Source organism: Oncorhynchus keta, chromosome 20, assembly GCF_023373465.1.
Source record: "Oncorhynchus keta strain PuntledgeMale-10-30-2019 chromosome 20, Oket_V2, whole genome shotgun sequence".
NCBI classification, from domain to species: Eukaryota; Metazoa; Chordata; class Actinopteri; order Salmoniformes; family Salmonidae; genus Oncorhynchus; species Oncorhynchus keta.
In genome coordinates this window covers 30,710,283-30,782,371 of record NC_068440.1, presented here as the reverse complement: position 1 = coordinate 30,782,371, position 72,089 = coordinate 30,710,283, and the positions used below count along the sequence as shown (strand labels likewise).

General features: G+C 41.0%; 1 protein-coding gene across 2 annotated transcripts; it reads left to right on the top strand.

The window, feature by feature from the left end:
• The first annotated feature begins 19,711 nt into the window (after nucleotides 1-19,711).
• LOC118378234 (syndetin-like) lies at nucleotides 19,712-43,977 on the top strand. Of its 2 annotated transcripts, XM_052472633.1 has the most exons (7): nucleotides 19,712-19,958; nucleotides 22,164-22,217; nucleotides 22,552-22,705; nucleotides 25,029-25,125; nucleotides 26,661-26,802; nucleotides 37,649-37,770; nucleotides 42,140-43,977. In XM_052472633.1, the coding sequence occupies exons 5-7, from the start codon at nucleotides 26,719-26,721 to the stop codon at nucleotides 42,252-42,254; spliced, it is 321 nt and encodes a 106-aa protein (XP_052328593.1). In that variant the 5' UTR covers nucleotides 19,712-19,958; nucleotides 22,164-22,217; nucleotides 22,552-22,705; nucleotides 25,029-25,125; nucleotides 26,661-26,718; the 3' UTR covers nucleotides 42,255-43,977. The 2 variants fall into 2 exon arrangements, with proteins under 2 accessions (XP_052328593.1, XP_035621092.1); XM_035765199.2 differs by lacking the exon at nucleotides 22,164-22,217.
• Nucleotides 43,978-72,089: the final 28,112 nt, after the last annotated feature.

Here is a 72,089-nt window from a genome sequence, read left to right as displayed (position 1 = left end):
AGCGACCTTTCAGGTAATGTCGGTATAGGACTTGTTTTATTGTGGATATAGATACGTGTTTCCTCCAGCATCTTCACAAGGCCCTTTGCTGTTGTTCTGGGATTGATTTGCACTTTTGCACAAAAGTATGTTCATCTCTAGGAGACAGAACGCATCTCCTTCCTGAGCGGTATGACGGCTGCGTGGTCCCATGGTGTTTATACTTGCATACTATTGTTTGTACAGATGAACGTGGTACCTTCAGGCGTTTGGAAATTGCTCCCAAGGATGAACCAGACTTGTGGAGGTCTTGGCTGATTCCTTTTGATTTTCCCATAATGTTAAACAAAGAGGCACTGAGTTTGAAGTTAGGCCTTGACATACATCCACAGGTACACCTCTAATTGACTCAAATTTAGTGTATGTAAACCTCTGACCCACTGGAATTGTGATACAGTGAATTCTAATTGAAATAATCTGTCTGTAAACAATTGTTGGGAAAATTACTTGTCATGCACAAAGTAGTTGTCCTAACCTGTACAAAGGGAATAATGGTATAAGGCATGTTTAATGACTAATGGTATAATAACTGGTCCTTCTGTAGCTCAGTTGGTAGAGCATGGCGCTTGTAACGCCAGGATTGTGGGTTCGATTCCTGGGACCACCCATACGTAGAATGTATGCACACATGACTGTAAGTCGCTTTGGATAAAAGCGTCTGCTAAATGGCATATATATTATATATTATATTAACTCTGAACGGTGTTTGATCCATTTAATATAGTAACTGTTGTAGAACTCTTCAATAGTTAAGATGGGGAAGTGACTATTCCAAGGTGGTCTCTGAACCCTCTTCTGACGGCGGTCTGCATCAATAACACTCCTCCTGCGAGGAGAGGCTATTGCTCGGCTATTGTTTTCAAGCGGATTGCTTTTGATGCCACTTTTTGTCTTTAGACGCCCTCTGTGAGTGCCTGCGTCAGAGTTGGGGCAGCGTATCACTGTGACAAATGAATAAAGGCAGCCCATAGTGTTGTTCTGGTTCCTCTCTCCATAATGATCTTGTTTTCACTCTGCATTATTTTTACCACGAGTGTCAGTGGACCCATCGCACAATGTTCTTTGATTTTCTAAATGGGCGTAGCAGCACTGAGGGAGGGATGAAGTACGTTGGGCACTAGTAGTGGAAATGTATACACAATACGTCTTTGAGAGGGAAAAAAACACATTTCCCTTTAATTTGGTGGGAATCTATAACCGTACTGTTTCAATGTATTTACTGTAGCGCTCCTGTTCTGTAAAGGTAATGTCCTGATTTTAAAGGGACAATCTGGGATTCTAAGTGGGCACCCCTCCACTTTTTTGGTAAACTTCTAAGGGATGGGACTGGAGAAATGTCCCCACAATTACATTAATCACAAACAATGGAGTTAAACAAGCTCTATTTTCTTTTAGTTCTGATGGGGTAAGAAAGTTAAACTAATCTCATAAGGCAATTTACATAGTGATGTACTCCAAAGGTCTGAAACCGGATGTACCCATCCCAGACTGCCCCTTTAATCCCTCAATTCCATTGAACTCTATGAAGTTGACAGAAGTTTAGAGGTAATGTGCATTAGTTCCAGCAAGGAAGCAATCCACATGAGCTGCACTTTTATGTTTCTTTAAGCATCTATTGATCTTGACTGATTTGTTCTTCAGAGGACGTGCTTTTAGATATTGAATTCTTCGTCTCGCTGTGAGTGCCTTGGTTTTTATCTATGGTTATAATATTCAGCCACGGGGCTCTTCAACTGATATTTCACTTTATTGACTCTTAATTATCCCCGTCTTTGATGCTCAGCTCAGTTTTGATGGAGGCTTCAGAATGAATGCAAAGCTTTCCCAACACATTGGCTCACCCGATATTCATTCAACACTCACTAAACTTCTATTCTCTGTCTTTTTTTCCCTTTCCGCTCAGATTTTCTTTCAGAGAATTCACCCCCGACTTTGTAAATATTTCAGATTTTTCTTTTTAATCACATAAACAACTTCTCAACCAAGGGTGATTTTGCCTGATTGCGCTGGCTTATTCAGGTTGAATGAACGCCTTCCGAGACAGCAGCAAATGGAATTTCAACACAGTGTTTTGTTAGCATGTGTGAGGATAAGCGGATTAGCAACTAGCATACAATGCCTTCAAAAATAATTATAAATATTTCCACCTTTTGTTGTGTTACAGCCTGAATTTAAAATGGATTAAATTGAGATTTTATGTCACTGGCTACACACAATACCCCATAACGTCAATGTGGAATGATGTTTTATTACATTTTTTACTAATGAATTAAAAATGAAAATCTGAAATGTCTTGAATCCGTAAGTATTCAACCCCTGTGTTATGGCAAGCCTAAATAAGTTCAATAGTAAACATGTGCTTAACAAGTCAATTAATAAGTTGCAAGGTCTCACTCTGTGTGCAATAATAGTGTTCAACATGATTTTTGAATGACTACCTCATCTCTGGACCCCACTAATACAGTACAATTATCTGTAAGGTCCCTCAGTCAAACATTTCAGGTAGATTCGACCACAAAGACCAGATAGGTTTTCCAATGTGTCTTAAAGAAGGGCACCTATTGGTATATGGGTAAATGAAAGCAGACGTTGAATATCCCTTTGAGCATTGTGAAGTTATTAATTGCACTCGGTCACCACAAAGATACAGGCATCCTTCCTAACTCAGTTGCCGAAGCAGAAGGAGACCGCTCAGGGATTTCACCATGAGGTCAATGGTGACTTTAAAACAGTTAGAGTTGAATGGCTGTGGCAGGAGAAAACTTAGGATAGATCAACAGCATTGTAGTTACTCCACAATACTCACCTAAATAACAGAGTGAAAAGAAGGAAGCCTTTACAGATTACAAATATTCCAAAACATGCATCCTGTTTGCAAAAAGGCACTAAAGTAAAACTGCAAAAAAATATGTAGCAAATAAATTAACTTTATGTCCTGAATACAAAACATTGTGTTTGGGGCAAATCCACCACAACACATCACCGAGTAGGAATATGGAGATTTTTAGGAAAGAAAGAAACATAATAGAGCTAAGCACAGCTAAAATCCTAGAGGAAAACCTGGTTCAGTCTGATTTCCAACAGACACTTGGGAGAAAAATTCACCTTCAGCATCACAATAACGTGAAGCACAAGGCCAAATATACACTGGAGTAGCTTACCAAGACAACATTGAATGTTCCTGAGTGACCTAGTTACAGATCCTATGGCAAGACATGGAAATGGCTGCAAGGATCACCAACCAACTTGAGAGAGCTCTTAGAGACTTACCCAAAAAGACACATAGCTGTAATCCCTGCCAGGATTGTCATGTATTGACTCAGGGGCGTGAATACTTCAATTAATTTGCTAACATTTATAAAAATGTGTGTTGACTTTGTCATTATGGGATATTGTGTGTAGATGGATTCATGCTGTAAGACAAAATGTGGAATAAGTCAAGGGGTGTGAATACTTTCTGACGCACTGTAAATGTCTAGCAGACATACCGCTTCTATAGAGTAGATATACCGCCTCTATAGAGTAGATATACCGCCTCTATAGAGTAGATATACCGCCTCTATAGAGTAGATATACCGCTTCTATAGAGTAGATATACCGCCTCTATAGAGTAGATATACCGCCTCTATAGAGTAGATATACCGCCTCTATAGAGTAGATATACCGCCTCTATAGAGTAGATATACCGCCTCTATAGAGTAGATATACCGCCTCTATAGAGTAGATATACCGCCTCTATAGATTAGATATACCGCCTCTATAGAGTAGATATACCGCCTCTATAGAGTAGATATACCGCCTCTATAGAGTAGATATACCGCCTCTATAGAGTAGATATACCGCCTCTATAGAGTAGATATACCGCCTCTATAGAGTAGATATACCGCCTCTATAGAGTAGATATACCGCCTCTATAGAGTAGATATACCACCATTATAGAGTAGATATCCCTGCCAGGACAGAGTAGATATACAGCCTCCAGAGAGTAGATATACCGCCTCCAGAGAGTAGATAATCAGCCACTATTGAGTAGATAAACAGCCTCCAGAGAGTAGATAAACAGCCTCCAGAGAGTAGATATACAGCCTCCAGAGAGTAGATATACAGCCTCCAGAGAGTAGATATACAGCCTCCAGAGAGTAGATATACAGCCTCCAGAGAGTAGATAAACAGCCTCCAGAGAGTAGATATACAGCCTCCAGAGAGTAGATATACAGCCTCCAGAGAGTAGATATACAGCCTCCAGAGTAGATATACAGCCTCCAGAGAGTAGATATACAGCCTCCAGAGAGTAGATATACAGCCTCCAGAGAGTAGATATACAGCCTCCAGAGAGTAGATATACAGCCTCCAGAGAGTAGATATACAGCCTCCAGAGAGTAGATATACAGCCTCCAGAGAGTAGATATACAGCCTCCAGAGAGTAGATATACAGCCTCCAGAGAGTAGATATACAGCCTCCAGAGAGTAGATATACAGCCTCCAGAGAGTAGATATACAGCCGCCAGAGAGTAGATATACAGCCTCCAGAGAGTAGATATACAGCCTCCAGAGAGTAGATATACAACCTCCAGAGAGTAGATATACAGCCTCCAGAGAGTAGATATACAGCCTCCAGAGAGTAGATAAACAGCCTCCAGAGAGTAGATATACAGCCTCCAGAGAGTAGATATACAGCCTCCAGAGAGTAGATATACAGCCTCCAGAGAGTAGATATACAGCCTCCAGAGAGTAGATATACAGCCTCCAGAGAGTAGATATACAGCCTCCAGAGAGTAGATATACAGCCTCCAGAGAGTAGATATACAGCCTCCAGAGAGTAGATATACAGCCTCCAGAGAGTAGATATACAGCCTCCAGAGAGTAGATATACAACCTCCAGAGAGTAGATATACAGCCTCCAGAGAGTAGATATACAGCCTCCAGAGAGTAGATAAACAGCCTCCAGAGAGTAGATATACAGCCTCCAGAGAGTAGATATACAGCCTCCAGAGAGTAGATATACAGCCTCCAGAGAGTAGATAAACAGCCTCCAGAGAGTAGATATACAGCCTCCAGAGAGTAGATATACCCGCTCATTCAGGCAAACAAGCCATTTTTGGACGTCTCTCAAACAGTAAAGTAATGGAAACTACGACTCTGTATAAGTATCTTCCCAAATATCAGAAGCCAGCTGTACAATGTCAATAAGTCAACTCAATGATTTCTCTCCTGATATAAACTCTTGTATATAGGAAAGTCTATTTTCCCCAGTTTTCTGGAAGGAGAAAGCATGATGCACTTTAATGGAATAAAACTATGTGGTAGATACTATAGAGTAGATATACCGCCTCTATAGAGTAGATATACCGCCTCTATAGAGTAGATATACCGCCTCTATAGAGTAGATATACCGCCTCTATAGAGTAGATATACCGCCTCTATAGAGTAGATATACCGCCTCTATAGAGTAGATATACCGCCTCTATAGAGTAGATATACCGCCTCTATAGAGTAGATATACCGCCTCTATAGAGTAGATATACCGCCTCTATAGAGTAGATATACCGCCTCTATAGAGTAGATATACCGCCTCTATAGAGTAGATATACCGCCTCTATAGAGTAGATATCCCTGCCAGGACAGAGTAGATATACAGCCTCCAGAGAGTAGATATACCGCCTCCAGAGAGTAGATAATCAGCCACTATTGAGTAGATAAACAGCCTCCAGAGAGTAGATAAACAGCCACTATTGAGTAGATAAATAGCCTGCATAGAGTAGATATACAGCCTCCAGAGAGTAGATATACAGCCTCCAGAGAGTAGATATACAGCCTCCAGAGAGTAGATATACAGCCTCCAGAGAGTAGATATACAGCCTCCAGAGAGTAGATATACAGCCTCCAGAGAGTAGATATACAGCCTCCAGAGAGTAGATATACAGCCTCCAGAGAGTAGATATACAGCCTCCAGAGAGTAGATATACAGCCTCCAGAGAGTAGATATACAACCTCCAGAGAGTAGATATACAGCCTCCAGAGAGTAGATATACAGCCTCCAGAGTAGATATACAGCCTCCAGAGAGTAGATATACAGCCTCCAGAGAGTAGATATACAGCCTCCAGAGAGTAGATAAACAGCCTCCAGAGAGTAGATATACAGCCTCCAGAGAGTAGATATACAGCCTCCAGAGAGTAGATATACCCCCTCATTCAGGCAAACAAGCCATTTTTGGACGTCTCTCAAACAGTAAAGTAATGGAAACTACGACTCTGTATAAGTATCTTCCCAAATATCAGAAGCCAGCTGTACAATGTCAATAAGTCAACTCAATGATTTCTCTCCTGATATAAACTCTTGTATATAGGAAAGTCTATTTTCCCCCAGTTTTCTGGAAGGAGAAAGCATGATGCACTTTAATGGAATAAAACTATGTGGTAGATACTATAGAGTAGATATACCGCCTCTATAGAGTAGATATACCGCCTCTATAGAGTAGATATACCGCCTCTATAGAGTAGATATACCGCCTCTATAGAGTAGATATACCGCCTCTATAGAGTAGATATACCGCCTCTATAGAGTAGATATACCGCCTCTATAGAGTAGATATACCGCCTCTATAGAGTAGATATACCGCCTCTATAGAGTAGATATACCGCCTCTATAGAGTAGATATACCGCCTCTATAGAGTAGATATACCGCCTCTATAGAGTAGATATCCCTGCCAGGACAGAGTAGATATACAGCCTCCAGAGAGTAGATATACCGCCTCCAGAGAGTAGATAATCAGCCACTATTGAGTAGATAAACAGCCTCCAGAGAGTAGATAAACAGCCACTATTGAGTAGATAAATAGCCTGCATAGAGTAGATATACAGCCTCCAGAGAGTAGATATACAGCCTCCAGAGAGTAGATATACAGCCTCCAGAGAGTAGATATACAGCCTCCAGAGAGTAGATATACAGCCTCCAGAGAGTAGATATACAGCCTCCAGAGAGTAGATATACAGCCTCCAGAGGGTAGATATACAGCCTCCAGAGAGTAGATATACAGCCTCCAGAGAGTAGATATACAACCTCCAGAGAGTAGATATACAGCCTCCAGAGAGTAGATAAACAGCCTCCAGAGAGTAGATATACAGCCTCCAGAGAGTAGATATACAGCCTCCAGAGAGTAGATATACCCCCTCATTCAGGCAAACAAGCCATTTTTGGACGTCTCTCAAACAGTAAAGTAATGGAAACTACGACTCTGTATAAGTATCTTCCCAAATATCAGAAGCCAGCTGTACAATGTCAATAAGTCAACTCAATGATTTCTCTCCTGATATAAACTCTTGTATATAGGAAAGTCTATTTTCCCCCAGTTTTCTGGAAGGAGAAAGCATGATGCACTTTAATGGAATAAAACTATGTGGAGAATGTCTCCCATGTCAGTGGATGAAAAGTTGCTCAGTAACAACAGTGTTAGGGCATGTGGGGAGTGACTAAATCTACTGCAGCAGTTCAATCTCTCAGTAAGACATTCCTGCATGCGCTTTGCAACGTGACCGGCCATTAGAATGTGCTTTGATCCTGTCTCATTCATTTTTCACCTCAAATCATTTTGATCTCTGAATAATTGATGGTGTGGCATTTCATTTGACGAATACAACATTTGTTGAATATTTAATATGACATTAATATTAAATGTCTCGCTGTCCTAGACAATGTCAAACACACTGATACTTCAACTGACAGTCAAATAAGGGGACATCTTGTGTCTAGAAGATATTAAACCTTATTAATAATAGACTAACCTGACAGTATTGTCAAGCAACAGTTGGTGGGAACTGTCTGAGGACAGACATTGTATTATTTCCTTGTGACACCTGTAGGTTTATTGAACATTTCACAGTATTTTTATTTTATTTTTATTTCTCCTTTTATTTAACCAGGTAGGCCAGTTGGGAACAAGTTCTCATTTACAACTGCGACCTGGCCAAGATAAAGCAACGCAGTGCGACAAAAACAACAACACAGAGTTACACATGGGATAAACAAACGCACAGTCAATAACACAATAACACAATAGGAAATCTGTATACAGTGTGTACAAATTAAGTAAGGAGGTCAGGCAATAAATAGGCCATAGTGGCGAAGTAATTACAATTTAGCAATTAACACTGGAGTGATAGATGTGCAGATGATGATGTGCAAGTAGAAATACTGGTGTGCAAAAGAGCAGGAAAAACAAAAAACAAATATGAGGATGAGATAGGTAGTCGGTTGGATGGGCTATTTACAGATGGGCTGTGTACAGCTGCTTACTCTGACAGCCGATGCTTGAAGTTAGTGAGGGAGATATAAGTCTCCAACTTCAGTGATTTTTGCAATTCGTTCCAGTCATTGGCAGCAGAGAACTGGAAGGAAAGGCGGCCAAAGGAGGTGTTGGCTTTAGGGATGACCAGTGAAATACACCTGCTGGAGCGTGTGCTACGGGTGGGTGTTGCTATGGTGACCAGTGAGCTGAGATAAGGCAAAGATTCATTTCATTTCATTTAAGTCATTTAGCAGACGCTCTTATCCAGGGCGACTTACAAATTGGTGCATTCACCTTATGACATCCAGTGGAACAGCCACTTTACAATAGTGCATCTAAATCTTTAGGGGGGGGGGGTGAGAAGGATTACTTATCCTATCCTAGGTATTCCTTAAAGAGGTGGGGTTTCAGGTGTCTCCGGAAGGTGGTGATTGACTCCGCTGTCCTGGCGTCGTGAGGGAGTTTGTTCCACCATTGGGGGGCCAGAGCAGCGAACAGTTTTGACTGGGCTGAGCGGGAACTGTACTTCCTCAGTGGTAGGGAGGCGAGCAGGCCAGAGGTGGATGAACGCAGTGCCCTTGTTTGGGTGTAGGGCCTGATCAGAGCCTGGAGGTACTGAGGTGCCGTTCCCCTCACAGCTCCGTAGGCAAGCACCATGGTCTTGTAGCGGATGCAAGCTTCAACTGGAAGCCAATGGAGAGAGCGGAGGAGCGGGGTGACGTGAGAGAACTTGGGAAGGTTGAACACCAGACGGGCTGCGGGTGGGTTTGTGGGTTTGGCGGCGAATATTTAGCGAGGACCAGCCAACGAGAGAATACAGGTCGCAATGGTGGGTAGTGTATGGGGCTTTGGTGACAAAACGGATGGCACTGTGATAGACCTCATCCAATTTACTGAGTAGAGTGATGGAGGCTATTTTGTAAATGAGATCGCCGAAGTCAAGGATCGGCAGGATAGTTAGTTTTACGAGGGTATGTTTAGCAGTATGTGGCCTCCGTCTCAGATTGGGCTGATCAGAACATTGGAAGGTGTTTGTTCTCTTCCACGGGACAGCACGATTCTGTGCCTCGGTTTCCCTGATGAAGCTCTGAATTCCAGAAACTGGAGTGATGTCTTGTGTCTACGGAGGAGCCAGGAACCTCTGATGATTAGAATGTGAATCATTACTGCTGCGGGTTTAGGAACGACACAAACCAGTGAGGAAGTTTAGAATCCTTCTTAAAAAAAATAAAGAATAAACCCTTTAATCCCATTACCATCTTTGGTAGATTTTTTGAAGAAAAAAAATGACAATTTCAGTCTGATTAGTATGTATCCAGCTCCGTGAATTCCTTCAATGCAAGCTGTTTTCTCAACAAGTATGGGCTTGATTGGATTTCATGTTTGCTGTTGTATTATCCATAGCCTCTACGCAAATGGTAAATATTCAGGATGCACCGGTAGGCAGTTACAGTTGAAGTCGGAAGTTTACATACACCTTGGCCAAATACATTTTTCACAATTTCTGATTTTTAATCCTGGTAAAAATTCCCTGTTTTAGGTCAGTTAGGATCACCACTTTATTTTAAGAATGTGAAATGTCAGAATAATAGTAGAGAATTATTTTTCATCACATTCCCAGTGGATTAGAAGTACTCAATTAGTATTTGGTAGAATTGGCTTTAAATTGATTAACTTAGGTCAAATGTTTTGGATAGCCTTCCACAAGCTTCCCACAATAAGTTGGGGGAATTTTGGCCCATTCCTCCTGACAGAGCTGGTGTAACGGAGTCAGTTTCAGTTCTGCCCACAAATGTTCTATAGGATTGAGGTAAGGGCTTTGTGATGGCCATTCCAATACCTTGACTTTTGTCACACCCTGGTCTTAGTATTTTGTGTTTATATATTTAGTTGGTCAGGCCAGGGTGTGACATGCGTTTATTTTGTTGTGTTTTCGTATTGGGGTTTTAGTAGGCATTGGGATTGCGGCTGAGTAGGGCTGTCTAGCATAGGCTATGGCTGCCTGAGGCGGTTCTCAATCAGAGTCAGGTGATTCTCGTTGTCTCTGATTGGGAACCATATTTAGGTAGCCTGGGTTTCACTGTGGGTATTGTGGGTGATTGTTCCTGTCTTTGTGTTTGCACCAGATAGGGCTGTTTCGGTTTTCGTTGTTTCGTTATTTTTGTAGTTTCTGTATGTATAGTTTTTCCTTCATTAAAATATCATGAATCATCATCACGCTGCATTTTGGTCCGATCCTTGTTCTACCTCTTCGTCAGAGGAGGAGATAGAAGAGAGCCGTTACAACTTTGTTGTTCTTAAGCCATTTTGCCACAACTTTGGAAGTATTCTTGGGGTCGTTGTCCATTTGGAAGACCCATTTGTGACCAAGCTTTAACTTCCTGACTGATATCTTGAGATGTTGCTTCAATATATCCACATAATTTTCCTACATCATGATGCCATCTATTTTGTGAAGTGCACCAGTCCCTCCTGCAGCAAAGCACCCCCACAACATGATGCTGCCACCCCCGTGCTTCACGGTTGGGATGGTGATCTTCGGCTTGCAAGCCTCCCCCTTTTTCCTCCAAACATAAAGATGGTCATTATGGCCAAACAGTTCTATTTTTGTTTCATCAGATGAGGACATTTCTCCAAAAAGTACGATCTTTGTCCCCATGTGCAGTTGCAAACCATAGTCTGGCTTTTTTATGGCGGTTTTGGAGCAGTGGCTTCTTCCTTGCTCTGTTACTGTGGATATAGATACTTTTGTACCTGTTTCCTCCAGCATCTTCACAAGGTCCTTTGCCGTTGTTCTGGGATTGATTTGCACGTTAATCTAAAAATACGTTCATCTCTAGGAGACTCCTTCCTGAGCTGTATGATGGCTGCGTGGTCCCATGGGTTTATACTTGCGTACTATTGTTTGTACAGATGAGCGTAGTTCCTTCCAGCATTTGGAAATTCCTCCCAATGATGAACCAGACTTGTGGAGGTCTACAAATGTTTTTCTGAGGTCTTGGCTGATATCTTTTGATTTTCCCATGATGTCAAGCAAAGAGGCACTGAGTTTGAAGGTAGGCCTTGAAATACATCCACAGGTACACCTCCAATTGACTCAAATGATGTCAATTAGCCTATCAGAAGCTTCTAAAGCCATTACATCATTTTCTGGAATTTTCCAAGCTGCTTAAAGGCACAATCAACTTAGTGTATGTAAACTTCTGACCCTCTGGAATTGTGATACAGTGAATTACAAGTGAAATAATCTGTCTGTAAACAATTGTTGGAAAAATGTACTTGTGTCATGTGTAACCGATGTGAAATGGCTAGCTAGTTAGCGGTGGTGCGCGCTAGTGGCATTTCAATCGGTGATGTCACTTGCTCTGAGACCTTGAAGTAGTGGTTCCCCTTGCTCTGCAAGGCTTTTGTGGAGCGAATGGGTAACAATGCTTCGAGGGTGACTGTTGATGTGGGCAGAGCGTCCCTGGTTCGCGCCCAGGTCGGGGCGAGGGGACGGACGTAAAGTCTATACTGTTACACATGCACAAAGTAGATGTCCTAACCGACTTGCCAAAAATATAGTTTGTTAACAAGACATTTGTGGAGTGGTTGAGAAACAAGTTTTAATGACTAAGTGTATGTAAACTTCCGACTTCAACTGTATGTTAATGCATTTTCATCTAATCAACAGCTCATGCATGTATTTTTGAGCATGTAATGGTAATATATTACTAATACATATTTAATAGCTTGACTGCAGCATGTGTTATACTGTAGCAAAGATTGTCATATGAAAGTGAAAAATAGTTAATCTCTCAGAAGATTAACATATTTATCTCAAGATTTTACAATACCAGGTAGTTTTTTAATTCATGGGCTACAGTGTGAATCCAAACGCTTCCCACTGTCAGGAAAAAAACATATTCTTTATCTTTCCCTTAGAAAACCGGACTTTGTTTTTAAGGTGTAACGATCTTCTTCATCTGAGGAACAGGAAAGATCAGACCAAAACACAGCGTGGTAAGTGTCCATGTTAATTTAATATCACTGAACACGAAATACAAAATAAAAAAGTGAAACAATGAAAATCAAAACAGTCCTGAAAGGTGACAGAACACAAAACAAGAAACAAATACCCATAAAACCCATGTGGGCAAGAGCTACCTATGTATGGTTCTCAATCAGAGACAACGATAGACAGCCATCCCTGATTGAGAACCATACCCGGCCAAAAACAAAGAAATACAAAATCATAGAAAAAATAACATACCCTGGCGTTGTGTCTTTGGCTATGCCGGATTAAGTGATATGACATGCTATTCTATAAAGTAATTTCTCCGTAATTAATATTACCTGATTGAACTAATCGTGTAAATGTAATTAACTAGAGAGTCTGGGCACGACAAAATAATATTTATAGAGCTGTTATCTTCCGAATAAACTCTTAAAGACCTAGCAATATTTTACATCAATAGCAGTCAATATTAATCATCATCTTAATCATCTTAATTCAGTCTCATCTGAAAGTTGTAAATTTTTGGTTATCTACACGAACCCTGGCTAACAAGTTGAATCAGCAATACAAAATTGGGTTTAATTATTGATTTACTAAATAACTAACTAATCACACAGAATTACACATACACATATTTCAATCATAACTTGATTACAAATTATGTCATAAAGAAAAACGTCCCTAGCGGGCAGAACAGATATGACAGCTGGTTACACAAAAGAAAAGGGTCTGGGTTTGAGTTAAAGAGCGTGAAGACTTACGAACAAAGGGCGAAGCTGTGCTATTGTAAATACAGTATCTTATGCATTCTAAATTACCGCCCATTTGGAAAAGGAAAATGCAATAAATATTTACTCTGAGCTGCGCTTCGGTAGGTTGGTGGTAGATGGAAGGCCATGTTGCCCAACTGAGTCCTTTGAAGAATATCTCTGCTGGTAAATTGAATACGTTGTAGTAACGTCGTTGTGTGGTAGACTGGATACTCTGTCTTTTTCTTCCTAACCCTCTTTTGCAGCGGCTGTTGCTAACTCAACGGCTAGGAGGTATCACTTCTGTAGTGAATAAGAGTTCAAAGTTCATACCATTCGCAACCAAAGCTCACACTGATGTTGGCTTCGTTCTGTAGTTATTATCTGAACCATTCTGACATCGGACCGTCGTCCTCACGTCCTCGGAACAGGAGGTTATATTGTCGTCAAGGGCTTATAGGAAGGGAGAGGAGGGCGTGTTTGAAAAGTTTTATAGCCCATGTCCCTTCACAGGGGCGGGCCACTGATTGAGCAGAGCCCTCCCTATCTTATGAAAACCCAAATCTCACATTTTAGAAGATAAAATCACATTTCATCCCATCACAAATCATATTCAAACATTTAAATTGAACAACAATTCCATGTGAATCCGATAACTTTGATGTGTAGACTTTCCACTGTAGAGTTTATGTCATCTTATCATTGATGAGAATGTCTCAGATGACAACCCAAACTGACATCATATTCATTAAGTACCACTGCATATGTTCAATTGGTCGGATTACCAGAATATAGTTCATTTCCCCCCACCTTCTGATGTTCCCAGAATCTCTATGTTAACCAAGGGTTTTGCAAAAGTAACATCAGTAGGGAAGAGAGGAAAAAGGGGGAAGAGGTATTTGTCATAAACCTACCCCCAGGCCAACGTCATGACACTGGCCTAACCAAAATAGAGAATAAAAGCCTCTCTATGGCCAGGGCGTGACATATGGGTGTCGTCAGGATTTTCAGAGCGTGTTAAATCCAAAGGAAGAAACTATGCCGAGTTATGAGCAACGTGAAGAGAGACATATAATAATTTATCTGTAGTCTTCAGAGGGAGAATTTCCTCGTCATAATAAGTGATTGTTTATGCCTTTGGAGCATGGTCAGTAGAATGACAAGTGTGTTTACTATTTTCTACATTGTAGAATATTAGTGAAGACATCAAAACTGTGAAATAACATGTGGAATCATGTAGTAACCAAAAAAGCATTAAACAAATCTAAATATATTTGATATTTGATATTCTTCAAATAGCCACACTTTGCCTTGATTACAGCTTTGCACACTCTTGGCATTCTCTCAACCAGCTTCACCTGGAATGCTTTTCCAACAGTCTTGAAGGAGTTCCCACGTGTGCTGTGCACTTGACAAACCAGATGGGATGACTTATCGCTGCAGAATGCTGTTGTAGCCATGCTGGTTAAATGTGCCTTGAATTCTAAACAAATCACAGACAGTGTCACTAGCAAAGCACCGCCACACTACCACACCTCCTCCTCCATGCTTTATGGGGGAAATACACATGCGGAGATCATCTGTTCACCTGCACCACGTCTCACAAAGACACAGTGGTTGGAACCAAACATCTCCAATTTGGACTCCAGACCAAAGGACACATTTCCACAGGTCTAAAGTCCATTGCTCGTGTTGCTTGGCCCAAGCAAGTTTCTTCTTCTTATTGGTATCCTTTAGTAGTGTTTTCTTTGCAGCAATTCGACCATGAAGGCCTGATTGATAGTCTGCACTGAACAGTTGATGTTGAGATGTGTCTGTTACTTGAACTCTGTGAAGCATTTATTTGGGCTGCAATTTCTGAGGCTGGTAACTCTAATGAACATATCCTCTGCAGCAGAGGTAACTCTGGGTCTTCCATTCCTGTGACGGTCCTCATGAGAGCCAATTTCATCATAGCACTTGATGGTTTTTGTGGCTGCACTTGAATAAACTTTCAAAGTTCTTGACATTTTCTGTAATGACTGACCTTCATGTCTTAAATTAATGATGGACTGTTGTTTCTCTTTGCTTATTTGAGCTGTTCTTGCCATAAAAGGGTTATCTTCTGTATACCCCCCCCCCTTTTTTCACGCAAATCCTGAAAAGTCTCTGTTGAGAACAAATCAAATATTTGTTGTTTCTCTTCTGCAAATGGAGGGTAAGCAGTTTCGGCTGACGTTTTGGGTTGTTGTCAGTTCATAAATGACTTTTATTTTGTGTTTCTTTTATCATGAGTCACAATCGGGCTCAGAATAGAGTGGGAAGTCTAATGGGTTTTCTGGATCAACTCCACCAGCGCAGGATGTTAATCATGTTTATGCTTCAGTTTACTGCACGTAGTTTAGTGGTTTTACTCTGTGAAGGTATTGTGCACTGAAATTTCTAACTTGCATCATCTAATGGTTCTCTAGACAGGAGTGGATGTGATTTGGAAAGTTAGCGACCCAAAACTAGCTTGGCTCGAGATCTGTTTGTGTTATCATGTCAAATCCATGTTTGGCATGATAATGAGTGAAAAGGAGTTGATATGATGGCACAAACACATCTGGGACCAGTCTACCTAAGAGATTGTCAAACTAGTATTTGACACACATTCAACCCCAGGGAAGTTAATGGGTGACCGAGCATTCTGCCATTGTTTTTCATGATAATGTTTTGGCTTGATATTTGACTGCTCGTTCTGCCAATAGGAGTATTACGCTCCAGCTACTAATCTAGGATCAGCTTCCCCTCCCTCCCTCATTCCTAACCTTAACCATTAGTGGGGGAAATGCAAAAGTGACCCAAGAGCAGCGTCTCAGGGCAACTTCACCCGACTCCGAACTTCATCTGAATGGCAAATCGTTCTCTGATTCTTTGATCTGACTCTTTGACATGCATTCATCCTTTAGACCCGCCCCTCTTATCGCTGATTAATGGTTTCTAAGTTGACTCAGATAACTCTTTATTGATAAATAATTGGTCTCTAGTAGGCCCCACGGGGCTATTACCTACCCATTACAAGCCCATAAGTAAGTAACCTTGGCTTGTGCGAGCTGAACGGAGCCTGTCTCCTGTTTCTGTAGTGTGAGGCAGCTTGATGGACAAGTAGGCTACACCCCTTGGACAGGACACTAGTCTATCGCTGGGCCTTGCATGATTTATAATATCTATTTAGCTACCAAAACAATTAATTAAAGGTCATTTTAGCCATTTATGATCAATTATTTAGTGGTTTAATGTCACATGTTCCTTCATTCTTGAATGTTTAAATGTTTTGACTGATTTATATAGAGTTTGGTACTTAGGGCTCTGATCAGAATTAGGGCTCTGATCAGGAATAAGCAGGAAATCCTAGGCATTTTGCGAAAGTTACTTGACTTTTGCAACCCTATTTAGTATTATTAGGTAAAGTGAGATGTGTTCTTCTACCCAGATGACTATGGAGCCTGTATGTATGCAAGTGGATGATGGTGGACAGGTTTAATGGCTTTCCATTTGTTCATTACTTACTGGATGTGATTGCTATTGATTTGCCCCTGCTGTTCTGCTTCTGTTGTTTCACGGATACACACACACAGCTTGACAGCCCATATGATCCATCATCAGGCCCAGATGAACCTTAACAAAATATTGTGATTCTTCTGCCTTCTGCTGAGAATTCTGTCTTTTAGTGCTTGGGTTATATTGTTATGATTAATGGACATGGCCTGTGGGACAGGCCTGATTTTCTCCTGAATTTCACAACTGTAGAAAAGCCAGAAAAGTGTGTGTGAGATTGAAATGCGCTGGAGCTTATTAACCCATAAGAGTCTAAGCCCTGTCTAAGCCAGGGGGGGTTCTACTGTACTTAGTTATATGGAATTGTTTTAAGAAGGTCATACCAAGGATCAATTTGCTATTTGATTTGGAATTTAAGACCCCTTGAAGTATCCCCCCAAAATTGTACAAGTAAAATTTGATGAAATGTTTATTTCGCCTAACTGCTGATATTGTCCATTAAAATGCATTGTATAGCAGATTCAAATAAAATCAAATACAATTTTATTGGTCACATACACATGGTTAGCTGATGTTAATGCAAGTGTAGCGAAATGCTTGTGCTTCTAGTTCCGACTATACAGTAATATCTAACAAGTAATCTAACAAATTCACAATAACTATCTTATACACACAAATACACACAAATGTAAAGGGATGAATATATAGATAGAAATATATGGAAGAGCGATGGAGTACGGCATAGGCAAGATGCAATAGATCGTGTAGAATACAGTACAGTCGTGGACAAAAGTTTTGAGAATGACACAAATATTAATTTTCACAAAGTCTGCTGCCTCAGTTTGTCTGATTGTCACACTCTGACCATGATTTGCGTTGTTTGTTTCTATGTTTTGTTTGGTCAGTGTGTGATAGGAGTGGGCATTCTGTGTTGTATGTCTAGTTTGTCTATTTCTATGTGTTTTGGCCTGATATGGTTCTCAATCAGTGGCAGGTGTTTGTCGTTGTCTCTGATTGGGAACCATATTTTGGTAGCCTGTGTTGTATTGTAGTTCGTGGGTTATTGTCTATGTTATGTTGCATGTTAGCACTCAGTTTCTATAGCGGTCACATTCGTCTGGTTAGTTTGTTTGTTTGTTTTAGTGTACTTTGTGTTTTTTCATTAAATCATGCATTTACACGACGCTGCGCTTTGGTCTCCTCTTTACGACGATCGTGACAATGATGGCAATTTGCTGATACTCCAGAATGTTATGAAGAGGGATCAGACGAATTGCAATTCATTGCAAAGTCCCTCTTTGCCATGCAAATGAACTGAATTCCCAAAAAACATTTCCACTGCATTTCATCCATGCCACAAAAGGACCAGCTGACATGTCAGTGATTCTCTCGTTAACACAGGTGTGAGTGTTGACGAGGATAAGGCTGGAGATCACTCTGTCATGCTGATTGAGTTCAAATAACAGACTGGAAGCTTCAAAAGGGGAGTGGTGCTTGGAATCATTGTTCATCCTCTGTCAATCATGGTTACCTGCAAGGAAACACGTGCCGTCATCATTGCTTTGCACAAAAAGGTCTTCACAGGCAAGGATATTGCTGCCAGTAAGATTGCACCTAAATCAACCATTTATCGGATCATCAAGAACTCAAAGAGAGCGGTTCAATTGTTGTAAAGAAGGCTTCAGGGGGCCCAAGAAAGTCCAGCAAGTGCCAGGACCGTCTCCTAAAGTTGATTCAGCTGCCGGATCGGGGCAACACCAGTACAGAGCTTGTTCAGGAATGGCAGCAGGCAGGTGTGAGTGCATCTGCACGCACAGTGAGGCGAAGACTTTTGGAGGATGGCCTGGTGTCAAGAAGGGCAGCAAAGAAGCCACTTCTCTCCACGAAAAACATCAGGGACAGACTGATATTCTGGAAAAGGTACAGGGATTGGACTTCTGAGGACTGTGGTAAAGTCATTTTCTCTGATGAATCCCCTTTCCGATTGTTTGGAGCATCCGTAAAAAAGCTTGTCCGGAGAAGACAAGGTGAGCGCTACCATCAGTCCTGTGTCATGCCAACAGTAAAGCATCCTGAAACCATCCATGTGTGGAGTTGCTTCTCAGCCAAGGGAGTGGGCTCACTCACAATTTTGCCTAAGAACACAGCCATGAATAAAGAATGGTACTAACACATCGTCCGAGGGCAACTTCTCCCAGCCATCCAGGAACAGTTTGGCAACGAACAATGCCTTTTCCAGCATGACGGAGCACCTTGCCATGAGGCAAAAGTGATAACTAAGTGGCTTGGGGAACAAAACATCGATATTTTGGGTCCATGGCCAGGAAACTCCCCAGACCTTAATCCCATTGAGAACTTGTGGTCAATCCTCAAGAGGCGGGTGGACAAACAAAAACCCACAAATTCTGACAAACTCCAAGCATTGTTTATGCGGGTATGGGCTGCCCAGAAGTTAATTGAAAGCATGCCGGGTCTTGAAAACAAAGGGTAAACACCGCAAATATTGAATCTTTGCATCAACTTCATGTAATTGTCAATACAAGCCTTTGACACTTATGAAATGCTTGTAATTATACTTCAGTATTCCATAGTAACATTTGACAAAAATATCTAAAAATACAGAGGCAACAAACTTTGTGAAAATGTATATTTGTGTCATTCTCAAAACTTTTGTCCACGACTGTATATACATGTGAGATGAGTAATGTAGGATATGTAAACATTATTAAAGTGGCGTTATTTAAAGTGACTAGAAATACCTTTATTAATGGTGTTAGGGGGCAGTATTTTCAATTTAGGAAAAAAAACATTCCCGTTTTAAACGGGATATTTTGTCAGAAAAAGATGCTAGAATATGCATATGACAGCTTTGGATGGAAAACACTCTACCGTTTCCAAAACTGTAAAGATATTGTCTGTGAGTATAACAGAACTGATGTTGCAGGCGAAAGCCTGAGAAAAATCCAATCCGGAAGTGCCCCAGGTTTTGAAAGCGCTGCGTTCCAATGACTCCCTATTCAGCTGTGAATGTACTATCAACGAGCTTACACTTTCTACGTATTCCCCAATGTGTCTACAGAATTGTGACGTAGTTTTACGTATTTCTGTTGAAGAATAGCCGTAGGCGGTCACATGGTGGCTCCGAGAGAGAATCTCGAGTAAAATACAGAGGTAGCCATTACTCCAATCGGTCCTAGTGAAAATAGTTTTTCTGCGTTGTGGTGACCGCAATTCCGGGGGATTTGTCAGCCAAAGGTGAAGAACAAACGGAGCTATTTCGCCTACAAAAATAATATTTTGGGAAAAAATGAACTTTGGCTCTCTTACCTGGGAGTCTCGTGAGTGAAAACATCTGAAGTTCATCAAAGGTAAACGATTTAATTTGATTGCTTTTCTGATGTCCGTGACAAGGTTGCCTGCTGCTAGCAAGTCATAGTGTTATTGTTCACTCAGGTTCTCTTTATCTATTACATTTTGGTTGAAGATCTGATTTTTTTTTAATTGCAAAAATAGAGAAAATTAGAAATGGAGCAAATACTTTTTCGTAGCCCTGTACAATTGAAGTGGATTTAACAGATTCAATCAATAAGGGATCATAGTTTTCACCTGTTCAGTCTATTTCATGGAAAGAGCAGGTGTTCCTAAACATTTTAACACTCTGTACAGTTATAGTTAGTTATATGTACAGTACCAGTGAAAAGTTTAGATCCACCTACTCATTCAAAGGTTTTTCTTTATTTTTACTACTTTCTACATTGTAGAATAATAGTGAATGCATCAGAACTATGAAATAACACATGGAATCATGTAGTTACCAAAAAACTGTTAAACAAATTAAAATATAGTTTAGATTTTAGATTCTTCAAACTAGCCACCCTTTGCCTTGATGACAGCTTTACACACTCTTGGCATTCTCTCAACCAGCTTCATGAGGTAGTCACCTGGAATGCATTTCAATTAACAGGTGTGCCTTCTTAAAAGTTAATTTGTGGAATTTCTTTCCTTAATGCCTTTGAGCCAATCAGTTGGGTTTTGACAAGGTAGGGGTGGGCATACAGAAGATGGCCCTATTTGGTAAAATACCAAGTTCATATTACAGCAAGAACAGCTCAAATAAGCAAAGAGAAACAACAGTCCATTATTACTTTAAAACATGAACATGTCAAGAACTTTGAAAGTTTCTTCATGTGCAGCCACAAAAACTATCAAGCGCTATGACGAAACGATCTCTCACGAGGACCGCCACAGGAAAGGAAGACCCTGAGTTACCTCTGCTGCAGAGGATAAGTTCATTAAATTGCAGCCCAAATAAATGCTTCACAGAGTTCAAGTAACAGACACATCTCAACATCAACTGTTCAGAGGAGACTGCGTGAATCAGGCCTTCATGGTCAAATTTCTGCAAAGAAACCACTACTAAAGGACACCGATAAGAAGAAGATACTTGTTTGGGCCAAGAAACACGAGCAATGGACATTAGACCGGTAGAAATCAATCAATTAATCAAATTATTTTATAAAGACCTTCATACATCAGCTGAAATATGTCCTTTGGTCTGATGAGTCCAAATTTGAGATTTTTGGTTCCACCCGCTGTGTTTGTGAGACGCAGAGTAGGTGAACGGATGATCTCCGCATGTGTGGTTCCTACCGTGAATCATGGAGGAGGAGGTGTGAGGGTGCTTTCCTGGTGACACTGTGAGTGATTTATTGAGCATTCAAGGCACACTTAACCAGCATGGCTACCACAGCATTATGCAGCGATACACCATCCCATTTGGTTTGCGCTTAGTGGGACTATAATTTGTTTTTCAACAGGACAATGACCCAAAACACATCTCCAGGCTGTGTAATGGCTATTTTACCAAGAAGGAGAGTGATGGAGTGCTGCATCAGATTACCTGGCCTCCACAATCACCCGACCTCAACCCTATTGAGATGGTTTGGGATGAGTGGGACTGCAGAGTGAAGGAAAAGCAGCCAACAAGTGCTCCGCATGGAAACTCCTTCAAGAAAAGCATTCCTCATGAAGCTGGTTGAGAGAATGCCAAGAGTGTGCAAAGCTGTCATCAAGGCAAAAAGGATGGCTAATTTGAAGATGCTCAAGGATCAAATATATTTGGATTTGTTTAACACTTTTTTGGTTACTACATGATTCCATATGTGTTATTTCATAGTTTTAATGTCTTCACTATTATTCTGCAATGTGGAAAATAGTTAAAATAAAGAAAAACCCTTGAATGAGTAGGTGTGTCCGCATTTTTGACTGGTACTGTAAATAATTGTATCTTACTGCTGTAGCTCACTGTTTGAGCTCTGTGGTAAAACCAACTCTCATATCTGGCTGATGTAGCCTGTGGTCATAGCTCACTGCTCCAGCTTTAACAGTTGGCCACAGAGCTAATGTCTGTGGTGCTATTAGCCTGTATCCAAAGAATATCTATCTCTGTGTCTCCTGGTCTGTCAAAGCCAGCTCATCTATCCCCCTCTCTCTCTGTCACTGTTCTTTCAAAGCTAACTGGTGTTTCCCTGTATGTCTTTCTCACTCACTGACTCACTCACTCTGGGCGGCAGGTAGCCTGGCGGTTAGGAGCATTGGGCCAGTAGCCGAATCCCAGAGCTGGCAAGGTAAAATCTATCATTCTGAGCAAGGCAGTTAATCTACTGTTCCCTGGGCACCGATGATGTGGATGTCTATTAAGGCAGCCCCTCACACCTCTCTGATTCAGAAGACACATTTCAGTTTAATGCATTCAGTTGTACAACTGACTAGGTATCCCCCCCCCTTTCCTTTCTCTCTCTCTCTCTGTCTCTCTCTCAGTCTCTCTGTCTCCCTGTTATCGCAAAGTGAATGTGTCTGTCCCCGTCTCTGAGTATCTGTGGTCTAACTCTCCGCTCTCTGTGTGTGGGAGGAAGAAGCAAGTCAAGCTAACTATTCCCTCTCTCTGTCCACCTGTTATAGGAGTCTCTGGGGAAGGCGGATCCAGCATCCAGGGTGGCCCGGTGGAGGAGAGGAAGGAGAAGGTGCCCAGCCCTCACCTCAGCCAGCTGGTTGTTCTGACAGCCAGTGAGACACTCTATGGCCTGGCCCAGAGGGTAGTCGCAACAGAGTCACTGTAAGAGATGGTCTTTAGACCCCCATTTGAAATCCTGTTTATATCTCTTTAGAAGTCCCTAGAGGGTGGTGGCCACTGAGGGTCATTCCAAATTAAATTATTCACAGAGCTCCAGAGTGTGACACTCTGACTTGGCTGTGCGAGTTATAAACTGTATTGGTAGCATCAATGCAAGCTGGACATTCTACACGCTCACCTCACTCCAAACCATGATTTGGTCAAACAATAATGTGCATTATCCTCATCATTACTGTAATAAAAGTCTCTGCCCTGCCTTGTGCCTGTTTCGCTGGGGCCTGTTGCTGAGCAACCCACTGTCCTCAACGCTCCGGGAGACAAATGTTATGATTGTAGGCTGTAACATTTCAAAATCCGATTGTGAGAAAAACACAACGTTTGAAGTAACTACTGTTTTCACTGTTGAAGAGATCAGGGCTTAGGCTCTTAAGGGTTTTAAAGGAAGGACGAATGGAATGTCCCCCCCCCACACACACAGAGCAGTTACTGTAGTGGTGGAGGGGGCTTACACACCACCTAACCCCTCTGTCCTAGCACCCAGACATGCTCAGCATACAATAAGCCATTTTGAATAAAGCCATTACTGACTATGGGAGCCTCGTAAAGGGCTGCTCTACCTTTAACAGCTCATTTAGCCATGCTTTAATGGAATAATCAATGAGGGCCCGCCACCCCAGGGCCCTGAGCAAAGATCAAGATTATAGTTGTGAAAGATAAGTGCCTCTTGTCATTGTCTAAATTTATATAGGCATAACCCGATACATGTCAGGGCTCTGCTTGTTATCTCTCCCTGTGGTAACCATGAGATTTGTGGTCATGGTGGGCTGACGACTCACAGATAATGCCATTTTTCGAGTCCATAAAAACAAACGTGTTTGCCCACTCTTTTGTGGGAATGTTGTCATATTAAAGGGAGGCAGGAGCAAGCTGTGTGTATGTCTCGTGGCATATTGGACATCACTTGCGCTCGTTAATGTTTGATGGTTGAGTGCAATGCAATCTGGAAAGGTAATGGTCTTTGTTGAGGTTCTAATTTTGTCCTAGATACTTGTCCTTGGCCCACATAGATTTGCAATTCGTTTCGATGTGTTTCATGCCCGCTTTCAATTACTTCTCAGTAGGCAGCTAGTTTCTACTGCAACAAGCACTTATTGATAAAGAATGTGTCAACACAATGTGGTTATGTAACGATCATCTTGGATTACACATAACACATATTCACATGATTCATTCATTTCTCTAACATCTGAAGGGGCGTGTTGCATCACCAAATGAAAAACCCTGCAAGTGCAACTGTTGCTCCATGTCTAAACGATTTCGATTCATTCTCTCCTTCTCTCTCATACATATCTCTTCCCAACTGAACTTTCGGCTCCAGCTCCAGCCAACTAAATAGCATTTCCTGCTGCCCTAGGATGTATCCTAAATGGCACCCTATTCTCTTCATGGTGTACTACTTTTGACCAGAGCCTTGTGTGTCAAAAGTAGTGCACTATATAGAAAACAGGATGTAATTTGGGACACATCCCTAGTCCGTAGTATACAATATTGTTTATTTAACAGTTACCATACTGTTATAATGAGGTCCATTCATCTCTATGCCTTCCCCTTGCCTTGCGTTGACCTTGTCGCACGGCCAGTCATTAACGCTTATCACCAGATTTGCACACTCAGTTGACTCTCTGCCCATCATTTAACTGAACTTATTTTCTTGAATTTTGTTGTAAACATTTAAAAGGATAATAATAGCGTTGATCATGCTGACACATTTGAAAAATGTCTTCAATCCCCCCGTGCCCCATTTTTACACTGGACTAGCTTTCATTTTTGTTTCTATTGATTTTAATTAATCGTTTTTTTCCCCACAACTATTCTATGTGGCTCAGTGTTTGTTAATGTATAGCTGTAGTGATGAAAACCCAGTGAATGTAAATACTCCCACTGCTTTAGGCTTCATGGCCTGATATGGTGCTGATTTAAACCAACAAGAAGGTGCATTATGACCTGGCCAAAACTCTATTTCTAGCTACTGTACCTCCTACACCCTTCCACCTCCATCTGATGCTAGGACTGAAACTACCTCATTAATAAGCACAGGGGATCAAGAGAAGTTTCTAAAGCTCAGGAGAGAAAGGGGAAAATGGTCTGTCTGCAATATCCCAATCCATTCAGCTAAAGCCCCTGCTCCCCTCTCCCCTCCTACCCCTCTCCGTACCCCTCTAACACTGCTTCAATCTCTGATTTGGTGGGCCTATCCGCCTACCTAAAAGTCTGTACTGATTTCACTCTCTGCCTCTCTTCCCAGGGTGTTTCTGGCCGAGCAGTTTGAGTCCCTTCAGTCTTACCTGGATACTATGATGCCTGTAGCCAAGAAGCTGTTCCTCCAGCAGTTCTACTCACAGGTCAGTCAGTCCACAACTCTATGGATGTATCCCAAATGGCACCCTATTCCCTAAAAAGTGCACAGGGGCGTTGCTCATCAATGTATGAAATTATTGTTATTTTCAAATACAATCTCTTTTTGCGGTTAATTGTGAACCATTTTTAGTGTACAAATTGTTATAATTATTACCCGCCCCCCCGACCATTTGCGCCAACACAAATAGACCCGTGGCTGAATCTAGTTGCCTACCCCAGTTATAGGGATTAGGATGCCAAATTACAAACGCACCCTATACTACCGTTCAAAAGTTTGTGGTCACTTAGAAATGTCCTTGTTTTTGAAAGAAAAACAACTTTTTTGTCCATTAAAATAACATCAAATTGATCAGAAATACAGTGTAGACATTGTTAATGTTGTAAATGACTATTGTATATGGAAACGGTTGATTTTGTATGGAATAAATTTGTACAGAGGCCCATTATCAGCAACCATCACTCCTGTGTTCCAATGGCACGTTGTGTTAGCTAATCCAAGTTTATAATTTTAAAAGTCTAATTGATCATTAGAAAACACTTTTGCAATGATGTGAGCACAGCTGAAAACCATTGTCCTGATTAAAGAAGCTATAAAACTGGCCTTCTTTAGACTAGTTGAGAATTTTTTTTTTTTTTTTTTTTTTTTTTTTACCTTTATTTAACCAGGCAAGTCAGTTAAGAACATATTCTTATTTTCACTCCCTTGATGCAAATGCTGATGCTCCGTATCTGGAGCATCAGCATTTGTGGGTTCGATTACAGGCTCAAAATGGCCAGAAACAAAGACCTTTCTTCTGAAAGTCATCAGTCTATTCTTGTTCTGAGAAATGAAGGCTATTCCATGTGAGAAATTGCCAAGAAACTGTAGATCTCGTACAACGCTGTGTACTACTCCCATTTTGAGCCTGTAATCGAACCCACAAATGCTGATGCTCCAGATACTCAACTAGTCTAAAGAAGGCCAGTTTTATTGCTTCTTTAATCAGAACAACTGTTTTCAGCTGTCACGTTATTAACTAGTTGTCACGATCTCCTCTGACACACATGACCTTATCAGTGAGAGTGGAAATGACCGTTGACCACAAACTCTTCTCTATCAGCTAGATGTTTTTCAACGTGTGTGTACCATTAGTACCAGTCTTGAGGGTGCGTCAGAGTTTCACATTTTCAAAAAGGGACTCAAAATCAATATCTACCCCAAACGATTTTAAACTTTCTAAAGTTCAATGCCTGGAGAAAATAACATTTGAACATTCTCAAATCTTTCTACTGAACGTTTTTCACTTTTTCTGTCCTTACTTTGCACACTGAGTAAAATGTACTGAGTGAGTATTGAATTGACACTGTCCTTGTTTATGGATGCGTCCTAAATGGAACACTATTCCATATACAGTATACTTCACTACTTCTGACCAGGGCCCTGATCAAAAGTAGTGCACTATGAAGGGAGTAGGGTGCCATTTATGACACAACCACTGTCCTTGTTTATACCATTCTCCTTGTCATTCGCTTATACCAGTGAGCTACGTAAACCCATATGCTGGGTCGTGGCGGCCAAGGCTTTAGACTACGAACAGATGCTGCTGCTGATGGCTGCAGTTAAGTCTGACATTAGGGGGATAATGTCGCAGCACAATGTGTACGTGGACGTCCTGTTAAAGGTATGTGACGTGTGTTTTAGTATGTGTGAACGTAATGACTAAAATATGGTGAAGGACGTGTATGTGTATATTCCTGTAATGGATTACTTCATAAGGTCATGTCCGTTTGTCATGTCATTGCTGTAATAATACAGTGATGGATCAGGGTTCATGGCTGATTTTCCTGTATATATTTTCTGTAATAACCCTAAGAAGCTGTAAACTCCACATATAGAACGCATGCTGGCCTCTGAAACATAGTGGCGGTGTCACACAATCATGTCCAATGAGTTTATGCAGAGCTGACTTGGCTTAACCTGAAAAAGAGGTTTGTCTCTATAACGAAGTAGATAAATATAATAATTCCTTTAAAATGTATTTATTTCTATACAGTACCAGTCAAAAGTTTGGACAAACCTACTCATTCAAAACGTTTTCTTTATTTTAACTATTTTCTACATTGTTAAATAACACATGTGAAATCATGTAATAACCAAAAAAAGAAACGTCCCTTTTTCAGGACCCTGTCTTTCAAAGATAATTCGTAAAAATCCAAACAACTTCACAGATCTTCATTGTAAAGGGTTTAAACACTGTTTCCCATGCTTATCCAATGAACCATAAACAATAAATGAACATGCATCTGTGGAATGGTCGTTAACCTCTCTGGGTAATGTGGGACGGTAGCATCCCACCTCGCCAAAAGCCAGTGAAAGTGCAGGGCGCCAAATTCAAAACAACAAAAATCTCATAATTAAAATTCCTCAAGCATACAAGTATTTTACACCATTTTGAAGATACAATTCTCGTCCAGCCACAGCGTCTGATTTAAAAAATGCTTTACAGCGAAAGCACCACAAACGATTCTGTTAGGTCACCACCAACTCACAGAAAAACACAGCCATTTTTCCAGCCAAAGAGAGGACTCACAAAAAGCACAAATAAAAGAGGACTCACAAAAAGCACAAATAGAGATCAAATTAATCACTAACCTTTGACACTCATAGGACTTCATGTTACACAATACATGTATGTTTTGTTCGATAAAGTGCATATTTATATTTTAAAAAATCTAATTTTACATTGGCGCGTTATGTTCAGTAGTTCTAAAACATGCGGGGATTGTGCAGAGAACCACATCAATTCACAGAAATACTCATGAATGTTGATGACAATACAAGTGTTATACATGGAATTAGAGATATACTTCTCCTTAATGCAACCGCTGTGTCAGATTTCAAAAAAACTTTACGGAAAAAGTAAACCATGCAATAATCTGAGTACAGCGTTCAGACAACAAAGCAGCCAAAAAGATATCCGCCATAATGTGTAGTCAACATTAGGTTGAAATAGCATTATAAATATTCACTTACCTTTAATGATCTTCATCAGAATGCACTCCCAGGAATCCCAGTTCCACAATAAATGTTTGATTTGTTCGATAAAGTTCATAATTTATGTCCAAATAGCTTCTTTTGTTTGCGCGTTTGGTAAACAAATCCAAACGCACGTTCAGGTCCAGTCGAACGTCGGACGAAAAGTTCAAAAAGTTATATTACAGCTCTTAGAAACTTGTCAAACTAAGTATAGAATCTATCTTTAGGATGTTTTTATCATAAATGTTCAATAATGTTCCAACAGGAGAATTCCTATGTCTGTAGAAAAGCAATGGAACGAGAGCTAACTCTCTCTTGACCGCGCCTCAGAGCCTGTGGCACTCTGCCAGACACCTGGCTCAATCCCTTCTCATCCACCCCCACTTCACAATAGAAGCTCAAAAGACTGTTGACATCAAGTGGAAGCAGCAGGAAGTGCAATATGACCCCATTTACACTGTATATTGGAATGGCAAAGAGTTGAAAAACTACAAACTTCAGATTTTCCACTTCCTGGTTGGATTTTTCTCAGGTTTTTGCCTGCCATATGAGTTCTGTTATACTCAAAGACATCATTCAAACAGTTTTAGAAACTTCAGGGTGTTTTCTATCCAATAATACTATTAATATGCATATATTAGCATCCGGGACAGACTAGCAGGCAGTTTACTCTGGGCACCTTATTCATCCAAGCTACTCAATACTGCCTCCCTGTCACCAAGAAGTTAAGACACTAACAGCTTACAGATGGTAGGCAATTAAAGTCACAGTTATGAAAACTTAGGACACTAAAGACGCCTTTCTACTGACTGAAAAACACCAAAAGAAAGATCCCCAGGGTCCCTGCTCATCTGCGTGAACATGCCATAGGCATGCTACAAGGAGGAATGAGGATTGCAGATGTGGCCAGGGCATTAAATTGCAATGTCCGTACTGTGAGACGCCTAAGACAGTGCTGCAGGGAGAAAGGATGGACAGCTGATCGTCCTCGCAGTGGCAGACCACGTGTAACAACACCTGCACAGGATCGGTATATCCGAACATCACACCAGCGGGACAATCCCTCCATCAGTGCTCAAACTGTCCGCAATAGGCTGAGAGAGGCTGGACTGAGGGCTTGTAGACCTGTTGTATGGCAGGTCCTCACCAGACATCACCGGCAACAACGTCGCCTATGGGCACAAACCCACCGTCGCTGACCAGACAGGACTGGTAAAAAGTGCTCTTCACTGACGAGTCGCGGTTTTGTCTCACCAGGGGTAAGGGTCGGATTCGCGTTTATCATCGAAGGAGTGAGCATTACACTGAGGCCTGTACTCTGGAGTGGGATCGATTTGTATGTGGAGGGTCCGTCATGGTCTGGGGCAGTGTGTCACAGTATCATCGGACTGAGGTGGTTGTCATTGCAGGCCATCTCAATGCTGTGCATTACAGGGAGGACATCCTCCTCCCTCATGTGGTACCCTTCCTGCAGGCTCATCCTGACATGACCCTCCAGCATGACAATGCCACCAGCCATACTGCTCGTTCTGTGCGTGATTTCCTGCAAGACAGGAATGTCAGTGTTCTACCATGGCCAGCGAGGAGCCCGGATCTCAATCCCATTGTGCACGTCTGGGACCTGCTGGATCGGAGGGTGAGGGCTAGGGCCATTCCCCCCATAAATGTTCAGGAACTTGCAGGTCCTTTGGTGGAAGAGTGGGGTAACATCTCACAGCAAGAACTGGCAAATCTTGTGCAGTCCATGAGGAGGAGATGTACTGTAGAACTTAATGCAGCTGGTGGCAACACCAAATACTGACTGTTACTTTTGATTTTGCCCCCTTCCCCCTTTGTTCAGGGATACAATATTCCATTTATGTTAGGCACATGTCTGTGGAACTTGTAATATTTACACATGTTAAGTTTGTGGAAAATGAATGCAGTTGACAGCGAGAGGATGTTTATTTTTTTGCTGAATTTATATGTTATATTTTAATTTCTTCAAAGTAGCCACCCTTTTCCAACAGTCTTGAAGGAGTTCCCACATATGCTGAGCACATTTTAGCTGCTTTTCCTTCACTCTGCGGTCAAACTCATTTCAAACCATCTCAATTGGGTTGAGGTCGGGTGATTGTGGAGGCCAGGTCATCCGATGCAGCACTCCATCACTCTCCTTCTTGGTCAACTAGCCCTTACACAGCCTGGAGGTGTTTCGGATCATTGTCCTGTTGTAGGTTCTAATTCTCAGAGTATAAAACTCAATGGACACTATGAAAGCTTAACCAAGTTTATTCTCCCAGAGGGTCAATACAGCTGCATTAGACAAAGACATTGTTCACACAAGCACTGATATTTAACCGTTCCTCAAGGCTGAGTCTCCTCCTACACATCTGTATAAAACATCATTCTTTACTGCTAGGCAGGACACTAAGTGATATTGGCCATAAACTTTTGTTTCACCCTTAACGTGACCTGACCTGATCTCAACCCCCGTCCATCACTAATCCATGGCTCTTTCCTCTTTCCCCTTATCAATGCCGTCAACATGTGATCGCTCCCCTACACTCAACACACGGCTATCATGGTGCCTGGTACCAGACTGTGTCTCTTCTCCTCCCAGAGTATCCCTCCCATAGGATCCCTGATAGCTAATAATAACATATTCTGACATAATGTAAATGTTATACATTACCCTCTCTCCCTCAGTGACATGAATAAGTATATTTCATATTCTCAGAACCCAACAGCACAAACCAGAAGGGATGGCGTATCGCTGCATAATGCTGTGGTAGCCATGCTGGTTAAATGTTCCTTGAATTCTAAATAAATTACAAAGTCACCAGCAAAGCACCATCACACCTCAGCCTCTATGCTGAGTGGGAACCACACATGCAGAGATCATCCATTTACCTAATCTGCATCTCACAAAGACATGGCTGTTGGAACTAAAAATCTCAAATTTGGATTTACCAAACCAAAGGACATATTTCCACTGGTCTAATTGCTTGTGTCTCTTTCTTTGTGGCAATTTGACCATAAAGGCCTGATTCACACAGTCTCCTCTGAACAGTTGATGTTGAGATGTGTCTGTTACTTGAACTCTGTGAAGCATTTATTTGGGCTGCCATTTCTGAGGCTGGTAACTCTAATGAACTTATCCTCTGTAGCAGAGATACCTCTGGGTCTTCCTTTCCTGTGGTGGTCCTCATGAGATACAGTTTCATCACAAAGCTTTATCTTGTGACTGCACTTGAAGGAACTTTCAAATTTCTTGAAATTTTCCGAATTGACTGACCTTTCTTGAAGTAATGCTTATTTGAGCTTTTCTTGCCATAATATGGACTTAGCCCTATTTGGTAAAACACCATCTTCTGTATACCATCCCTAACTTGTCACAACACAACTGATTGGCTCAAATGCATTAAGGAAAGAAACTACACAAATGAACTTTTAACAAGGCACACCTGTTAATGCGTTAATGCATTCCAGGTGACTACCTCATGAAGCTGATTAAGAAAATGCCAAGAGTGTGCAAAGCTGTCATCAAGGCAAAGGGTGTCAATTTTGAAGAATTTCAAATATATATTTTGATTTGTTAAACCCTTTTTTTGGTTACTACATGATTCCATATGTGTTACTTCATAGTTTTGATGTCTTCACTATTATTCTACAATGTAGAAAGTAGTACAAATAAGGAAAACCCTTGAATGAGTCGGTGTTCAAAACCTTTTCACTGGTACTGTATATATTTTAATAGAATTGATTGTGTGGTGGAGCTGCGGACCCCTGACCATATCAGATCACACAATATACTGTATTGACATTACTTCTTAGCAAAGCATACTGTAACGACCCTAGCCTTTGTAAGCCCATTACCAAAGGAAATAGTAGTCATTCTCCTGGGGTGACCCATGGTCTCACCCCCCTAGGATGGTACTCTCTTCCACTGTTCCCTACTACAATAGCATTAAATGTTATATATCAACCCAAGTAAAGATCTGCCCAAGGCACTAGCAATTACCATAAATATTCTACAGGATTATGCAAGGCGTCCTTTAGTAGAGTAGCTCTCACTCTGTTGAAGATTGATGAGTTTACCATAGTAGTTAATGGGTGGAATTTACACTGAGCTTCCCCTGTTCTCAAAGCACTTTACATTGTCTACAGACAACTCAATCACAGATCTAATCTCATCTACACTACATGGCCAAAAGTATGTAGACACTTGCTCGTTGAACATCCCATTAATATGAGGTTGGTCCCCCCTTTGCTGCTGTAACAGCCTCAACTCTTCTGGGAAGGCTTTCCACTAGATGTTGGAACAATGCTGCAGGGACTTGCTTCCATTCAGCAACGAGCATTAGTGAGGTTGGACACTGATGTTTGGCAATTAGGCCTGGCTCGCAGTCGGCGTTCCAATTCATGCAAAAGCTGTTTGATGGGGTTGAGGTCAGGGCTCTGTGCAGGCCTGTCAATTTCTTCCACAGCAATCACAATGGACCTTGCTTTGTGCACGGGGGCATTGTCACGTTGAAACAGAAAAGGGTCTTCCCTAAACTGTTGCCACAAAGTTGGAAGCACAGAATCGTCCAGTATGTCATTGTATGCTGTAGTGTTAGGATTTCCCTTTACTGGAACTAAGGGGCATAGCACAAACCATGAAAAACAACCCCAGACCATTATTCCTCCTCCACCAAACTTTAAAGTTGGCACTATGCATTCGGGCAGGTTGCATTCTCCTGGCATCCACCAAACCCAGATTTTTCGGACTGCCAAATAGTAAAGCGTGATTTATCACTCCAGAGAAAGTGTTTCCACTGCTCCAGAATTCAATGAGCTTTACATCATTCCAGCCGACGCTTGGCATTGCACATGGTGATCTTAGGCTTGTGTGCGGCAACTTGGCCATGGAAACCCATTTCATGCTCCCAATGAACAGTTATTGTGCTGACGTTGCTTCCAGAGGCAGTTTGGAACTCGATAGTGAGTGTTGCAACCGAGGACAGACGTGCTTCAGCACTCAGCGGTCCCGTTCTGTGAGCTTGTGTGGCCTACCATTTCGCGGCGGAGTCGTTGTTGTGCCTAGACTTTTCCACTTCACAATAACAGCTCTAGCAGGTCAGAGATTTGACGAACTAACTGGTTGGAAAGGTGGCATCCTATGACTGTACCACGTTGAAAATCACTGAGCTCTTCAGTACGGGCCATTCTATTGCCAGTGTTTGTCTATGGAGATTGCATGGCGGTGAGCTCGATTTTATAAACGGATCAGCAGCAGGTTTGACTAAAATAGCCAAATCCTCTAATTTGAATGGGGTGTCCACATACTTTTGTGTATTTTAGTTAAGCTAGACCACGTGACTATTTTGTGTTATCTTGAAAAGGGAATGGTACTACTATTTCAATGCATTTGTTTATCTGTTTATAACAAGTTTATAGCGGTTGCCCAGTTGGACAGCTTTGTATTTGTACCACAGTAGTTCAGGTTAAGTGCTGTTCTTATTGGATCCCACAGTGCAGCACATTTACAGTACCTCAAGGGAAACCAGCTAGGCACCACACATCCCCATCTCTCTCCTATTCCCCTTATGAACATTCAATTGCACTGCAGGAAGAAAAACATCACAAATACTTTTTTGTAGTTGCAATGGCATTTTTTTTTCAGCGAGGCTTCCTGGTTAGGAACTAAAGATGACACCTCTCTTTTGAGACTGTCTATTGGAAATGTATTTTAAATGCAGTGAGATCTTTCAAATATGGATTATTTTTTAAATCAAATTTTCCAGTAATTCCGGAAGCACAAGGTCATCGATAACTTTTAATCCCTTTCAACATGTCGAGATCTTTGTTTAAAGTTTTCTGTTCTCATTCCCGTAACCACTCCGAGAGGTCTTCCGATATCAATTATTTGCCAGTTAGGATTTGAATAATTCATATTTCGGAAGAAGTTTGGGGAGTTTAATGCAGATTCAGGAAGCTTAGTTTGAGGTTTGTTAAGGAAAGGTGAGTTTCTTAGGTCCCCTCCTGTAACTATCTCCAGGCTTAAAGTTCTCTTCCCAAATGAGTATCAAATCGTTATTCATTCCTTCCACTTATCCCATCATGCATTTTGCATGGGGACGTGTGGCTCGGCGTGTCGTGATGAGCATGAAGCCGGAGCATACGGAGAGAGGGGGCCCTAGTGTTGAGGAACAGATGGGGGTTTTGCAGTGGTAGCGTGACCGTGGGCCTTATTTGCGAGGCGGAAGCTAGGAGAATCCCCCAAATATGCATAAGCATTTCTGTCTGAGCAGCCATAGCTTTAAATCCCGAACCACATCGAGCAAACCACTACACAGCCTCCAATTCTAATGAAAAACTCAGGCTCACCTTTCTGGATCTGTGGATCGGCTGGCTGGAAGACGGCTCTCTGCGAGCATTATTAAGCCGCTCTCAGCCAAACTAATTATGTTTAAGCCAAATAGTCAGAGGAAAAGTGTCTGCCTCACTGACTTGATTTAAACGCATTTGCCATATTGATGATCACAGCGGACCTAAGAGTTTAATTTACACGACAAGATGAGAGCAACGGTCAGGCTGAGATGTATGCTGCTCATCCAATCTCTTTCTGAGGTAGACATAGTAGTTGTGTGTGGGTCAGCTGTTTGTTCACCTGCCCGCAATTGCTAATAACCCATCCCCCGACTATATTTAATAACGTGGGAATCGGAGGCCTGCACCCAACCCTCACCCACTAATATAGAATATGTGCTCTAGGCTACAATCACAAAGGGAAAAAACATTTTTGGACACGGGGTGCAGGATTTCTTTTTACGGATTTAAATGTTTCTGCTCATAATTTTCGACATTTTAGTAGGCTATTTGTTAGTCAACTTGTCTATAGTTAGATACATGCAGCTTCTCGTCTGTCATTATACGTATGTTGCTGCCAAATGTCCTAGAAGACTAAGTAAACCCTTGCTCACCAGAATATCATAAATCGATAGAATAATTACTTCAATCTAGTTCAACTTTTCTCTCATCTGCTTCTTTCACAGAGCCAAGACATTTAGGGACTTGGGAGAAAATGCAGAAACTCAACCCTCCAAAAAACATAACTTTTTTTCTGTGCAAAATTTCCGAGAGACATCAGTTTGACCGGTTGTAAGGAAATAGAAAGCTGTGAAAACGAACCAACATGTTTCTGATAAGGTTTCAGTTCAGCTTGGATGCATGTTTTATATGGCACTATCAGCTTTTATGATGCTGATAAAGATAGCACCTATACAGACAGTATCTAGCTGCACATTCACATTCTCTCAAGATCTGAAATTAATAAATAATATTTCTACACCAAAGAATGAGCCTACATTTGGGAGGTTATAGACCTACAGTCAGTGTCCAGATTTCAGTTTCCATTTAACCCATCTAAACAGTAGGCTACGGTTCCCTTGACGTGCGATAGGCCCTTCTTGTGACTGTCGAATTTGTATAGCGCCTCACAATCATCACACATAACATTGCAGGCACTGCTTTCATCATCTTTTACCACTTCAACAAATCTTTCCCAAACATGACTTTTCTGTCCCTCCCTTCTCTTTATTTTCAACTCTCTATTTCACAGCTTTTCTCTTTTTGAATTAAATTCGGACCGTTTTGCCTCCGTGTATCGATGTTATCTCTTTCTGCCTGTTACCAAAAGCATTTGGCGGTTGGCGTGTAGGTTATTCGGCCTGCGTACAGTTGGTCCCTAAAGCTTAGGCTAATGCACTAATGCCAGATGGCCCAAAATAATGAAATAAAAACCTCAACGTAGCCTATAGATATAAATTACACAATAATTACACATTTATGGATTTTTTAAAGGTATTGTTTTCTTTTTATTCAGCCCGCCCTGCCCGCCACCCACCCTTCATCCACACAATATTTAATGACCCTAAACCCACCCGCCCCGTGGATATAAGCGCAGGGAACTGCGGGTTATGAGTCAACCCATGCATCACTACAGTATGGTATATGATTGACAAGTTATTGATACAGGGTTGTATTTTAGAGGAGATTATGTATGTTGTATTCATGAGTTTGTGTTGAATATTAGCATCCAATATTGGCTATATTTGCATTTAGATTGGAAATTGTGTCAGGGGTACCGACGTTGTCTCATGTACAACCAGGCTATTCAAAATGTGAGCGTTTGATGGCACACATTTGTTGTTTGAAAATACATTGAATGCAGTCCTTGGGTACTTTCATGCATCAAAATAGTGTGTGAGAAAATCCATTTTTAGGTTTATGACTGTATGATGATTTTCAGATGCATTTTATTTCTCCTCGTGAATTCTGCCAGTCAGATGCAATAACTTTGTGACGGTTTTCTTCCGCTGAATGATAGGAGGACCAAGATGCAGCGTGGTTAGTGTTCAACATCTTTAATATCGACGATAAACGAGAACACTACAAAATACAAAACAACAAAAGTGAAAACCGAACAGTCCTATCTGGTGCAATGACACAAAGACAGTAGACAATCACCCACAAAATACCCACAGAATATGGCTGCCTAAATATGGTTCCCAATCAGAGATACCGATAGACAGCTGCCTCTAATTGAGAACCAATCTAGGCAACCATAGACCTACAAACTACCTAGAAAGGAAACAGCCCCATAAACATACAAAACCCCTAGACAAAACACATAAATCCCCCATGTCACACCCTGACCTAACCAAAATAATAAAAAAAACAAAGATAACTAAGGCCAGGGCGTGACAAACGTGTACAACCTTTTTAGTGAAAAATGTGTCACCTTCAATTCCCTTTCCAGTGTTCTGCAGTTTGCCAAGATGAACCACTCCACCGTTAACCACAATTACCTCCATTCAAATCTAATTGAAAATTGCAGACTGTGTAACAAGCGTACAAGCTTCTGGTACAGTGAGTGAGTGAGGAAAACATTTCACCTTTTTCTGACACCCCAGTCTGTACTATTGTGGCGTTTGTATCAGCAACAAACAAGGTGTAAGAACACGGTGAAACATGTAGCTTTTGGTATATGGAGAGCGTCAGAGCGATGGGTCTTTGTGTCTAAAAAGCCTACATACATTTTTTGGGGTGAAATTAAAGAAAAATGAAAAAGGCCTGACCAGCTGCATCAACACGTCCATGACTGATGTGTCTCTGCTGCTCATGTTGGAATGGAGCGCGGCCAGCAGCCATCTTGTATGGCAAGGGTTGCTAGGACATCTGTGGTGCAGGGGGAGTATGTGAGGGCTGAAAGTTTGGATGGATGTCTGCTCAACTGTGTTAATGAGAACTCATGTCGACTAACATTATTCACCAGCTCAGCTGTAGAACTGGGTGTTAGCTCATCAACACACAAAATACAAAGCACAATCAACAATACTAATGAAAGTATCTCTGCTTTAAAATATAGCCAATTTGTCGTGAAACCCAGAATGATGTCTTTGTCAAATATTTATCAGTTGACCAAAAAAAAACGAACAAAATGTTCTGGTTTTTCTATTCCTCAGGAGTTTGAGGAGTTTAACAAGAGGCTGGGTGATGTGTCCAGACACGTCCGGGTCCCTCTGCCTGTGTCTAACGTCCTGTGGGAACACTGCATCCGTCTGGCCAATAGGACTCTGGTGGAGGGGTAAGTTGTTTACTTGCATATGAAAATACAGTGACTGATTTCTACATAAAACCAGGAATGTTTCATCAGATATCACCAGAGAAGCCAGTAGGCTTCAGAAGAAGGAGGAACAACTCCTGCATCCTTACTTTGATTTACAAAACACTTTAATTGATTTCTAGATAAAATACTTTTTCAGCAGATACAGTATACTGCATCCTTCATCAAGGGGCTGAGTGGTGCCTGATGAGTCATGTTCATTCCATTTAATAAAACCTTTCCAAAAATAGTAAATAATGTCTCTCTGTACCCACTTACAGTTTATGTGATAGTATATTTCAAAGGTACGAATCAGCAATTTAAAAAAATATGTATATGCTTTTAAAAAGTAAATAAATATAATAAATATGTGTATGCTTGCTGCTGACTAGTAATGCCAGCAAATATATTATGATAAGCACAGCAGGAAAAATAATATCTGTGAACACAAACCTACTGCTCATTAAATTATGGTTTATAGTGAGTTTATTACCACATGCTAATATGTACCTGTGGAATAGCGGGATTTACTGCCAGTGGAGAGGTGTGGACATTTTAGCTGCCTCGTTCATCTCTAATTTTGACGTCTTTTTGGTCGAGGGGCCCTTTCCTTGCTCCCGGGGTACGCTCATAAATATCAGCTGGGACGCATGTCATAGGCTGAATACCTCAAGTGAGTTATTGAATAAGGCCGTATTGGAGCCCCTGTCGTCTCCCGCAGTAAAGGTACGACCACAAGGTGCTTCGAGCCCGAACATCGATAAAGAAAAGTTTGATTCTCTGTTCTTTACTCCCCCCCTATTGTTTTCTTCTCAAGGTTTGAACATCCTCTTGATGGAACATCTGCTTGTCATAAATAATTAAAAAACTAAATGTTAGAGTACCGCAAAGGAACGCGCTGATTGCCTAGATAAGCACTCAAGACATGAGTGCTTCCAGCTTTTCTTCAGCTTTCTGTGACATTCTCCTGAGACAACTCCTCTTCAGTCCTCTTATCCCCTCCATATGGTAGCAACTAGCTAACTCTCTGTGCCTTCTTCTCCCCAACCCCAACACCATCCCAGGACTGTTATACGTTCTGTTATAGAGACCCCACAGGGAACATGTCTGACACGAGGCTGGCCTGAGTCTCCTCTAAACACTTGACACATCCGATATGGCTCCTAAAACCACCTGCTCCATTCCCATCTCCATTGCTAGTGAGTCAAAGGTTTGGGGCCAAATGCATTTCCCTCAAATCAGCACTTGCACCTTTTCTCTGCACAGTGCATTGTTCATGGTGGTGTGTGTGGGTGTATGCGTGCGTGCACTCTTGTCTGAGTGTGCGTGTGTGAAAGCATTTGTGAAATATAAGTACTGGCAGGCAGAGTTTTATACGGCCAGGTGAGACATCCTCTTTATGCCTGAGAGACATGGCATAAATAGGGGAGGGGTGGGGTGGGGGGGTAAAAAGCTTTCATAATGCCCCTGACCATCTTGTGATGAAGTGGGAAAAAGATGAGGCACAAGCACAACATCTATAAGAGTGTTAAATCGTGAAACCGGCAGGGAAGTGGGTACAGTGTTTTTTGCACCCAGGTTGATTGTGCTGAGCTTTACTGAGCTGGTAGTTCAGGGTTTTAGTTCTAAGGACAGGACTAGGGTTAGTTAGGGTTTTAGTTCTAAGGACAGAACTAGGGTTATTTAGGGTTTTAGTTCTAAGGACAGGACTAGGGTTAGTTAGGATTTTAGTTCTAAGGACAGAACTAGGGTTAGTTAGGGTTTTAGTTCTAAGGACAGAACTAGGGTTAGTTAGGGTTTTAGTTCTAAGGACAGAACTAGGGTTAGTTAGGGTTTTAGTTCTAAGGACAGAACTAGGGTTAGTTAGGGTTTTAGTTCTAAGGCCAGGACTAGGGTTAGTTAGGGTTTTAGTTCTAAGGACAGGACTAGGGTTAGTTAGGGTTTTAGTTTGAAGGACGGGACAGGGGTTAGTTAGGGTTTTAGTTCTAAGGCCAGGACTAGGGTTAGTTAGGGTTTTAGTTCTAAGGACATAACTAGGGTTAGTTAGGGTTTTAGTTCTAAGGACAGAACTAGGGTTAGTTAGGGTTTTAGTTCTAAGGACAGAACTAGGGTTAGTTAGGGTTTTAGTTCTAAGGACAGAACTAGGGTTAGTTAGGGTTTTAGTTCTAAGGACAGAACTAGGGTTATTTAGGGTTTTAGTTCTAAGGACAGGACTAGGGTTAGTTAGGATTTTAGTTCTAAGGACAGAACTAGGGTTCGTTAGGGTTTTAGTTCTAAGGACAGAACTAGGGTTAGTTAGGGTTTTAGTTCTAAGGACAGAACTAGGGTTAGTTAGGGTTTTAGTTCTAAGGACAGAACTAGGGTTAGTTAGGGTTTTAGTTCTAAGGCCAGGACTAGGGTTAGTTAGGGTTTTAGTTCTAAGGACAGGACTAGGGTTAGTTAGGGTTTTAGTTTTAAGGACAGGACAAGGGTTAGTTAGGGTTTTAGTTCTAAGGCCAGGACTATGGTTAGTTAGGGTTTTAGTTCTAAGGACAGGACTAGGGTTAGTTAGGGTTTTAGTTATAAGGACGGGACTAGGGTTAGTTAGGGTTTTAGTTTTAAGGACGTGACTAGGGTTAGTTAGGGCTTTAGTTCTAAGGCCAGGACTAGGGTTAGTTAGGGTTTTAGTTTTAAGGACGTGACTAGGGTTAGTTAGGGCTTTAGTTCTAAGGACAGGACTAGGGTTAGTTATGGTTTTAGTTCTAAGGACAGAACTAGGGTTAGTTAGGGTTTTAGTTCTAAGGACAGGACTAGGGTTAGTTAGGGTTTTAGTTATAAGGACGGGACTAGGGTTAGTTAGGGTTTTAGTTTTAAGGACGTGACTAGGGTTAGTTAGGGCTTTAGTTCTAAGGCCAGGACTAGGGCTCCAGAGTGGCGCAGCGGTCTAAGGCACTGCATCTCAGTGCTAGAGGCGTCACTACAGACACCATGGTTTGAACCCAGGCTGTATCACAACCGGGCGTGATTTGGAGACCCATAGGGCGGCGCACAGTTGACCCAGCATCGCCCGGATTTGGCTGGGTAGGCCGTCAATGTAAATAAGAATTTGTTCTCAACTGACTTGCCTAGTTAAATAAAAGTTACATTAAAATAATATATAAAACATATCACAATACAGTAGGTAGGAAAAGACACCCAAAAGTGTACAACTAACATTTAATAAACTGTACAGGGTCCTCTTCATTCTCTGCTCGACACATCACCATGGACATGATCTGTGTATCAGTATTAGACCTGTGAAGCTCCTTCACAAGAGTCTGCCTCTCTCAGCTCCCCATCCCAGACTGGGATTAGTCTAGTCTCTGGTGTTCCCTCCCCTCCGTATCCCCAAGGTCCTGGTCTGTCTGCGTCCCAAATTACTATATAGTCATTCCCTATATAGTGCACTAGTTTGGGCCCTGTGGGCACTGGTCAAAAATAGTGCACTATGAAGGGAATAGGGTGCCATTATAGACAGAGCCTGAGTGTCACGGTACTGTGCCTCCTATCACCTCCATCCCTCCAGTATGGTAGAGTGGCCAGGCGTGGTCTATTTGTCTGTTACAGTATCTTCGCCTCGCACTCCCAACTGGACTCCTCAGAGAGGAGCTAGAGCCGCTTGACAGTCTGACTCACCACTCACCGTCTCACCCCGGGGGACTCTGGAAACCTCAGAGAGAGGAGGAAGGGAGGGAGATATAGATGTAGGGAGGGAAGGAGAGAGAGAAATAACAGCTCTGTCAGTACCAGAAGAAACATGGATGTCAGCAGCCACTGATCTGGTGGACTTGATTCCATTCCGTTACACACATACACAAACACAGACATACACAAACACACACACTCACAGACACACACATACACAAACACACACAAGGGAACAGTCAGATGTGACGGGCACTCCGACTGAGGAACCTCAAATCCAGATCTCCACACGGTGTGAAGAGACAGTTTGTGAAGTTATCAAGTGAACAATGAATATTAAGTATTTACTTGTTGGCCTTTTTACAAAACAAACACTTGAACTGTCCGAGACAAAAGATGCCTTGAAGAAAACTGTCTGAGCAGAATTAAGAGTTATTCGATTTATTAACTCTCCGTTGATTTCAGATTTTCTCCTTTGACATTTTTGTTTTTCATTCTTGTGCCTTGGGCATCAAGATTTCAAATGTCATGTTTTTAGAACGTTGCTCATAAACAACTTTGGATTCTGAAACGTCTCTCAACAAAAACTAAACTTATGTAACTTATTCTGTATCTTATTCTGTACTGTCTGACAGAAATAATACAAAAGTCAACAAAGTCAACTTGTGTTCCCTGTTCCGTCATGTAGCTATGGTAACGTAAAGAAGTGCAGTACTGAAGGGCGGGCTCTGATGCAGCTGGACTTCCAGCAGTTCCTGATGAAGCTGGAGAAGCTGACAGACATGAGGCCCATCCCTGACTGAGAATGACATGGAGCAGTTCATCAAGAACCAGAAGGTGAGGAACGCTCACGGCAGCTTTGAAGTTATCATAATAATTATTCACTCAGTCTGCTCAATGTGCTTCGATTAATTCTACTTAGGAGGACGGGACTCACCCCGTTTACCAGCAATGTGTAGCACAAACCTGAATATGTGTAGTAAAAACAATAGTTAATCAGTTACTATAGCCAGCTGTGACGAAAGACTAAAGACTATCTGAGACTAAAGGCTATCTGAGACTAAAGGCTATCTGAGACTAAAGGCTATCTGAGACTAAAGGCTATCTGAGGCTAAAGGCTATCTGAGGCTAAAGGCTATCTGGGACTAAAGGCTATCTGAGATTGTCTGAGACTAAATGCTATCTGAGACTAAATGCTATCTGAGACTAAATGTTATCTGAGACTAAATGGTATCTGAGACTAAAGGCTATCTGAGACTAAAGACTATCTGAGATTGTCTGAGACTAAAGGCTATCTGAGATTTAAAGGCTATCTGAGCCTCAAGGCTATCTGAGACTAAAGGCTATCTGAGACTAAAGACTCTCTGAGAATGTCTGAGACTAAAGGGTATCTGAGATTGTCTGAGACTAAAGGCTTTCTGAGACTAAAGACGATCTGAGATTGTCTGAGACTAAAGGCTATCTGAGACTAAAGGCTATCTGAGTCTAAAGGCTATCTGAGGCTAAAGGCTATCTGAGACTAAAGACTATCTGAGATTGTCTGAGACTAAAGGCTATCTGAGATTTAAAGGCTATCTGAGGCTAAAGGCTATCTGAGACTAAAGATGGAGACTAAAGGCTATCTGAGACTAAAGGCTATCTGAGACTAAAGGCTATCTGAGACTAAAGACTATCTGAGACTAAAGACTCTCTGAGAATGTCTGAGACTAAAGGGTATCTGAGATTGTCTGAGACTAAAGGCTTTCTGAGACTAAAGACGATCTGAGATTGTCTGAGACTAAAGGCTATCTGAGACTAAAGGCTATCTGAGACTAAAGGCTATCTGAGTCTAAAGGCTATCTGAGGCTAAAGGCTATCTGAGGCTAAAGGCTATCTGAGACTAAAGACTATTTGAGACTGTTTTTTTGTGTTGTTCCAGTGGTGTGGGATGAAGTCACCCCAGACACTGAGCTTCGGTTAGTTTTGCGTTTCCCCCACTAATGGTTAAGGTTAGGATTGGGGGAGCGAAAGCTGATCCTAGATCTGTACCTAAGGGTATCTTCACCCCTGAGCTTGTTCCAGTCCAGGACTATTACTGTACCTGGGCGGTTTGTTATGTCCAAAAATGATTTATCCTGATACACCAAGTTAAAATGATATGTTGTCATCTTGTCTCTAATAAAATGTTCTGTTTTACACTGAGTGCACAAAACATTATGAACACCTGCTCTTTCCATGACATGGACTGACCAGGTGAAAGCTATGATCACTTGTTAAATACACTTCAATCAGTGTAGATGAAGGGGAGGAGACAGGTTAAATAAAACAATTCAGACATGGATTGTGTATGTGTGCCACTCAGAGGGGGAATGGGCAAGACTTTGCTGGGTTTTTCATGCTCAACAGTTTCTTTTGTGTATCAAGAATGGTCCACCATCCAAAGGGCTTCCAGCCGACTTGACACAACTGTAGGAAGCTTTGGAGTTAAAATGGGCCAGCATCCCTGTGGAACGCTTCAACACCTTGTAGAGTCCATAACCATTCAATATGTTCAAAGTCAACATTATACACAGTGTACAAAACATTAAAGGCACCTTCCTAATGTTGAGTTTGCCTTTTTTTAAGGGCCAAATGGGGTCTGCAACTCAATATTAGGAAGGTGTCTTTAATGTTTTGTACACTGGGCATAATGTTGATTTTGAACATATTGAATGGTTATAGATGATATACTAGGTCTTACGTGCATCTGCTGAACTGGTTTAGTTCCTAGTCATAACATAAGGAGTTTAATTGTCCAAACACACAACCTCCACCATTGTCTCTGCATCTCTCCTTGTGATAAGATGAGGAAAAATAGCAGCTTTTGACACCGAAACAACGTAACTGATTCAATAGTTTTTTGTTGCATTACGGTTCCAAGATGATAATGTAAATGTGTAAAACATACGTTTTATTTCTGTTGTGTCAGTTTGGATTCCAGACTTTTTATACACGATAAGTACTGGAAGTGTGCTATCTGTTTACTGGCAGTACGTTGTATCTTGTTGTCAAATGTAAAATAATATAAAATAAACTACATATTATGATACAGCTCAAGTGCACTATTGTAATTTTTAAAAATATATATTAAATCTTGGCGCTGTAGCCTAAATCAAGGTGATTATACCTGAACACAATAAACAGTGTTTAAATCCAGTCTTGTGCATGTTGTCTGACTTCTCCTTATTCTGCAGACAGACAGACTTTATTAAAACTCAAGGCAAAATGTAATCTCAACTTTTATTCCTGTACCTCGGTCAAGAATACCTCCAATCACCCATCTGTCATATGGCTGTCAACTAATACAATTATATTTTCTAAAACTATAGAATATTTCATTCCAACCACACTCCTCAGCACCAGTGCTTTGCTGGCAGTTTATAATAGTTTTTATTTTCAATCACAATCCTTCTTTTCCCTCTGATTCCTGTTTCTGGTGGAATATGGGCAATGTAAGAAGTAATGAATTCGCCTGCAGCGGGGGGTATAATCAATGACCAGTCAGAGAGAGAACAGAGCTGAGCTTCACACGCCTGGCTTTAAAAGGGGAAAGCTAGTAGCTGGCTGGTGGTCTGACTGACCTTGCTCCACTAGACACACTGCCCCTGGTCTGGTCCAAGCATTGACAGTGTGGGTGTTAAACCTGGACTAACACTACCCCTGGGGTCCTATCACTACACTAGGAAATGAGAGAGGGAGAACTTTTGGGAAACGAAAAGATAGCGTATCTCAAGCGGCAAGGGGAATCCTTGAGAAGATTGAAAAGAGTAGGTTAAAGGGACGTGAAGGTGAAATTCTGTTAGATGTCTTATCTAAAACCATTTAAATGGCTTTGCCTGACAATACATTAATCTCTTTAACAGTGTATCTATGGTGCTTTACTGGGCTGCACAGGGAGACATCTTAGCTCAATTAATGAGTCTCTCCTCCAGCTGTCCGAGGCCCTTAACCTCCCTGTTAAAGATGTACAGTGTAAGGTTGGAGCGGAGGCGGCGGCACGGAGGACTATTGATTTGGGAGGAGTCGTAAGTGGTGGGTTACTTTTCAATGACTTCGTGGAATACGTGCTCATGCACTCTTGCACATTGTTGTGTGTGTCTGTACCTCAGGTGTGTGTGTGTGTGTGTGTGTGTGTGTGTGTGTGTGTGTGTGTGTGTGTGTGTGTGTGTGTGTGTGTGTGTGTGTGTGTGTGTGTGTGTGTGTGTGTGTGTGTGTGTGTGTGTGTGTGTGTGTGTGTGTGTGTGTGTGTGTGTGTGTTTGTGTGTACCTCACTGTGAGCGACAGGTCACATTTAGTTGCCTGTGTCATTGCAGTGTCCACTGGCATTAAGTCCTGCTTTAGTGTCTGAGACAGGACATGCAGACTCATAGATAGGCTACTGTGTACTGGCGTGCATCAGGACTCATAGATAGGCTACTGTGTACTGCTGTGCCTCAGGAAAACTATTTCTATTGTGTTGTGTAAACACTCTCTCTTTTTCCTCTCTGTCTCTAATGCACACACACCGCTTTCAACCTGTACAAACACAGATACCAAGAGATGTACCTGGACACCCAAGCATAACGTAGAACACCTCAGAAACACAAATAGCAGTGTGCTTAGTATCGTTGTCCTGTTGGAAGGTGAACCTTCACCCCAGTCTGAGTTCCTGAGCGCTCTGGAACAGGTTTTCATCAAGGATCTCTCTGTACTTTGCTCCATTCATCTTTCTCTCAATCCTGACTTGTTTCCCCATCCCTGCCGCTGAAAAACATCCCCACAACATGATGCTGCCACCATGCTTCACCGTAGGGATGGTACCAGGTTTCCTCCAGACATGACACTTAGCATTCAGGCCAAAGTCTTCAATCTTGGTTTCATCAGACCAGATAATCTTGTTTGTCATGGTCTGAGAGACTTTAGGTGCCTTTCGGCAAACTCCAAGTGAGATTTCATGTGCCTTTTACTGAGGAGTGGCTTCTGTCTGGCCAGTCTACTATAAAGGCCTGATTGGTGGATCACCACAGGTTCTTGGTCACCTCCCTGACCAAGGCTCTTCTCCCCCGATTGCTCAGTTTGGCCGGGTGGCCAGCTCTAGGAAGAGTCTTGGTGGTTCCAAACTCTACTGTGTTCTTGGGGACCTTCAATGCTGCAGAAATGTGTTGGTAATTCCTTCAACCTCATGGCTTGGTTTTTGCTCTGATATGCACTGTCAACTGTGGGACCTTATATAGACAGCTGTGTGCCTTTCCAAATCAATTGAATTTACCACAGGTGGACTGCAATCAAGTTGTAGAAACATCTCAAGTGTGATCAATGGGAACAGGATGCATCAGAACACCCAGCGTGCTGGGGCTCTAAGGAGGGTGAAAATACCCAGGAGGCTGGGGCTCTGATGAGGGTGAAAACACACAGTGGCTTTCTCTACTGGGGTGTACTGGCTCAAAGAGCAACAGCAATTCAACTTTTGGCAAAATCCCACGCAAGCTTGGGGGCTCCATGCCTTTGTAGGCCGAACTCCCAAGCCTCTCATCCATTCTATTCATTCCTATGTCGCCGACACAATGCTGTATCCTGGCACTGAAGGTATTCTTCCACTAACACAAGGTCAGAGGAAATCTGTACTTAAGTCATTTGTAGCATGATGACAGTGTCTGCCATCAGTGACCTGTCAGGCCCCTGTCTGTCTGGATGTGTGGTACTGTTTTGACAGCAGGACTATGACTGGAAATGGTGATGCAATAGAGGAGGAGGAGAAGCATCCCTGGTCAATCAGAAATTATATAATGGCTCAGTGGTCATAGATCGTAGGTAATCCCTCAAATTATATGTGAATCCCTCATATGACCTGGGGATAATGGATACTCTTAGCTCCTAGTTCTCTAGCTTGTATAACAGGCTGGACAGAGAGTAGAGAGGGGTGAGAGCTGTATATCCTATGGTGAACCCGGCCATCTCAATGACACCATCAGTCACTCACAGTCAGGAGAGGAGTTAGTCAACTTGTCAAGCATCTAAAATATGGACAGACAAGGTGAAGACTAAGGGTTGAGGGGGACCTTCAGAGGGAGCCTGACAGACATGGTAAAGTTAATTCCTTTATTTTACCAGGGAAGACATATTGAGACTTAGGTCTATTTTTTTTGTTTGTTTTTTTGTTTAATTTTACCCCCTTTTTCTCCCCAATTTCATGGTATCCAATTATTAGTAGTTACTATCTTGTCTCATCGCTACAACTCCCGTACAGGCTCGGGAGAGACGAAGGTCGAAAGCCATGCGTCCTCCCAAACACAACCCAACCAAGCAGCACTGCTTCTTAACACAGCGCACATCCAACCCGGAAGCACCAATGTGTCAGAGGAAACACTGTGCACCTGGCGACCTTGGTTAGCGTGCACTGCGCCCCGGCCCGCCACAGGAGTCGCTAGTGCGCGATGAGACAGAGACTATAGTTATGGCAAGTCAGTTAGGACATCTACTTTGTGCATGACACAAGTAAATGTTCCAACAATTACAGACAGATGATTTCACTTGTAATTCCAGTGGGTCAGACGTATAATTCACTGTATCACAATTCCAGAGGGTCAGATGTTTAAATACACTAAATTGACTGTGCCTTTAAACAGCTTGGAAAATTCCAGAAAATTATGTCATGGCTTTAGAAGCATCTGATGGCTAATTGACATCATTTGAGTCAATTGGAGGTTTATCTGTGGATGTATTTCAAGGCCTATCTTGAAACTCAGTGCCTCTTTGCTTGACATCATGGGAAAATCAAAAGATATCAGCCAAGACCTCAGGAAAAAAAATTGTAGACCTCCACAAGTCTGGTTCATCATTGGGAGCAATTTCCAAACGCCTGAAGGTACCACGTTCATCTGTACAAACAATAGTACACAAGTATAAACACCATGGGACCACGCAGCCATCATACCGCTAAGGAAGGAGACGCGTTCTGTCTCCTAGAGATGAACGTGCTTTGGTGCGAAAAGTGCAAATCAATCCCAGAACAACAGCAAAGGACCTTGTGATGATGCTGGAGGAAACAGATACAAAAGTATCTACAGTGGGGAGAACAAGTATTTGATACACTGCCGATTTTGCAGGTTTTCCTACTTACAAAGCATGTACAGGTCTGTAATTTTTATCATGGTTACACTTCAACTGTGAGAGATGGAATCGAAAACAAAAATCCAGAAAAACACGTATGATTTTTAAGTAATTAATTTGCTTAATATTGCATGACATAAGAATTTGATCACCTACCAAACAGTAAGAATTCCGGCTCTCACAGACCTGTTAGTTTTTCTTTAAGAGGCCCTCCTGTTCTCCACTCATTACTTGTATTAACTGCACACTCAATCAAACAGACTCCAACCTCTCCACAATGGCCAAGACCAGAGAGCTGTGTACATCAGGGATAAAATTGTAGACCTGCACAAGGCTGGGATGGGCTACAGGACAATAGGCAAGCAGCTTGGTGAGAAGGCAACAACTGTTGGCGCAATTATTAGAAAATGGAACAAGTTCAAGATGATGGTCAATCACCCTCGGTCTGGGGCTCCATGCAAGAGCTCACCTCGTGGGGCATCAATGATCATGAGTAAGGTGAGGGATCAGCCCAGAACTACACGGCAGGACCTGGTCAATGACCTGAAGAGAGCTGGGACCACAGTCTCAAAGAAAACCATTAGTAACACACTACGCCGTCATGGATTAAAATGCTGCAGCGCACGCAAGGTCCCCCTGCTCAAGCCAGCACATGTCCCGTCTGTAGTTTGCCAATGACCATCTGGCTGATCCAGAGGAGGAATGTGAGAAGGTCATGTGGTCTGATTAGACAAAAATAGAGCTTTTTGGTCTAAACTCCACTCACCGTGTTTGGAGAAAGAAGAAAGATGAGTACAACCCCTTGGCCAACAACCTCCTTCCCTCAGTAAGAACATTGAAGATGGGTCGTGGCTGAGTCTTCCAGCATGACAACGACCCGAAACACACAGCCAGGGCAACTAAGAAGTGGCTCCGTAAGAAGCATCGCAAAATCGGCAGTGTATCAAATAATTGTTCTCCCCACTGTATATTCACAGTAAAACTAGTGAATGAGGGAATGTTTTACTTGGATTAAATGTCAGGAATTGTGAAAAAATGAGTTTGAATGTATTTGGCTTAGGTGTATGTAAACTTCCGACTTCAACTGTATATACTCACACATTACAATTCAAAAACACAGTCATGGGAAGCAAAATATCACAAATCACCCAGAAAATGAATACCTAAAACAATAATCTAAACTACCAGAACATCAAGATTACATGTATTTTTTAATGCATTAAATCTAAAAGCAGATTTACCTAGCTCAATGGAGACCCTAGGAACCTCAATAGTTAACCAATCATGTGAACGGGTTAGGGAAGTCAGGTGTCTATACTTCAACAGCAAAGTTAGATAAGACAGAAGTTTATGAAGTAGGGCCTTGTAAACAAAAAGGGGGTAATGTAGAGCTCTACGGGTCTTTAGCGAAGTCCAGCTAAGCAGGCAATGATGAGTATCATAACTGTCAGAAACTAAGGGTTGAGGGGACCTTCAGATGGAGACAGACAGACAGGGTGACGACTAAGGGTTGAGGGGACCTTCAGATGGAGACAGACAGACAGACAGACAGACAGACAGACAGACAGACAGACAGACAGACAGACAGACAGACAGACAGACAGACAGACAGAGACAGTGTGCCATCACAGCAGCAAGATTTGTGACCTGTTGCCACGAGAAAAGGGCAACCAGTGAAGAACAAACACCATTGTAAATACAACCCATATTTATGCTTATTTATTTTATCTTGTGTCCTTTAACTATTTGTATATTGTATATATATATATATATAATATGACATTTGTAATGTCTTTACTGTTTTGAAACTTCTGTATGTGTAATGTTTACTGTTAATTTTGGTTGTTTTTCACTTTATATATTCACTTTGTATGTTGTCTACCTCACTTGCTTTGGCAATGTTAACACATGTTTCCCATGCCAATAAAGCCCTTGAATTGAATTGAATTGAATTGACAGACAAAGAGTTGAGGTGACCTTCAGAGGGAGTCTGACAGACAGGCAGGCAGACAGAGACAGGGTGGAGACTAAGGGTTGAAGGGGCCTTCAGATGGAAGTACTGCCATTTGGGAAGGAACACGTCCGTCAATTGATTGGTCAAACACTTGTGCGTACACACACACACACACACACACACACACACACACACACACACACACACACACACACACACACACACACACACACACACACGCGCGCGCGCGCACACGCACGCACGCACGCACGCACGCACGCACGCACGCACACACACACACACACACACACACACACACACACCAAGGTAAACCATTACCCTTGAGAAAGTGCATTGGTATCCTTAGGCTTTGGGAATGTGGAAATGTTTATAATCAGACCAATGTATTTCCCTTTGGTCATTGGAGAGGGACGTATTGAATGTGTATTTTATGAAAGCAAAGTTATTGATCTATCACAAATCAGACTCTTTCAAGGAAAGGAGAATCTATGGTCGATGCTTTCTCAAGCCCATGACAGGAGATGGGGTCCATTAGTGCACCATTTTCAGAGTTCTGTGAGATTTATGGAAATCAAAACTTACAACTTCAGGAAGTCGATGAGGAAATGATATCCAATGAGCTCGGACTCCAAAATTAAAATTCAATTTGTTCAATTGTTTAAAGGGGGGTAAGCTACAGTACATTACATTAAATCTGTATAATTATTTATATCAAAACCAACCAGGTGATAACCGACAGCCCAGTGCAGTGTTATTGTGATTACTACAGTTCAGGAGAAATGACAGACTGTTCCATTTGCAAACGAGGACATTTTATTGTTCTGCGTAGATTCATTCTGCAGTTTATAAATAGTACACTGTCCTGCACTTCGTTAAGCTTCCAGACTCGTTTTTCCCTATTACGATTATATATTTATTACATTTATTATTGTGAATAACCCTTGTCCCCTTGACATAATCAGCAATACAATTATTTTACTTTTATGGATAAGCTTGTATTATAACCCAACTGTTGTCTTTTCTCTATAGTAACAAATCAAATCAAATGTATTTATATAGCCCTTCGTCCATCAGCTGATATCTCAAAGTGCTGTACAGAAACACAGACTAAAACTCCAAACAGCAAGCAATGCAGGTGTAGAAGCACGGTGGCTAGGAAAAACTCCCTAGAAAGGCCAAAACCTAGGAAGAAAAATAGAGAGGAACCAGCCTTTGAGGGGTGGCCAGTCTGGAGTGTGTTATTGAATATGACGTTCTGCAGCATACATTTTCATGGCACTGCTAACTGAATGTCATTACCACAGGTGCTGCTAATTTGGAGCTTCATTAGCTCGGCTACGGTGCCACAAATGGATTAGTTTTGTGTATACCTGTACGGTTTTGGTTTCATATTTGGCAGTAACTTCCAAAAATAAATTTGATGTAATTTTTGCGATGTGTCTGAGACAGCATGAACATTTGAGATTAGGGAAACACTTTTTATTTATAGAAAGCTCATATAATATTCCTCTGTCCCCATTGGTTATCATCCTGTTATCAAATCAAATTGTATTTGTGTCACGCCTTGGTCATAGTGTTTTGTGTTTCGTTATATATTTGGTCAGGCCAGGGTGTGACATGGGTTTATATGTTGTGTTTCGTATTGGGTTTTTGTCGGCATTGGGATTGCGGCTGAGTAGGGGTGTAGCTTAGGTTGGCAGAGTCAGGTGATTCTCGTTGTCTCTGATTGGGAACCATATTTAGGTAGCCGGGGTTTCACTGTGTATTTCGTGGGTGATTGTTCCTGTCTCTGTGTAGTGTTCACCAGATAGGCTGTAATTAGGTTTCACGTTCCGTTTGTTGTTTTGTATTTGTATAGTTATTTCATGTATCGCTTTTTTCATTAAAGACATGAGTAAGCACCACGCTACATTTCGGTCCGACTCTCTTTCGACGAACGAACGCCGTTACAGAATCACCCACCACACACGGAGCGAGTGGTGTGGTAACAGGCAACGACAGCAGGAGCAGCGAAAGGAGGATGAATTATTCGGAGAATGGACATGGGAAGACGTGTTGGATGGCAAAGGTTGTTACACTTGGGAGGAGATACTGACAGGAAGAGATCGCCTCCCATGGGAACAGGTGGAGGCACTTAGGAGAGCAGAGGCAGCAGGAGATAGGAGCCGACGATACGAGGGAAGGAAGCCCGAAAAGCAGCCCCAAAAATGTATTAGGGGGGGGCTCAGGGGGCTTACAGGGAGTATGGCTATGCCAGGTAGGAGACCTGCGCAAACTCCCTGTGCTTACCGGGGGGCTAGAGAGACCGGGCAGGCACCGTGTTATGCTATGGAGCGCACTGGGTTTCCAGTGCGGGTGCATAGCCCGGTGCGGTTCATACCAGCCCTTCGTATTGGCCGGGCTAGAGTGGGCATCGAGCCAGGTAAGGTTTGGCAGGCTCGGTGCTCAAGAGCTCCAGTGCGCCTGCACGGTCCGGTCTATCCAGAGCCACCTCCACACACCAGTCCTCCGGTAGCAGCTCCCCGCACCAGGCTTCCTGTGCGTGTCCTCGGCCCAGTACCACCAGTGCCAGCACCACGCATCAGGCCTACAGTGCGCCTCGCCTCTCCTGCGCTGCCGGAGCCTCCCGCCTGTTCAGCACTATCAGAGCGTTCCTCCTCTACAGCGCTGCTGGAGTCTTATGTCTGTTCAGCGCTATCAGAGCCTTTCTCCTCTCCTGCGCTACCGGAGCCTCCTGCCTGTTCGGAGCAGCCTGAGCTGTCAGTCTGCATGAAGCAGCCAGAGCTGTCAGTCTGTATGAAGCAGCCAGAGCTGTCAGACTGCATGAAGCAGCCAGAGCTGTCAGTCTGCAAAGAGCTGTCAGTCTGCAAGGAGCTGCCAGTCTGAAAGAAGCTGCCAGCCTGCAAGGAGCTGTCAGTCTGCAAGGATCTGTCAGCCTGCATGGAGCAGCCAGAGTTGTCAGTCTGCAAGGGGCTGTCAGTCTGCAAGGAGCTGCCAGTCTGCAGGGAGCTGCCAGTCTGCAAGGAGCTGCCAGTCTGCAAGGTGCTGCCAGCCTGCATTGAGCAGCCAGAGCTGTCAGTCTGCATGATGCAGCCAGAGCTGTCAGTCTGCATGGAGCAGCCAGAGATGTCAGTCTGCATAGAGCAGCTAGATCCGCCAGTCAGCCATGATCTTCTAGATCTGCCAGTCAACCAGATTCTTCCAGATCTGCCAGTCAACCAGATTCTTCCAGATCTGCCAGTCAACCAGTCTCTTCCAGATCTGCCAGTCAACCAGTCTCTTCGAGATTTGCCAGTCAACCAGAATCTTCCAGATCCGCCAGCCAGCCAGGATCTACTGGAGCCTACTACCTGCCTGAGCTTCATAATATAATAAATAATAATAATATAATAATATATATAATATAATAATATATAATAATAATATATGCCATTTAGCTGACGCTTTTATCCAAAGCGACTTACAGTCATGTGTGCATACATTCTACGTATGGGTGGTCCCGGGAATCGAACCCACTACCCTGGCGTTACAAGCGCCATGCTCTACCAACTGAGCCACAGAAGGACCACATCTCAGTACTGGGCTTCCTCTCAGTACTGGGCTTTCTCTCAGTACTGGGCTTTCTCTCAGTCCCGGGCTTCCCCTCAGTCCCGGGCTTCCCCTCAGTCCCGGGCTTCCCCTCAGTCCCGGGCTGCCCCTCAGTCCCGAGCTGCCCCTCAGTCCCGAGCTGCCCCTCAGTCCCGAGCTTCCTCTCAGTCCCGAGCTTCCCCTCAGTCCTGAGCTTCCCCTCAGTCCCGAGCTGCCTCAGTCCCGAGCTGCCCCTCAGTCCCGAGCTGCCCCTCAGTTCAGTGGGGTTCTGGGTGAGGACTATTAAGCCATGGTCGGCGGCGAGGGTGGATTATCCCAGGACGCGAAGGGGAGGAACTATGACATTAATGGAGTGGGGTCCACGTCCCGAGCCGGAACCGCCTCCATGGACAGGCGCCCACCCGGACCCTCCCTATGGTTTTGAGGTGCGTCCGGAGTCCGCACCTTAGGGGGGTTCTGTCACGCCTTGGTCATTGTGTTTTGTGTTTTCGTTATATATTTGGTCAGGCCAGGGTGTGACATGGGTTTATGTTATTGTATTTTCGTATTGGGGTTTGTAGTATTTGGGATCGCGGCTGATTAGGGGTGTTGTATAAGCTTGGCTGCCTGAGGCGGTTCTCAATCAGAGTCAGGTGATTCTCGTTGTCTCTGATTGGGAACCGTATTTAGGTAGCCTGGTTTCGCTTTGTATTTCGTGGGTGATTGTTCCTGTCTCTGTGTAGTGTTCACCAGATAGGCTGTAATAGGTTTCACGTTCCGTTTGTTGTTTTGTATTTTGTATATTACGTTATTTTTCATGTGTCACTTTTTCTATTAAAGTCATGAGTAACCACTACGCTGCATTTCGGTTCGACTCTCTTTTGACAAACGAAGAACGCCGTTACAGTGAATGTCCTCATTGTTAATGCACTGTGGGAAAAACCTTTTGGCATGACGAATCCAAGCTCGATATTGGTATGCATTGATGTTCCACCTCCATGCTGAAAATAATTCCTCAATACATTTGAGGAAAGGAGAGTGTGGGGGCAGGTACAGGGTCACCAATGGGCCTGGATGGACCCGAAACCTACGCCTGAACCTGAAGCCTGAACCACCTGGTGGAACCTGACAAATAAAAAGATGTATATATATATATATATATATATATATATATATATATATATATATATATATATATATATATATATATATATTTTATTGATCACATACACATGGTTAGTAGATGGAGAGCCTTACGGTTGTGGACGGAGCAGTTGCCGTACCAGGCGGTGACACAGGCCGACAGGATGCTCTCGATTGTGCATCTGTAGAAGATTGTGAGTGTTTTTGGTGACAAGCCAAATTTCTTCAGCCTCCTGAGGGATGTGTACGCGGAGGATCTTAAAGCTTTCCACCTTCTCCACAACTGTCCCATCGATGTGGATAGGGGGGTGCTCCCTCTGCTGTTTCCTGAAGTTAATCATCTTCTTTGTTTTGTTGACTATGAGTGTGAGGTTATTTTCCTGACACCGCACTCTGAGAGCCCTCACTTCCTCCCTGTAGGTCGTCTCTTCGTTGTTGGTGTTCAAGCCTACCACTGCAGTGTCGTCCGCAAACTTGATGATTGAGCTGGAGGCGTGCATGGCCACGCAGTCATGGGTGAACAGGGAGTACAGGAGAGGGCTGAGAACGCACCCTTGAGGGGCCCCAGTGTTGAGGATCAACCGGGTGGAGATGTTGTTTCCTACCCTCACCACCTGGGGGTGGCCCGTCAGAAAGTCCAGGACCCAGTTGCTCAGGGCGGGGTCGAGACCCAGGGTCTCGAGCTTAATGACGAGTTTGGAGGGTACTATGGTGTTAAATGCTGAGTTATAATCGATGAACAGCCTTCTTACATAGGTATTCCTCCTGTCCAGATGGATTAGGGCAGTGTGCAGTGTGATTGCAATTGCATCGTCTGTGAACCTATTGGGGCGGTAAGCAAATTGGAGTGGGTCTAGTGTGTCATGTGGAATGGAGGTGATATGCTCCTTGACTAGTCTCTCAAAGAACTTCATGATGACGGAAGTGAGTGCTACGAGGCGATAGTCGTTTAACTCCGTTACCTTAGCTTTCTTGGGAACAGGAACAATGGTGGCCCTCTTGAAGCATGTTGGAAGAGCAGGGATTGATTGAATATGTCCATAAACACACCAGCCAGCTGGTCTGCGGATGCTCTGAGGCTAGGGATGCCGGCAGCCTTGCGAGGGTTAACACATTTAAATGTTTTACTCACGTTGGCTGCGGTGAAGGAGAGCCCGCATGTTTTGCATCGGGCCGTGTCAGTGGCACTGTGTTTTCCTCAAACCGTGTAAAGAAGTTGTTTAGTTTGTCTGGGAGCAAGACGTCGGTGTCCACGATGGGGCTGGTTTTCTTTTTGTAATCTGTGATTGACTGTGGACCCTGCCACATATGTCTCGTATCTGAGCCATTCAATTGTGACTCTACTTTTTCTCTGTACTGATGCTTAGCTTGTTTGATTGCATTGTGGAGGGAATAACTACACTGTTTGTATTCGATCATGTTTCTGGTCGCCTTGTCATGATTAAAATTAGTGGTTGGCGCTTTCAGTTTTGCGCGAATGCTGCCATCAATCCATGGTTTCTGGTTGGGGAAGGTTTTAATAGTCACCGTGGGTACAACATCACCGATGCACTTGCTAATAAACTCGCTCACCGAACCAGCGTATACATCAATGTTGTTGTCTGAGGCTATCTGGAACATATCCCAGTCCACGTGATCGAAGCAATCTTGAAGCGTGGAATCAGATTGGTCGGACCAGAGTTGAACAGACCTGAGCACGGGCGTTTCCTGCTTTAGTTAGAGTCTATAGGCTGAGAGCATCAAAGTGGTGTCGTGGTCAGATTTGCCGATAGGAGGGCGAGGGAGGGCTTTGTATGCGTCACGGAAGTTAGATTATCAATGATTCAGATATGGTAGTGCATTCGATATGCTGATCAAATTTAGGGAGCCTTGTTTTCAGGTTAGCCTTGTTAAAATCCCCAGCTACAGTAAATGCAGCCTCAGGATATGTGGTTTCCAGTTTACATAGTGTCCAATGATGTTCTTTCAGGGCCGTCGAGGTGTCTGCTTGGCGGGTATATATACGGCTGTGACTATAATTGAAGAGAATTCTCTTGGTAGATAATGCTGTTGGCATTTGATTGTAAGGAATTCTAGGTCAGGTGAACAAAAGGACTTGAGTTCCTGTATGTTGTTATGATCACACCACGACTCATTAATCGTTAAGGCATACAGCCCCGCCCTTCTTCTTACCAGAGAGATGTTTGTTTCTTTTGGAACGATGCGTGAAAAATCCAGGTGGCTGTACCTACTCTGATAGCGTATCCCGAGTGAGCCATGCTTCCGGGAAACAGAGAATGTTACAAACTCTGATGTCTCTCTGGAAGGCAACCCTTGCTCGAATTTCGTCTACCTTGTTGTCAAGAGACTGGACATTGGCGAGTAGTATAGTCAGGAGCGGTGAGTGACATGCCCGTCTACGGAGCCTGACCAGAAGACCGCTCCGTCTGCCCCTTCTGTGGCGCCGTTGTTTTGGGTCGCCTACTGGGTTCCGATCCAATGTCCTGGGTGGTGGTCCGAACAGAGGATCCACTTCGGGAAAGTTGTATTCCTGGTCGTAATGTTGGTAAGTTGACGTTGCTCTTATATCCAATAGTTCTTCCCGGCTGTATGTAATAAGATTTAAGATTTCCCGGGTAACAGTACAAGAAATTATACATAAAAAATAAAATACCACATAGTTTCCTAAGAACGCGAAGCGAGGCGACCATCTCTCTCAGCGACATCATTGTCCCACACAATGAAATAGGGGACCCCTTCACCTTGACAGGCCTTCTGAATCTCATTGAGAAACACAATAAGGTGTGCAGCATTGTAGGATCCAAGCAATGGCCTACGTCCTACCACACTATCTTCAGAGATAGCTGCGTACATGGAGGTGTTTCCCCCACGCTGTCCAGGCACTTTGACACCCCTGTTGGCCGATGAGGTTCCTCCCACGGGGCAGAGTTTTGACCAGGTTGAAGCCCGCTTCATAAACAAAGATATACTTGTGATGGTTCACAGCAGCATCCAGCACCATCACCTTCTAAAAATGTATTTTGGTTAGTTATTTTTACAGTATAGTTCCAGCATGATATTGTGAAGTTGCATGTGCATTAATAGTAACAGTAATACAGTATATAGTACTGTACCTGAATACAGTATATAGTACTGCCCACAGTTGTTTCACCCGGTCGTTGGTTCTCTCAAAAGGCACCAGGTAAATGTGTTTCATAGATACCTCGTGTCTCAGGTGATTGTTGGTAGGTCGATGGATGCCACTTTGGTAAAGGTGTCATCGTTCTCAATGGCCTGCTTTATTGAGGACAGCCATATGTCATTCCTGGCCCTCACCATTTCCACCGCTGTCCACTCCTGCTGGTCGGTCAGCACATGGCCACCACCATGGGGTCTTCTGTCAATTCTGAGAGTAGAACAGAGTCTACTGTCCATAGATCATACTGGAAGAATACTGGAACATGATTTGTGAATTGACATGCATTACAATATGTTATTTACTGTAAATGTAATGGTAATGCATAGTGCATATCCTGCAAATTTACCAGTTTTCTTGGTGAAATGTTCTCATGATCGAATTGATAGTTGATCTTTTCAGATTGGGGTGAACTAACCTAACTAATCAGCCTCTGCCATGGTACGGCATCTGTTTACCACATGGTCAACGACGATGGCCCTGGCTTCATTAGACACAACAGATCCCTGCCGTCTGCCTCCCTATCTCTGATGTCCACCTCTTTAACGGGGCCTATGCCCAACTCTTTGACCTCTTTGATGGGACCCATGCTTACCTCTTTGATAGGGCCCTTGTCCACCTCTTTAACCTCTTTGATGGGGCCCATACCTTCCTCTTTGATGGGACCCATGCACACCTCTTTGATGGGGCTCATGCACACCTATTTGATGGGGCCCATGCCCACCTTTTTGACGGGGCCCATGCCCACCTTTTTGACCTCTGATGGGGTCCATTCCCACCTCTTTGACCTCTCTGATGGGGCCCATGCCCACCTCTTTGACCTCTTTGACGGGGCCCATGCCCACCTCTTTGACCTCTCTGATGGGGTCCATTCCCACCTCTTTGACCTCTTTGACGGGGCCCATGCCCACCTCTTTGACCTCTCTGATGGGGTCCATTCCCACCTCTTTGACCTCTCTGATGGGGCCCACGCCTACCTCTTTGACCTCTTTGACGGGGCCCATGCCCAGCTCTTTGACCTCTCTGATGGGGCCCATGCCCACCTCTTTGACCTCTTTGACGGGGCCCATGCTCACCTCTTTGACCTCTTTGACGGGGCCCATGCTCACCTCTTTGACCTCTTTGATGGGGCCTATGCACAACTCTTTGATGGGGCCCTTGTCCACCTCTTTGATGGGGCCCATACCCACCTCTTTGTGGGGCCCATGCCCTTCTCTTTGATGGGGCCCTTGTCCACCTCTTTGATGGGGCCCATACCCACCTCTTTGTGGGGCCCATGCCCACCTCTTTGATGGGGCCCATACCCACCTCTTTGTGGGGCCCATACCCACCTCTTTGATGAGGCCCATACCCACCTCTTTGTGGGGCCCATGCCCACCTCTTTGATGGGGCCCTTCTCCACCTCTTTGATGGGGCCCATGACCATCTCCTCTCGTCCATGAGCTGTTTGATTTCTTCCCCTGTCCATCCTGCTCCATGTTGAAAGAAATTACAAGTGTTCACACTCCCCCTTTTATATGGTGACTCAAGGGTAGTTACCACTATGTAAAGTCAATTAGCAATAACCAGTAGTCATTATGTATGGTTATCAAGTATCATACATGTCATAAGATGTTTATACTTTACAGTAGTCATTATGTATGGTTATCAAGTATCATACATGTCATTAGATGTTTATACTTTACAGTAGTCATTATGTATGGTTATCATGTATCATACATGTCATTTAGATGTTTATAAGTTACAGTAGTCATTATGTATGGTTATCAAGTATCATACATGTTATTTAGATGTTTATAAGTTACAGTAGTCATTATGTATGGTTATCATGTATCATACATGTCATTAGATGTTTATAATTTACAGTAGTCATTATGTATGGTTATCAAGTATCATACATGTCATTAGATGTTTATACTTTACAGTAGTCATTATGTATGGTTATCAAGTATCATACATGTCATAAGATGTTTATACTTTACAGTAGTCATTATGTATGGTTATCATGTATCATACATGTCATTTAGATGTTTATAAGTTACAGTAGTCATTATGTATGGTTATCAAGTATCATACATGTCATTTAGATGTTTATAAGTTACAGTAGTCATTATGTATGGTTATCATGTATCATACATGTCATTAGATGTTTATAATTTACAGTAGTCATTATGTATGGTTATCATGTATCATACATGTCATTAGATGTTTATAAGTTACAGTAGTCATTATGTATGGTTATCATGTATCATACATGTCATTAGATGTTTATAATTTACAGTAGTCATTATGTATGGTTATCAAGTATCATACATGTCATTAGATGTTTATAATTTACAGTAGTCATTATGTATGGTTATCATGTATCATACATGTCATTAGATGTTTATACTTTACAGTAGTCATTATGTATGGTTATCATGTATCATACATGTCATTAGATGTTTATACTTTACAGTAGTCATTATGTATGGTTATCATGTATCATACATGTCATTAGATGTTTATAATTTACAGTAGTCATTATGTATGGTTATCAAGTATCATACATGTCATTAGATGTTTATAATTTACAGTAGTCATTATGTATGGTTATCAAGTATGGTTATCATCATACATGTCATTAGATGTTTATAATTTACAGTAGTCATTATGTATGGTTATCAAGTATCATACATGTCATTAGATGTTTATAATTTACAGTAGTCATTATGTATGGTTATCAAGTATCATACATGTCATTAGATGTTTATAATTTACAGTAGTCATTATGTATGGTTATCAAGTATCATACATGTCATTAGATGTTTATAATTTACAGTAGTCATTATGTATGGTTATCAAGTATCATACATGTCATTAGATGTTTATAATTTACAGTAGTCATTATGTATGGTTATCAAGTATCATACATGTCATTAGATGTTTATAATTTACAGTAGTCATTATGTATGGTTATCAAGTATCATACATGTCATTAGATGTTTATAATTTACAGTAGTCATTATGTATGGTTATCAAGTATCATACATGTCATTAGATGTTTATAATTTACAGTAGTCATTATGTATGGTTATCAAGTATCATACATGTCATTAGATGTTTATAATTTACAGTAGTCATTATGTATGGTTATCAAGTATCATACATGTCATTAGATTTTTATAATTTACAGTAGTCATTATGTATGGTTATCAAGTATCATACATGTCATTAGATGTTTATAATTTACAGTAGTCATTATGTATGGTTATCAAGTATCATACATGTCATTAGATGTTTATAATTTACAGTAGTCATTATGTATGGTTATCAAGTATCATACATGTCATTAGATGTTTATAATTTACAGTAGTCATTATGTATGGTTATCAAGTATCATACATGTCATTAGATGTTTATACTTTACAGTAGTCATTATGTATGGTTATCATGTATCATACATGTCATTAGATGTTTATACTTTACAGTAGTCATTATCTATGGTTATCATGTATCATACATGTCATTAGATGTTTATAATTTACAGTAGTCATTATGTATGGTTATCATGTATCATACATGTCATTAGATGTTTATAATTTACAGTAGTCATTATGTATGGTTATCATGTATCATACATGTCATTAGATGTTTATAAGTTACAGTAGTCATTATGTATGGTTATCATGTATCATACATGTCATTAGATGTTTATAATTTACAGTAGTCATTATGTATGGTTATCATGTATCATACATGTCATTAGATGTTTATACTTTACAGTAGTCATTATGTATGGTTATCATGTATCATACATGTCATTTAGATGTTTATAAGTTACAGTAGTCATTATGTATGGTTATCAAGTATCAAACATGTCATAAGATGTTTATACTTTACAGTTGTCATTATGTATGGTTATCATGTATCATACATGTCATTTAGATGTTTATAAGTTACAGTAGTCATTATGTATGGTTATCAAGTATCATACATGTCATTTAGATGTTTATAAGTTACAGTAGTCATTATGTATGGTTATCAAGTATCATACATGTCATAAGATGTTTATACTTTACAGTAGTCATTATGTATGGTTATCATGTATCATACATGTCATTTAGATGTTTATAAGTTACAGTAGTCATTATGTATGGTTATCAAGTATCATACATGTCATTTAGATGTTTATAAGTTACAGTAGTCATTATGTATGGTTATCATGTATCATACATGTCATTAGATGTTTATAATTTACAGTAGTCATTATGTATGGTTATCATGTATCATACATGTCATTAGATGTTTATACTTTACAGTAGTCATTATGTATGGTTATCAAGTATCATACATGTCATTTAGATGTTTATAAGTTACAGTAGTCATTATGTATGGTTATCAAGTATCATACATGTCATAAGATGTTTATACTTTACAGTAGTCATTATGTATGGTTATCATGTATCATACATGTCATTTAGATGTTTATAAGTTACAGTAGTCATTATGTATGGTTATCAAGTATCATACATGTCATTTAGATGTTTATAAGTTACAGTAGTCATTATGTATGGTTATCATGTATCATACATGTCATTAGATGTTTATAATTTACAGTAGTCATTATGTATGGTTATCAAGTATCATACATGTCATTAGATGTTTATAATTTACAGTAGTCATTATGTATGGTTATCATGTATCATACATGTCATTATATGTTTATAAGTTACAGTAGTCATTATGTATGGTTATCAAGTATCATACATGTCATTAGATGTTTATACTTTACAGTAGTCATTATGTATGGTTATCATGTATCATACATGTCATTAGATGTTTATACTTTACAGTAGTCATTATGTATGGTTATCATGTATCATACATGTCATTAGATGTTTATAATTTACAGTAGTCATTATGTATGGTTATCAAGTATCATACATGTCATTAGATGTTTATACTTTACAGTAGTCATTATGTATGGTTATCATGTATCATACATGTCATTAGATGTTTATAAGTTACAGTAGTCATTATGTATGGTTATCATGTATCATACATGTCATTAGATGTTTATAATTTACAGTAGTCATTATGTATGGTTATCATGTATCATACATGTCATTAGATGTTTATACTTTACAGTAGTCATTATGTATGGTTATCATGTATCATACATGTCATTAGATGTTTATACTTTACAGTAGTCATTATGTATGGTTATCAAGTATCATACATGTCATTAGATGTTTATAATTTACAGTAGTCATTATGTATGGTTATCAAGTATCATACATGTCATTAGATGTTTATAATTTACAGTAGTCATTATGTATGGTTATCAAGTATCATACATGTCATTAGATGTTTATAATTTACAGTAGTCATTATGTATGGTTATCAAGTATCATACATGTCATTAGATGTTTATAATTTACAGTAGTCATTATGTATGGTTATCAAGTATCATACATGTCATTAGATGTTTATAATTTACAGTAGTCATTATGTATGGTTATCAAGTATCATACATGTCATTAGATGTTTATAATTTACAGTAGTCATTATGTATGGTTATCAAGTATCATACATGTCATTAGATGTTTATAATTTACAGTAGTCATTATGTATGGTTATCAAGTATCATACATGTCATTAGATGTTTATAATTTACAGTAGTCATTATGTATGGTTATCAAGTATCATACATGTCATTAGATGTTTATACTTTACAGTAGTCATTATGTATGGTTATCATGTATCATACATGTCATTAGATGTTTATACTTTACAGTAGTCATTATCTATGGTTATCATGTATCATACATGTCATTAGATGTTTATAATTTACAGTAGTCATTATGTATGGTTATCATGTATCATACATGTCATTAGATGTTTATAATTTACAGTAGTCATTATGTATGGTTATCATGTATCATACATGTCATTAGATGTTTATACTTTACAATAGTCATTATGTATGGTTATCATGTATCATACATGTCATTTAGATGTTTATAATTTACAGTAGTCATTATGTATGGTTATCAAGTATCATACATGTCATTAGATGTTTATACTTTACAGTAGTCATTATGTATGGTTATCAAGTATCATACATGTCATTAGATGTTTATAATTTACAGTAGTCATTATGTATGGTTATCAAGTATCATACATGTCATTAGATGTTTATAATTTACAGTAGTCATTATGTATGGTTATCAAGTATCATACATGTCATTAGATGTTTATAATTTACAGTAGTCATTATGTATGGTTATCAAGTATCATACATGTCATTAGATGTTTATAATTTACAGTAGTCATTATGTATGGTTATCAAGTATCATACATGTCATTAGATGTTTATAATTTACAGTAGTCATTATGTATGGTTATCAAGTATCATACATGTCATTAGATGTTTATAATTTACAGTAGTCATTATGTATGGTTATCAAGTATCATACATGTCATTAGATGTTTATAATTTACAGTAGTCATTATGTATGGTTATCAAGTATCATACATGTCATTAGATTTTATAATTTACAGTAGTCATTATGTATGGTTATCAAGTATCATACATGTCATTAGATGTTTATAATTTACAGTAGTCATTATGTATGGTTATCAAGTATCATACATGTCATTAGATGTTTATAATTTACAGTAGTCATTATGTATGGTTATCAAGTATCATACATGTCATTAGATGTTTATAATTTACAGTAGTCATTATGTATGGTTATCAAGTATCATACATGTCATTAGATGTTTATACTTTACAGTAGTCATTATGTATGGTTATCATGTATCATACATGTCATTAGATGTTTATACTTTACAGTAGTCATTATCTATGGTTATCATGTATCATACATGTCATTAGATGTTTATAATTTACAGTAGTCATTATGTATGGTTATCATGTATCATACATGTCATTAGATGTTTATAATTTACAGTAGTCATTATGTATGGTTATCATGTATCATACATGTCATTAGATGTTTATAAGTTACAGTAGTCATTATGTATGGTTATCATGTATCATACATGTCATTAGATGTTTATAATTTACAGTAGTCATTATGTATGGTTATCATGTATCATACATGTCATTAGATGTTTATACTTTACAGTAGTCATTATGTATGTTTATCATGTATCATACATGTCATTTAGATGTTTATAAGTTACAGTAGTCATTATGTATGGTTATCAAGTATCAAACATGTCATAAGATGTTTATACTTTACAGTTGTCATTATGTATGGTTATCATGTATCATACATGTCATTTAGATGTTTATAAGTTACAGTAGTCATTATGTATGGTTATCAAGTATCATACATGTCATTTAGATGTTTATAAGTTACAGTAGTCATTATGTATGGTTATCAAGTATCATACATGTCATAAGATGTTTATACTTTACAGTAGTCATTATGTATGGTTATCATGTATCATACATGTCATTTAGATGTTTATAAGTTACAGTAGTCATTATGTATGGTTATCAAGTATCATACATGTCATTTAGATGTTTATAAGTTACAGTAGTCATTATGTATGGTTATCATGTATCATACATGTCATTAGATGTTTATAATTTACAGTAGTCATTATGTATGGTTATCATGTATCATACATGTCATTAGATGTTTATACTTTACAGTAGTCATTATGTATGGTTATCAAGTATCATACATGTCATTTAGATGTTTATAAGTTACAGTAGTCATTATGTATGGTTATCAAGTATCATACATGTCATAAGATGTTTATACTTTACAGTAGTCATTATGTATGGTTATCATGTATCATACATGTCATTTAGATGTTTATAAGTTACAGTAGTCATTATGTATGGTTATCAAGTATCATACATGTCATTTAGATGTTTATAAGTTACAGTAGTCATTATGTATGGTTATCATGTATCATACATGTCATTAGATGTTTATAATTTACAGTAGTCATTATGTATGGTTATCAAGTATCATACATGTCATTAGATGTTTATAATTTACAGTAGTCATTATGTATGGTTATCATGTATCATACATGTCATTATATGTTTATAAGTTACAGTAGTCATTATGTATGGTTATCAAGTATCATACATGTCATTAGATGTTTATACTTTACAGTAGTCATTATGTATGGTTATCATGTATCATACATGTCATTAGATGTTTATACTTTACAGTAGTCATTATGTATGGTTATCATGTATCATACATGTCATTAGATGTTTATAATTTACAGTAGTCATTATGTATGGTTATCAAGTATCATACATGTCATTAGATGTTTATACTTTACAGTAGTCATTATGTATGGTTATCATGTATCATACATGTCATTAGATGTTTATAAGTTACAGTAGTCATTATGTATGGTTATCATGTATCATACATGTCATTAGATGTTTATAATTTACAGTAGTCATTATGTATGGTTATCATGTATCATACATGTCATTAGATGTTTATACTTTACAGTAGTCATTATGTATGGTTATCATGTATCATACATGTCATTAGATGTTTATACTTTACAGTAGTCATTATGTATGGTTATCAAGTATCATACATGTCATTAGATGTTTATAATTTACAGTAGTCATTATGTATGGTTATCAAGTATCATACATGTCATTAGATGTTTATAATTTACAGTAGTCATTATGTATGGTTATCAAGTATCATACATGTCATTAGATGTTTATAATTTACAGTAGTCATTATGTATGGTTATCAAGTATCATACATGTCATTAGATGTTTATAATTTACAGTAGTCATTATGTATGGTTATCAAGTATCATACATGTCATTAGATGTTTATAATTTACAGTAGTCATTATGTATGGTTATCAAGTATCATACATGTCATTAGATGTTTATAATTTACAGTAGTCATTATGTATGGTTATCAAGTATCATACATGTCATTAGATGTTTATAATTTACAGTAGTCATTATGTATGGTTATCAAGTATCATACATGTCATTAGATGTTTATAATTTACAGTAGTCATTATGTATGGTTATCAAGTATCATACATGTCATTAGATGTTTATACTTTACAGTAGTCATTATGTATGGTTATCATGTATCATACATGTCATTAGATGTTTATACTTTACAGTAGTCATTATCTATGGTTATCATGTATCATACATGTCATTAGATGTTTATAATTTACAGTAGTCATTATGTATGGTTATCATGTATCATACATGTCATTAGATGTTTATAATTTACAGTAGTCATTATGTATGGTTATCATGTATCATACATGTCATTAGATGTTTATACTTTACAATAGTCATTATGTATGGTTATCATGTATCATACATGTCATTTAGATGTTTATAATTTACAGTAGTCATTATGTATGGTTATCAAGTATCATACATGTCATTAGATGTTTATACTTTACAGTAGTCATTATGTATGGTTATCATGTATCATACATGTCATTAGATGTTTATACTTTACAGTAGTCATTATGTATGGTTATCATGTATCATACATGTCATTAGATGTTTATAATTTACAGTAGTCATTATGTATGGTTATCAAGTATCATACATGTCATTAGATGTTTATACTTTACAGTAGTCATTATGTATGGTTATCATGTATCATACATGTCATTAGATGTTTATACTTTACAGTAGTCATTATGTATGGTTATCATGTATCATACATGTCATTAGATGTTTATAAGTTACAGTAGTCATTATGTATGGTTATCATGTATCATACATGTCATTAGATGTTTATACTTTACAGTAGTCATTATGTATGGTTATCATGTATCATACATGTCATTAGATGTTTATACTTTACAGTAGTCATTATGTATGGTTATCATGTATCATACATGTCATTAGATGTTTATACTTTACAGTAGTCATTATGTATGGTTATCAAGTATCATACATGTCATTTAGATGTTTATAATTTACAGTAGTCATTATGTATGGTTATCATGTATCATACATGTCATTAGATGTTTATACTTTACAGTAGTCATTATGTATGGTTATCAAGTATCATACATGTCATTTAGATGTTTATAATTTACAGTAGTCATTATGTATGGTTATCATGTATCATACATGTCAGTAGATGATTATACTTTACAGTAGTCATTATGTATGGTTATCAAGTATCATACATGTCATTTAGATGTTTATACTTTACAGTAGTCATTATGTATGGTTATCAAGTATCATACATGTCATTAGATGTTTATACTTTACAGTAGTCATTATGTATGGTTATCAAGTATCATACATGTCATTAGATGTTTATACTTTACAGTAGATATTATGTATGGTTATCAAGTATCATACATGTCATTTACCAGGTGGCGTGGCGAGAATCTGTCTCCTCACCACGCGCTCTCACCACTGGTGTCCCCCAGGGCTCTGTTCTAGGCCCTCTCCTATTCTCGCTATACACCAAGTCACTTGGCTCTGTCATAACCTCACATGGTCTCTCCTATCATTGCTATGCAGACGACACACAATTAATCTTCTCCTTTCCCCCTACTGATGACCAGGTGGCGAATCGCATCTCTGCATGTCTGGCAGACATATCAGTGTGGATGACGGATCACCACCTCAAGCTGAACCTCGGCAAGACGGAGCTGCTCTTCCTCCCGGGGAAGGATTGCCCGTTCCATGATCTCGCCATCACGGTTGACAACTCCATTGTGTCCTCCTCCCAGAGCGCTAAGAACCTTGGCGTGATCCTGGACAACACCCTGTCGTTCTGAACTAACATCAAGGCGGTGGCCCGTTCCTGTAGGTTCATGCTTTACAACATCCGCAGAGTACGACCCTGCCTCACACAGGAAGCGGCGCAGGTCCTAATCCAGGCACTTGTCATCTCCCCTCTGGATTACTGCAACTCGCTGTTGGCTGGGCTCCCTGCCTGTGCCATCAAACCCCTACAACTCATCCAGAACGCCGCAGCCCGTCTGGTCTTCAACCTTCCCAAGTTCTCTCATGTCACCCCGCTCCTCCGCTCTCTCCACTGGCTTCCAGTTGAAGCTCGCATCCGCTACAAGACCATGGTGCTTGCCTACGGAGCTGTGAGGGGAACGGCACCTCAGTACCTCCAGGCTCTGATCAGGCCCTACACCCAAACAAGGGCACTGCGTTCATCCACCTCTGGCCTGCTCGCCTCCCTACCACTGAGGAAGTACAGTTCCCGCTCAGCCCAGTCAAAACTGTTCGCTGCTCTGGCCCCCCAATGGTGGAACAAACTCCCTCACGACGCCAGGACAGCGGAGTCAATCACCACCTTCCGGAGACACCTGAAACCCCACCTCTTTAAGGAATACCTAGGATAGGATAAGTAATCCTTCTCACCCCCCCCCCCCTAAAAGATTTAGATGCACTATTGTAAAGTGGCTGTTCCACTGGATGTCATAAGGTGAATGCACCAATTTGTAAGTCGCTCTGGATAAGAGCGTCTGCTAAATGACTTAAATGTAAATGTAATTTAGATGTTTATACTTTACAGTAGTCATTTTGTATGGTTATCAAGTATCATACATGTCATTTAGATGTTTATACTTTACAAACACACATTCTATTTCTGAAGTTCTCAAAATCCATATTTGGTAGACAAACCAGTTTAAAATCTTTAGGTTAACCAAACGGTTAAGTGGTTAACAATTAAGCACAGTTGGATTAAGTGATGGTCAAATCTATTTAAACAATATATGGAAAGTATTGTGAAAGGCAATTACTTTATATGAACGGTATTTCTAGATGAAACACTGATTAGGTTTGGTGAAAAAGTGTGTGATTTTGTGTGTTGTACTTAGTCAATTGAAAATGTGTTTTAAAGTAATTAAAAAAAAATAACAGCCTTTTTGATGATCTGTTATGAGTTTTGTACTAAGAGTTGTGAGATTTTACCACATACTTGTGAAAATACTACCAAAGCGATAAACAGTAAGAGGGAGAGATGATGACGGAAAAAGGCACAAACCGTTTCGCAAGCACCATTGAATCTAAACACAGTTGTCTAAATGGGTAACAATTTTCTACGGTTTTATTGAATAGGGTATCGATGATACGGTGGATCTATTCTAAGGGATACTATTACCAAGACACGTGCTAGTCGATTGGTACTCCTGATGGAACCTGTGTGGACCACTCAGAACTGTGGATCTTGACATGTACGTACATAAAAGACACAGTCTGCATTCATTTTTTCTTTGCCCTCATCATTTTGTTAATAACATTGCTCAAGTTTACAAAGGAATCAATTGTCTTCCTTGTGAAGTGGAGATTGAAGTTATTTTCAGTAAATGACAGGTTATTATTGGAAATTAGATTGGTCAAATGTAAAAACGTGAATGTCACGCCCTGGTCGAAGTATTTTTGTGTTTATCTTCATTTATTTGGTCAGGCCAGGGTGTGACATGGGTTTTTATATGTGGTGTGTATGTAGTGGGATTGTAGCTTAGTGGGGTGTTCTAGGTAGGTCTATGGCTGTCTGAAGTGGTTCTCAATCAGAGGCAGGTGTTTATCGTTGTCTCTGATTGGGAACCATATTTAGGCAGCCATATTCTTTGGTTGTGTTGTGGGTGATTGTCCTTAGTGTCTTGATGTCCTTGTGTTGTGTTAGTTGACACAAGTATAGGCTGTTTTCGGTTTTCGTTTCGTTTATTGTTTTGTAGTGTTTTTTTGTATTGATTCGTGTTACGTTTATTTGATTAAACATGGATCGCAATCTACACGCTGCAGTTTGGTCCGACTCTCCTTCACCACTTGAAAACCGTAACAGAATCACCCACCACAGTACCAAGCAGCGTGTCAACAGGCAGGATCCACAGGAGAAGCAACAAAGGCAGCAACAGCGGCGCAATGAGGAATGGACATGGGACGATATATTGGATGGCAAGGGTTGCTACACATGGGAGGAGATCCTGGCGGGAAGGGATCGCCTTCCATGGGAACAGGTGGAGGCAGCGAGGAGAGCAGAGGCAGCCGGAGAGAGGAGCCGGCGATATGAGGGAACACTGTTGGCAAGGAAGCCCGGGAGTCAGCCCCAAAAATTTCTTGGGGGGTGGCTCACAGGGAGAATGGCTACGCCAGGTAGGAGACCTGCGCAAACTCCCTGTGCTTACCGGGGGGCTAGAGAGACCGGGCAGGCACCGTGTTATGCAGTGGTGCGCACGGTGTCCCCAGTGCGGGTGCATAGCCCGGTGCGGTATATTCCAGCTCCGCGTATCGGCCGGGCTAGATTGACCCCAGTGGATCTGGACCCCAGTGCGTCTCCTTGGGCCGGCTTACATGGCACCAGCCTTGCGCTCGGTGTCTCCCGTTTCGCCTGCATAGCCCAGTGCGGGCTATTCCACCTTGCCGCACTGGCAGGGCGACCGAGAGTATTCAACCAGGTAAGGTTGGGCAGGCTCGGTGCTCAAGAGCTCCAGTGCGCCTGCACGGTCCGGTCTATCCAGTACCACCTCCACACACCAGCCCTCCGGTAGCAGCTCCCCACACCAGGCTTCCTGTGCGTGTCCTCGGCCCAGTACCACCAGTGCCAGCACCATGCATCAGGCCTACAGTGCGCCTCGCCTCTCCTGCGCTGCTGGAGCCTCCTGCCTGTTCAGCGCTATCAGAGCCTTCCTCCTCTA

Bases quoted from the DNA above. Each gene is read 5' to 3' on its own strand.
- LOC118378234 (XM_035765199.2), top strand. From the start codon at position 26,719: ATGCTGCTGCTGATGGCTGCAGTTAAGTCTGACATTAGGGGGATAATG. The intron at 26,803-37,648 runs GTATGTGACGTG...TCTATTCCTCAG, and splicing joins ACGTGGACGTCCTGTTAAAG to GAGTTTGAGGAGTTTAACAA. The intron at 37,771-42,139 runs GTAAGTTGTTTA...TCCGTCATGTAG, and splicing joins AATAGGACTCTGGTGGAGGG to CTATGGTAACGTAAAGAAGT.